The 72,089-nt window shown below is 37.8% G+C and overlaps 1 long non-coding RNA gene across 1 annotated transcript; it reads left to right on the plus strand.

The window, feature by feature from the left end:
- Positions 1-10,421: 10,421 nt before the first annotated feature.
- Positions 10,422-43,441, plus strand: LOC132300815 (uncharacterized). Its single transcript, XR_009480576.1, has 2 exons — positions 10,422-10,881; positions 43,167-43,441. It is a non-coding gene; the product is annotated as an uncharacterized LOC132300815 (long non-coding RNA).
- Positions 43,442-72,089: the final 28,648 nt, after the last annotated feature.

Consider the following 72,089-nt stretch of genomic DNA (forward strand, 5'->3'; position numbering starts at 1 on the left):
TCCGTCGAAGATTGAGTCTGTGATGGATTGGGAACGCCCGACTACAGTGTTTGAGATTCGGACTTTTCTTAGCCTAGCCGGCTATTACAGGAGGTTTGTTCGGGATTTCTTTCATTTAGTGGCACCTATGACTTGACTTACTCGCAAAGGAGTCAAGTTCATATGGAATGAGGCTTGTGATTTTGCTTTTCAGGAGTTGAAGGTCAGATTGACATCGACTCCAGTTTTGATCATACCTGAACGTGGTTTGGGTTACGTGGTCTATTGTGATGCTTCGTGAGAAGGTTTAGGTTGTGTCTTGATGCAAACAGAACGGGTAGTTACTTATGGGTCTCGACAGTTGAAGACTCATGAGTTAAACTATCTGACACATGACTTAGAGTTGGCGGCAGTTATCTTTGCCCTGAAAAGGTGGAGACACTATTTGTATGGGGAGAAGTTCGAAGTTTTCTCCGATCACAAGAGTCTCAAATATCTCTTCTCTCAGAAGGATTTGAATTTAAGACAGCGCAGATGGGTTGAGTTCATGGAGGACTATGACTTTTTGTTGTAGTATCATCTAGGAAAGGCCAATGTGGTGGCTGATGCATTGAGTAGGAAGTCATGAGGGACTCTTGCTAGCATTTCCATTCACAGATGGAAGATGTTAGAAGAGCTTGTAGACCTTGGTTTGCAGTTGTATGAGGATGTTTCACCGGCTATTTTGTTTAGCCTTGTGGCTCAACCGGCTCTTGTTAGTAGAGTTATTGAGGCACAACAGGAGGATGGGGAGATGAAGTCCACCCACGATCGAATTTCAGGCAGCGAGAATGTAGAGGGTTGGACCTTGCATTCGGACGGTGGTCTCAGGTACAGAGGGAAGATGGTTGTTCCTTTGTCTTGTCGTGACGTTGTTCTTCGGGATTTTCACCATTCTCGACTTGCAGTTCATCCTGGTGGTACGAAGATGTATCACAATTTGCGGAGACAGTTTTGGTGGAAAGTCATGAAACGGGATGTTTCCCAGCTCGTGGCTAAATGCCTTACTTGTCAACAAGTGAAGGCAAAGCATCAGAGACCGGCAGGTTTGTTGCAACCACTACCAGTGGCAGAGTGGAAGTAGGAGCACATCACTATGGATTTCGTAATGGGACTTCCGAGATCCAAGGCAGGGAATGATGCCGTTTGGGTCATTGTTGACAGATTGACTAAGACGGCTTACTTTTTGCCTATAGCAGTGACAGATGACGCAGAGAGGCTTAGTGGACTGTATGTGGGGCAGATTATCAAGCTTCACAAGTTCCAGTGTCCATTGTTTCGGATAGGGATCCCAGGTTCACATCTCACTTTTGGCAGAGTTTTAAAGAGGCTCTTGACACGGGATTTCATTTCAGCACAGCATTCCATCCTCAAACTGATGGTCAGTAGGAGCGTACCATTCAGATATTGGAGGATATGCTATGGGCTCGCATTTTAGATTTTGGGGGTAGTTGGGAGGACTACTTACCCTTGGTTGAGTTTGCCTACAACAACAGTTACCAGACCGGTATTGGCATGGCACCTTTTGAGGCGTTGTATGGAAAACCTTGCAGATCTCCAGTTTGTTGGGCCGAGGTAGGTGATACAGTCGCCTTAGGTCCTGACATTGTCTTTGAGACTACAAAGAAGATTAAGTTGATTCGGCAGCAGTTGGCTACAGCTCAAAGCAGGTAGAAGAGTTATGCTGATAAGAGGAGGAGATCCTTGTCTTTTGAGGTAGGGGACCACGTCTTTCTCAAGATTTCTCTACGGAAGGGACTTCTGAGATTTCGGCAGACAGGCAAGTTGTCTCCTAAGTTCATTGGACCATTTCAGATTTTGGAGCGCGTCGGTGAAGTTGCTTATCGTTTGGTGTTGCCACTAGACCTGGATAGGGTTCATGACATTTTCCATGTATCTATGTTGAGGAAGTACGAGCCATATCCATCGCATATTTTACGGTGGACAGATGTTGTTGTTGATGAGGATGCGACCTACGAGGAAGGTCCGGTCCAGATTCTTGATGCATGGGAACAGGTTTTGCGGACCAAGACCATTCCATTGGTTAAGGTCTTGTAGAGACATCACGGCGTTGAGGAGGCTACCTGGGAGCTCGAACAGAAGGTTCGCTTTCGATATCCCCATTTGTCCTCTCTTTCAAGTACGACTCAATTTCGGGGACGAAATCCTTTTAAGGAGGGTAGGTTGTAATGACCCGGTCTTTTTCCTCCTTTTCCATTTTTGGCGATTTTCTTTTTTTTGTCTTTTCCTTTTTTCGTCTTTTCCCGTTTATCGTTTTTCCTTGCGTAACCTCACTTCTAGTGTTCGGATTTGATTCCAGTTTTGTATGCATTCATGATATTTGATTTCCATGACATTGGTATTTTTACTTTTGTTGAAAAACATGCTAGTTGCTTACTTTATTCATAATGGGGCATGAATGCATACTTTAGTGTAATTATTCATAACTTTTGGGGTTTTAGTATAATTATGTAAATAATTATTTTTCGTTTTAGGGATCTTTTTACAATTTTTTTTGGAAGATATTTTGAAAAAGGACCATTTTGCAATTTTTGAAAAGTGCGATAAGTGTCACACTCTCATGGAGCCATTTGTTGGCATTTGGGTGAAGAGACTTGGCATCATGACTTCTTGACATTTGGAGGGTGGAGATTCACCCATTTGTTGGCCTTAGATTATTGCACATGTAGCCATTGATTTGTGATAAGTGTAGGCTTAAGATTAAGCCTAGGGTGGAGCATTAGATTAGTAACAAGTGTAGGATCAAGATTTAGTCTTGCATTGTATGTGTGAGAGAGGTAGTGCAAGAGCACATAGTGAGTGGGGAATTTCTAGCCCTTCCACTCACCATTTTACACTTTACCTTTTTCATTTCACTGTCTCTTATGAACTCTAGCCAATCTACCATTGGAGGAAAGCTTAGTTCATAGCTTATCCCTTCAATTTGACTCACTTCCATTCACCTTAGAGTAAAAACCTTGGGAGAGAAAAGATTCCTCTCACTCTCCTCTTCAATAACTCTAAACTTGTTTTACATTTTGAGCTTGGTTGCTTGGATTATAGAGATTCGATTCTCTATTGAGGTAGGGGTGGTAGTATGTTTATATTCTAAGTGTTTTGAAATCCTTTGGGGTTTAATATATATTGTATACAAGCTTTTAGAATTGTAGTATTGCATACTATAGGAAATCCTTATGATTGACTTAGGATTTCATTGATCAAGCATGTATGTTGTGTATATATCTTGAGTAGGATTGTTGAAGTTGTATAGAATTCTTAATGATTTGAGTTACTATGCTATTGTGATGTTAATCCTATATTCTAGTAGATTACTATTGATAATCATGATTGTTATAGAAGCTATTTTTGCTAAAATGTTAACATTTAGTATATATGGCTTATTGTTGAGGCATGCTTAAATTGATAAGTTAATGATATTGTTTTGTGCATTATATCATGTTAAGAACTTGTCATCTATCATGCCATTCTGGACTTGGAACCCTAAAACATGGTTTGTGTGGTTTCGAAGTTCTTGTGCTTATAAGGTGGTTGATATGCCTTATTATTTATATATATAAGTTTTGAACTTGATATATATTTTGGATTCTCTTGGGACATAGTTACTAGTAACATGGCTAGAGTTTAGCTCTAGTGCGGGAGGTATGAGTTCTCCCCAATTGAGATAGTGCGCACTTAGGGTGGTCTTCCCTGAGGGTTAATGCCCGGAATAACCGTTGAGGTCTTGGCAGAATTTCGAGCTTAAGTGTCCAAGGATTCCACTTTTTGATTTCGCATTCATTTCCAAGTTCACAATCAATGTTATTTGTAACTTGTAAATTTTGTGATATGCGATTTGATGTTGTTAAGTGCATCCATTTTGATATTGTGTTGCTAAGAAAAATTTAAGTTAGCTTAAGATGATCCCTTAGAACACCTAGAATATAGACGTTAAGTGGAATGCTCCCTTGTATTCGTCTATATTGATCTTGCAATGATATTGAAACTTTAGGGTATACGCATATGCTTCTTCCTACGAGTAACCTGATTACTCACCCTAGTGGTTTGGGTTGTTTTTCAAGTAAAGAGACCATGTTCTTGGATGCTCATCATCCTTAGAAGCTTTTGAGCTATTTGAAGCATTTTTGTATATTGACATGCACTTGTTTAGCATGCCTTCCTTTTGGATGTTAAATTTTGTATACCATGGATGTATGGTATTGTAGAAGCTAAGATGGTTTCCTCGATGTGTAATGTATATCTAAGAATACTTGAAGATGTCCATTTTGTATGCATAACATGAGGCCAAGTGCCATGTACATTTATATCACATGTATGCTAGTTTAATCCCATAGTTTGTCTTATGAAATTATGAGAATTCGAGGTTTGATAGGTCGTATTTTGTATATGACATGCTATATAGCCATGGGCTATTGGAACACATGTGTTTATTCATTTTACATATGTGTGCATGTTCACTTTGGCACACAACACCACTCTTGATGAAATGAACACTTATAGTAGCATTCATTGACATATTTTTGCTAAATCAGACCTCAAGGGCATTTTTGGTATCTCACTTGAAAAATAAATGTTGATCTTGACATGGTTGACCAGAAAGCATGATTTTAAGGGGGGTTACTTCAAACCTTTTTTTTTCCAAAAAATGCCCAGAAAATCCTCAAAATCACATTTTAAACTCAGTTTTCTGCTAAGCCTTCAGCAGAACGAGTGCTCGAAGATGTCGCACGAGAGCTCGAAGATGGGGCAGAGAGTTTTGGCCCTTGGGCGTGTGCCGAATGAGCGCTCGAAGCCCTTGCACGAGCGCTCGTGGTACTGTTCATGGGTGTGTGTGTGTGTGTGTCTTGGTTCAGCACTGCACCCCTGACTTCAAATCATCATATCTTCTTCATTTTAACTCCAAATTGGTTCGTTCTTGAGTCTAAATTGACCGCGTCGAAATAAGCTTTTCAATGGTATGAATTATAGTTTCAGATTCCTTTTGTAGTTCAAGATATTCAAATTTTAGTGGAGGGGTGTCAGTTTTTGGCTTGAACCGGGATAGGGTTTTTCTTCCTTTGACTTCAAGACTTGATATCTTTGCCGTTCGGACTCCGAATCAAGTGATTTTTGAGTCTATCTTTGTTAATTTTTCATTGTCTTTCCAATGGTATGCACGGTGGCATCCATTTCAATTTGAAATGATCATTTTACCCTTGGTTCATTTCTTATCGGGTTTGACATTCTTGCTTCATTGCTTGGCTCATTTAAGTTCCATGGCTTCATGGGGAGTCATTTTGGTGCCTTAGGGATGGCGTACATCTCTAAAGGTCATTTTACACATTTTGCTTCAGCATTTTTGGGTCCGTCATCGGGTCACTTTTCGGTCATCATTGACGCACCGGGTTTATAAAACTTGGGCCGTCACAGTATGTGGGCGGGTGTCGTTCACTGACAGCTACTAGGGTGGTCAATAATTGTGATTTGGCATGTTTTATTGCTTGGTTTTATTATTGGCCTTGTTTTTGTGGGCGGGTGACGTCATTGATTAACTATCACAACGGTTACGGAATGTGTGGGTGGGTAATTAGCACTGTCAGCTACCACAACATTTTTCATGTCACGATATCTCGCATCGCTTGGGGTAAGGATTTTTGGATTTTGTTTTACCACTTTTGATGTTTTCAGGTATGCAAAAATTTTTGGACCTGAATTTTGGGACGAAATTCTTTTTAAGTGGTGGAGAATGTGACAACCCGAATTTTTAAACTTTTAATTATATATATATATAATCTCATAATGTTTGATTGACAAAATTAATTATTTTGTTTTAATTGGAGACCTACCAATTGGAGATTGGATTATGGTATTTAAATTTATTTAATTTGAGTTTTTATTTGTTACATGGCAGTAAGTAGCAGCGAAATTGAAAGGGAAAGAAAATGGTATTGTGATCAGTGGGTTCCACTTGGAAAATTATTTTATGAGGTTAAATTTGATTTTTATGCATTTGTATATATATTTTGTCTGATGAAGGAAAAGTGAGAAGCAGCTGAAATTGAGGAAAAAAGAGGGAAGAAAATGAAATTAAAGTGGTGAAGGAGATAAACCTGTTAGCCGTGGAAAAGGAAAGGAAAGAATGAAATTGTGAAGTGTGGTTTGCGAGTCCCATTATTAAGGCATTAATGGGGTTCAATTTGGTTTTGACATTTGTTTGTTATATATATATATATATATATATATATATATATATATATATATATATATATATATATATATATAATTTGATGATAGAAATCAAAAGTGATGGGTTTTGACTTGAGTTTCTTGCATGCAAAAGTGATGGGTTTTGACTTGAGTTTCTTGCATGCACGCACATATGATAGAAATCAAAAGTGATGGGTTTTGACTTGAGTTTCTTGCATGCACGCACATATGATATATATATATATATATATATATATTGTATCAAATGATGCTAATGGGTAAATGATGATGGCATTTGGTGGATGGAAATGAGTTGCCGACAAAGGAAGATTAGGAAGAAAAATAAGAAAAAAAGAAAAATGAAAAAGAAGAAAAGAAAGGTGAGTGGGGGCGAGACCCACGAATTGATTTTGTTGGCCAATTCCCTTGATTTTTCCTTTCATTCATGTGGGTTTTTGGTTTGATAGGCCTGGAATGAAATATGAAGATATAAGTATAGTGAGAAGGAGTAGGTGGTGGCCGAGAGTGGAGTGATAAGGTGGCGGGGTCCACTTGGGATAACTACTTTGATATTTGATATTTGCATGTGAGCTTGTTTGCATTGCGTGGGTGGAGGCCTATTTAAATGAGTATTGTGTGCATAAGTGATGATACAAAGAAGAAAGAAAATTAGAGAATTAGAGTGAGAGCCGAGATGATAGAAAGAGGGCTGAGAGTTGGCTTTGACGATTCAGTGATGATTTATTAAGGAATTATTATTTTATAGTGTAGGGATCATCATACCTTGAATGACTTGGATGATTTTATTTCAAATATTTTGTTGATTGTTATTTTGCTAAAATTGCATATATGTATTTTGTTTAAAAGCATATATATATTTTTGTGAAGCAAATTTATCATGAAATTCTTTGAAATCCTTGTTATGGTTTTTCCTACTATCTCACTGTTGGGAAACGTGCAAGTTTTAAAAACTTTTCGAGGGCTTTTGATTCATAGATCTTGATTCATCACATACAGACAAGTTTTATGTAAAAATAAAATATGATGTATCATTCAATTAATAGATTGAATACTTACATCAAAGGTCTGAGTAAACCTTTAAATCTTTCCTCTAAAGTGAATGTTCTCACTTATTGTAGATCCCTTAGTAAGATGCCTTCTCTTTGGATCTCCATCTTCTTGGTAATTGTTTTGCCTTTAGGAATCACTCATAAGCCTCCATGAATGACCTTGAAAAATTAGGCTTATGGGAGCCTCCATTAATTAGGCTTGTGGGAGCCTCCATTAGATGAGAACATAAACCCTAATTTTCTAGAAAGAGAAAATAGATTCATTTTTCCTTCTACTAAACATCACACCTAAAATATACATAGACCATGTACATATATAGGCAACATAAAGATAAAGAAAAGGAAATAATAAATCATTCTCAATTTCTAATTCACATGTCTCAAATCTAATAGGATTCCAATATCAAGTTGGGCTATGAGTGAGAATCCTTGGAGCTTATTATTTTATTGGCTACAATGAATTAATAATTGGCCCGGTCCATGGACCCAATTCAATTAATTCATAAATTAATTTCTACTCCACTAAAAGAAATTAATTGAATTACAATTAAATAATAAATAACCTCTAAGTCAATGTTGCACTTTAACCCCTCTATACATAATTAGTTATCGGATAAATAAAGCCATCAATCTGACTACTTAAATATATTTATTTTGATACCTTTGATTATTCCTAGCTCGATCACAACAAAATATTTGTTTGACAAAAATAATAATTTAGATAAATAAATATAAAATAAATCTTTGTCTAAAAACATACGAAGGCCTTCGAATTTATTTTGTGATCAACCATAATCAATACAAAATAAATACAAGTAGCAATAATGTAAATATTGAAAATATAACCCTCTAACTATTAATTACATAACTACCCAAAGTGTCAGTCTAAGGATCCCGAAGTATCTGCCGAACAAATCAAAGTATTTATTAATTAATAAAAGAGTCTATACTTTTCTCATGCTTAAGAGTCAAAAGCCATGACAGTGATAGGGAGCAATTGCATACGACGGCTCTCGCAATATATCTCAACCTAACGCGGATCCAGTTCAAGTTTTAATTAATTATGAGTCCATCCATAATTACCGACTATGAACAATTTATGATTACTATTTATATTCATGTATTGATCGCCATCACATATATATATAAATATCTCTTGTAATCAAATGGATACTATCAATTCCATAATAAATTGAAACATAATACATTGAATTCACTAATTGTATAAAGTATAAATATTTTAGATACGTCAAGAACATATGTCACTTTAATCCAAACAGGAATTTGCTATGTCAGGGCATATGAATCCCAACACGCACCCCCCTACAGTTTCAGGTACCGATGATGAACTTGGATTGCTAGTAGCGGGCTTAAGTAGAAGAGTTGGCGTTGAGGAATTATTTATTTATTTAGAGAATTTTGTATATTTATTTGAGGAATTGATTTTGTATCAATAAAGTGATATTTCTTTTGAGATCCTGGGTGTAATACTGATGTATTTGGATTTGAATAAATCGAGGAATTTATTTAGAAAATTCAGGGCGTTACAGAATCAATCAAAAGTTGGCAGTGGTTAGCCATCCGCAGGCGAACGGTCAAGCCGAAATCACAAACAGAACAATCTTTACTTCTATTAAGAAGAAGTTTGAGGGCAAGAAGGGTAAGTGGTTGGATGAGCTTTCAAACGTCTTGTGGGATTATAGAACAACCCTTAGACGACCAACCGGTGAAAGCCCATTCGCTATAGCATATGGCACTAAGGCAGTAATATCGGTTGAGCATTTAGTTCCGACTGTTCAAAGTTTGGCATGGGATTAAGAGCAAAATGACAGTATGTTGAAATTTAACCTTGATTTACTGGAAGAAAAAAGAGATATAGCAGTAATAAGACTCTCTTCTTATCAACAAACACTTATGAATAGTTACAACAAAAAGGTGAAGTATAGAGATTTTGCACTTGGTGACTTAGTTCTGAAAAAGAAGGTAGGAATCGTCAAAAAGATGATGTTACCTTGGAAAGGTCCATACAAAGTTGCAGAGGCCATAGGAAAGGGGGCATACAATCTAGAGACCATGGCTGGAAGATTGGTTAATAAACCATGGAACGTCACGTCTCTAAAAAGGTATTACCAGTATAATAAGATTACAAGATTAAATTCCATTCTGAATGATGTTCATTTAGAATTGTGCTTATATGAATGTATCGGTCCATCAAGATTTATAAGAAAGTTCATTTTGTTTTAAAAACTGGTTGAGCAAAAAGCACTTAGCCAAGTAAGTGGCAAATGGAACTATGAGTCAAACGCCAAAAACTTGCACATACAAAAAGTGAAGTGGCAAGTGGCATTCTAGCCGAGCGTCAAGCACTTAGTCAAGTAAGTGGTAAATAGCACTATAAACCAAACGCCAAAAACTTGCACAAACAAAAAGTGGAGTGGCAAGTGGCATTCTAGACGAGCACCAAACACTTAACCAAGTAAATGGCAAATGGCACTATGAGCCGAATGCCAAAAACTAATATAAACAAAAAGTGAAGTGGCAAGTGGCATTCTACCCGAGCAACAAGCATTTAGCCAGGTAAATGGCAAATAGCACTATGAGCCGAATGCCAAAAACTTGCACAAACAAAAAGTGAAGTGGCATTCTAGCTGAGCGCCAAGCACTTAGCCAAGTAAGTAGCAAATGACACTGTGAGCCGAACGCCAAAAACTTACACAAAATAAAAAATTAAGAGGCGAGTGGCATTCTAGCCGGGCGCCAAGCACTTAGCGAAGTAAGTGGCAAAATGGCACTACGAACTAAACGCCAAAACTTGTGTAGGTACCCAATTTTGCCCCTACCCATTTGTAGGGGTATTCCGGTAAAACTAGTTTGGCCGAGTTAGGAAAATTAGAAAATCTGACCACCAGATCATAAAATGAATGTCACCATTGGATCCGGAACATCCCAAAACCTTAAGGTACACCTAGAGTCAAATTTGTAATGTGACTCGTAATACTTGATTAAGGAAGGGGCAAAAACGTAATTTTGCACCCCTTAACCCGTTCAAGTTTAATTAAAACTTGAAAAATATTAATAGGCTAGTATGATTTCCAAATGTTAAAATAGACCAATCCATTGTGTTCGGATTGCATCAAAATTTTAAGGTAAAATAAAAATAAAATATAAATATATAAAATAGTTATCATTTTTGTGATTTAAGGCCACCTATCCACTCATCCATCACGCATATCCACTCATCCATCACGCACCAATATAGACACTCCAATTACCTATACACTGATAGATACACCAAGCATCAACACAAAATATACTAAGCCTCCTATTTCACTCCTATAATCCTCCAACAGCCTAGCCCAGCCTATTCAACCACTCTTATAATCCTCCAACAGCCTCTAAGGCCTTCGAAGAGTGCAAAAGTCCTGCTACAAAGTCTCCAAAACAATTATAGATTTTGGTTAGTTATGCTCTTATTGCAAAGCTTTCTCTGGGATCTGTCGTCAACAACCTCATCAATTGCACCGTGGAGTGGATTAAAGCTTCAATACCAAGCGGGAATTTGTGAGCTTCAATAAGCCTCAAATCGCAGGTAAGTAAATTTAACTAGTCAGTGCATTATCTTTATATGATCAGTCACTTTTTTTTTTCCCGTTCCATAACATATCGTTGACATGAATAATCCATGTAAGTGCTTTAAACCTTAGTCTTCTTGTTATATGTTTAGTTCTATGAGTGGTGTCATAGTGTTCTAAGATTCAAGATTGGGCTAATTGCCGTTCCTTTCATTCCACCTCAAAATAATGTAAATATATATATATATAAAAGACAAAGAAACCTTTTTTTTCTTCTTAAAAGCCAAAAAATATAAAACTTTCATCAGGGGTTCTATCACTTTCACTATGTATATAGTGGTACCCAATTTAATCTCTATTGTAGATAACTTATTGATGGACAATTGTTTTTTTTTACAACTCATGGACATAATCCAATAAGGACTCTTGATCGGTTTAGGAAATGAATAAACAATTTTCTGTAATCGTATTTTCTAAATAACTATTTTTGCCTCAAAAATCATATTTATCTTCAAAGTAGTGTTCTTTATAACAGTATTTTCTAAATAAAATATAGTGTTTTATGAAATAATCATTTACCATAAAATCATTATTTTTTAAATAAAATTTTATATGAGCACATTTTCAAAAATAGTCCTTTCTAAAGGAAATCATATTTTTCAAATAAATGTCATTTTCTAAAAATGTTCAAATAAAATATTTCTTATAGGTCATCATCATATTCTTTCCCGTAACATCCATTATCATCTAATATGGTAATTTTATATTTATATGGGCCATTAAACTGAAAAAAAGATATCATTCCTAGAATAATATTTTTCTAAAAAAAAAAGAGGAAATATTTTATAAATGTATATTTTCTGAGCAATCATTTATCTTACAATAGCAGTGAGATCATATCTTTGTTTTCTTACCTTGTTTAGGTAGTGATCTTTAGTGTCATATTCACTACAAAGCAAAAAAAATAAAATAGTAATCACGTACTCAAGATAATCATGTCCAAGGGCAATATTTTTCTAAAATAATATCTTTCAAATAAATATTATTTTCTAAAAAGTCCAAATAAAAATATTTTTCGTATAGGTCATATCTTTCAAATAAAATATTTTTGAAATATATATATCAAATGTTACTATATTTCATACAAAATATTATTTTCTTCAAATCAATGGTTTCTTAAAGTCGTATCTTTTTCTAAAATAACCTAAAAATCATATCTTTTTCTAAAATAATATTTTTTAAATAATACTAAAATTATATCTTTTTCAGACAATAATATTTTATCTTTAAAATAAAACTTTCTTAAAATTTTCATATATCATGTTTCCTAAAATACAATTTTCCTAAATACCAGTTTTCCTACTCCAAATAAAATATTTTGCTTATAGGTCATATCTTTTCAAATAAAAAATATATATTTTTGATATATATATATATATATAAACATAGTAATACTTTATTGGAAATCAAAGATTACTATATTTTTCAAAAATAATATTTTTCCTAAAAGTAGTATCTTTTATAAATTAAATAATATTAAAACCATATCTTTTTCAATATAATACTAAAATCATATATTCTTTAGACAATAATATTTTCTCTTAAAATAAAACTTTCTTAAAACAAAGTTTCTTGAAATAAAGTTATTTTTTAAAAGCTATTGTTATTTCTAAAATAATCCTAGATTCATCTTTTTATATAAGTATTTGATTCCAAAATTAAAATTAGGACTTAATTAATAAAGTTTCATATTTTCTAATAAATAAGTTTTCTTTCGGAAATAATATTTTCCAAGAATCGTATTCCTAAAATAATATTTTATTAAATCACATTTTTCTGAAGATCATTTTCTTTCAAAAATTAATATGTTTAGATATAAAGTCTGGATCTTTTTAAACAGTACTATGAAAGCATTGATTTTATCTTTCTATAGATAGAGCCAAGTTTACCAATCATGATTGAATAAATATCTCTAAATATTGAAACTACATATGTACTTTTTGGAATGCAATATAAAAATAAGGTAACCGTGTTTCACGGGTGTCGTGGGGTGCCTAACACCTTCCCCATGCACAATCAAACCCTCGGGGGTGTCGTGGGGTGCCTAACACCTTCCCCATGCACAATCAAACCCTCGGACCCATTAATTTGGTTTTCGTAGACTAAAATGGATGTCAAATAAATAATACTTAAATATTATTTTTTTAGTCCTTAGACATCATAGGGTGACCTAAGACACCGAAATCCTATGTTAGGTGGCGGCTCCAAATAAATAATAATTTAACCATAGTCACTTCGTCGCATTAAACCCATTTTCTGACCCATAAGTGTTTAATATAACCCTTAGAGAGGGCGGGGAAAATCCGTACGTGACAACTTGCACAAAAATTAATTGGCAAAATGGCACCATTGGCCGAGCACCAGACACACGCCCAAAAGAAAACAACAATCTGACATGACAAGTTGAAACAACATTTAAAGCATTTGACAGCAATAGGATTGGCAAAAACATATATATATATATATATATGTATACTCATTTCATTTAACAGTTCAAAGCAAGTTTGGAGTTCCAGAAATGAAATGTCTTAATGAAATGAAAACAAAAACTAGCACATCCACAAGATCTTAGTCAACACTATCTGTTTCCTTAGTCTCCCTGGTGCGCCGACATTCTCCCCACCATCATTAACTACCCCATCTCCTCTGGAAGGAGAGTCAAGCTGGATGATTTCCTCAATTGGTTGAACTCCACCATCAGCAACAATAGCAGGAGGAACTATGGTGGATAGAGGAGAAATGTTCAGAGGCTGATCAGTTGAAGGGCATGAATGACCCCAGAAGACGCAATTTCTTTGCATTCCTTAAAGATACGTTCGGCAGGGTCAGAGGTTGGATCAACATAGATGCTCAGAGGATCGATCTTCAAGAAGGCATTAACATCGTCTGGACCAACGTAGGAGCTCATTTGACCTTCAGGAGGAGAACGGTCTATATAACCGTTTCTATATCCTTCGGCATATCTGAAGGCCCCAATCTAGGAGAAGCGATTATGAAGAGCCTTCATACCGCCATCAACCCTGCTCACGATGCCTAGCAAGGTTGCACGTTCATCTGAAGCTCTCTTCTCAAGAACCAATCAGTTCGCCCGTTCGTCGTCCAATGAACGCTGAAGATTTTCTCTATCAGTTCTCAGAGTGTCCCTTTCAGTCTGCATGACATTTTTCTCCGTTTGTAGAGCATCTTTCTCATCATGGAGGGAGTCTATCTCTTTCTTTAAAGCATCCCTTTCGTTTTCAACATTATTCAACTGCACCATTATTTCAGCGTTTTTGGTGTTGATTAGCTTGTTTTCTTTGTTAGCCACATCAAGTCCAGAAGCGAGCCTGCACACCCTTGCATTGGATGACTCAACATGCTTTTGCATGGCCATCATTCCGAACAGAGTCTGCAAACAAATGCACGAATACTAATTATGCCGAGCATATATCCAAAGAAGTTAGAGTATACAAACTTTTTGATCTAACCGAAAGAAGGATGGAAAATTACCTCTATAGCAGCCATAGGAAAACGGTTGAACATTTCCTTCTGGGTCAGCTCCTTTTGCATCTCAACATCCTTAGGAGACCATAGATGCTTATAGTAGGCTAGGGCGGTCGGTTCCATCTTTGAACATGGTGTCATTGGAATTGACAACTGATCCATCCGCTCGGACGAATTGAGGAGTCCATGGAACTGCTTTAGAGGGCGAGGTGGAAGCTCCTTCTGTTCCAGCGGTAGTGGTAGGCCCACCCTGTGATGTGATAGGTGTAGTCACCCTGAAAGGCTGAACCCTTCTTGACAGAGGAACTTCATCAAGGTCAGACCCACCATCCGGTCGAGGTCTCTTCCCTTGACTCTTATCCGAAGTAGACACACGGGCAAGAGGAGGGTTACTAGCTCCAGGAGCATTGACCGGAGCAACATGGGAAGTATTGGCGCTCGGATTGATGACAAGTACAGCGCTCGGAATAACACTGGAAGTGGTAGCAGGAGCAGATGCTGATGCAGAGGCGGAAGCCGAAGCGGAAGCAATGGCATTCCTAGGAGGATTCCTTCTTCTGCTGAAAGAGGGGATCTGGATTGGATCCATAAGAGCACCCAAAAGTGATATGTCGCTAAGATTCTCGGATGTAAGGAGTTCCGAGCAAGAAGGAACGTTGCTTAAAACTTTCTCCTTCAAGTGATTGACTCTATCCCTACAAATGTTGTAACTCAATTCATTATGAGGAATACCTAGAGAATCGAAAAGAAAAGTATAGAAGCGAGGAAGACAAATTTCACAAGGACATTCACTCTTGTGGGTTTTATGTTTTTTGTATAAGGAAATAGAGCATTCCCCAAAGGTGCTCGGGATGGGATAATCCCTAATAGCTGGAGCGAACCAAGCCCATCTAACCCAATTATGTTTTTCTTCCACCCTTTCTCGAAGTTTAGCTTATCCGTACATATGGATCGCTTCTCAATAGGAAATAAATGGTAGAACATGTCAGTTAACCTAATTTTACTGACCCTGTAACAAAGGAGGAGATCTAAAATATCAAGATCTAAGCCCCTGTCACGGTTCAGAATCAAAAGAATGGACAAAACCCTAAGAAAGTTGGGGTTTACTTAAAGAGGGGAAATGTTTAGTCTATTAAAGACATAACAGAAGAAAGGGTGCAAAGGAAATCTGATAACGTTCAGATGGAGGAAAGAAAACAGGATTTCATGGGGAAGAAGACCTACACCGATCTTAATATTCACGTTCTTGGGGCATACCCTAATAAGTACATTACTAGGGATTTCGTGTTTCAAGCAGAGAAGGTCTAAATCAATGGCCATGGCAAGGATGATCGGAACCCTCTAAAAGATATATTCAGTTTTCCAGGAAATAAAGAAGAGCAAGACTAACCTTAAGAGTTGAGGCTTGTTAGGGATACTGTGAGAGAACTGAGAAGGATAAACCTTTTGTAAAGATTCGTTGGAGAAGACTTGATTTTGCTGGAAAGAATGAACAGTAAATTGATTGACAAGAGGTGTGATGGAGACAAGAGAAAAGACTATAAGTGCAGGTTGAGGAGTTTTAAAAGGACGGATGGTCCCGGTGACCAAAATGTCAGGAAGTAAAGAGGTTTCAAAATTCAAAACATCAATCTCTGAACCGACCGTTCACTCCCCCATGTCATCATCTCGAGCAGTCATACCATAATTGCGCCTCTTCGGTAATCTCACCCTAATCAATTAGGGAGAGATTAGGGGGCAGGTGAAGATACCGAAAGTGGCCCGGGTCGGGTACGACCCATGTTACTAAAGATTGGATCTGGAAAGAATGCTATACCCGATCGGATGACCACCCATCAGGCCCAATATCAACTAAGACAAAGCTCAAGTCCAATCTCAAAGCAAAGGAAATGGGCCGATGTCCAAGAGGAGCCCAGAAGATCGGTCCAACATGGAGGAATGAAGAAGAAGCTTCTAGAACAATTGTAAAAGTCTATAAATAGAATGGAAAGAGAGGAAAAAGAGGTTGAGATATTTTGAAGCGTAAAGACTTATCTTTCCAAATTGAGAGAGTTTGTTCGTTGCATTTTCAGTTGATCTTTGTATAGCCCTGGTGTATGGCCGTTGGAGTTTGTAAATTAAGGCTTGTTTATAATCACTGAAGATGTAAATCAAATTGATGATACTGTCTTGGAATGAAATCAGACTAAATAAATTCAATGGTATTGTGGCATGCACATTTTTTCTTCCCCCGGATTCAGCCACATTTTAATCTTTAAAACAGATATTTACTAGGTTGCTAATGAAATCATTAATTGCAGACGAGGAATAAATGCAAATTACTTGACATGTATCCATTTAACGGATAAATTTAAGCACAAATTCAGAAGTTCCAAGGTTGACAATCCAAAGGTGTCAAAAGGGGGAAATAATTCACTGAACAAAAGAAGTTATTAGAACATCAAATCAAAGAAAAGCTCCTTCAAAAAGAAAACAGAAATTAATACACCCTTAGAATTACTTCACTAGTACATATATAAGCAACACTTTGAGCAATACAATCACTTTCCCCACTATCATGTTCATCACCAGCTTCCATTAAATAGGATAACACTAGGATCAAAAACTACGTAGACATTCTAACTATTCAAAATTCACAAGCAGCATACTATTTGACCATCTACACACCCCAACTTTGGCCAATAGATCAAATTATTTGCAGGATTTACCAGCTTGCCAAAACGACTAGTAGTACATCATTGCTAAGTTGTCTGCTACATCAAAACCTATATATATATATATGGCTCTATGGGTTGGTTAGACCATCTGTAGCAGGTTTTTTCCTCAACCTATTGCCAAATTTTGCTGCTTTTAGCTCACCAACCAATTTCTCAAGCTTGCTAATCCGATGCTCAAGTTCCAACCTTGGTATCTCGTATGAGTCTTTCTTCTTCATTGTTTTTGACCCTCATTGACAGACTCCTTCCTCACTTACATCTGCATCTTCAAAGACTTCAATGGCTCCTTTTGGTCTTCCCATCAAAGTTTTATCCTGCACGCTCATCTCTATAAGTTTCACCGTTGACTCCATATTTTTACTGGCTCCACTAACTACATCTAAGGGTGATAAATTCTGAGATTTTGTCTTTGGCGGAAGCTTATTATGGTCACTAGCTGTTCTCACAACACCCTTAAATGCAACAGAGGAAACTTACATCAACATAACTGATCAACTCATTCCCAAAGATCTTCAGTCAGGATAATCTTACTGCAAACATTACAACCTGATCATCATATTTGAGAATTATAATCAGCTGGTTGATAGATTTTGTAGTGTCACTTCAACATGTATCTGCTAAGAGATACATGAATAGTAGTAGTAGCATGATCTGGGAGCCAAATTGCTAAGAGATGGGGATTAGACATGGAGACTTAACAAATTAACAATGTAAGAGCTCCAAACAAATTTACCTAAATTATAAGACTGGCCATATGATTTGAAATCAGTCATATCCCACAAACAAAGTTGAACTACTGAAAACAAAAGTAAAATAAAAATAGAACAAAGTGTCTGCATAGTACTGCTTCAATAAGATAATTTTCTACAGGTCATTTCACACATTTGTTACCAAATTTTGCTGCTTTTTAGCACAGCAACCACTCTCTCTAGCCTGAGGATCCGAGCTTCGAGTTCCAATTCTGGTAGCCTGAATGTGAAATCACTACTACTTCCTTCTTCATTGGACTTGTTGTTGTTAATACTATGAGCATCCTCAATGCCTGTTTCTGATATCTTTGTTGCAAACTCACCCTGTCTAATCTGTTGTATCGGTGTTGTCCTTCTGTAGTTTCCATCATCTGAAGACGAAGATGAGAGACTTTGAGATGGATTGTCAAACAAAGGCTTATCATTACTAGTAGTTTGACACATTCCCACAAGTGTGTGTTTATCTTCTTCCACACTTTTACATTTGGGAGAAAAACCAGGAGGAACATCTGCATCATTGCCTCCTCCCATTTCTTTTGAAGTCTGCGACAATTTTTTCCATCTCCTTGGACTTCTTTTTCTTTGTACAATGCCTTTATTAGCACCTTGAGGAACAAACACCAGTTCCTTCCACCATTCCAAGTATCGGGTGGTACAATCTCTAACCAGCCTGCTACAGTTGTTCGAGGCAATTTCTGGGGTTGCATTGGAATGAGGAACCCATCCTGGAAGGTCTTGATCCTTTCCAAATTGCATTGAAACACGATGTGGAAGGTACTGTTCTCTAGAATCTAAACCAACAAGCTCGCACTCACTCAGGCACTGAGCAAAAGACACTAATTCTTCATCCAAGATCAGATTGTTTAAAGCCCACTCTTCTTTTGCTTTGTAAAGTTTGTTAAGTGACAAGCTGTGTATGGCTGTGACATTTGGACGCCATATAAAAATCTCTCTGGAAGAGTCTACAACCTGTCTCACATTCTCAAAGTTTGATATTATTGGAGAGTGCCATCGAGCCATTCTTGGCTCACCAGACTTGATGACATTGTGTTGTGGTCGCAATGGGGGAAACCTCTCCCAAACCCAACATTGAGCTAACTTTAATGGTGCCCAGAGTGTAACTGCCAAAGAACTGTCATCATTTGCATCGACTTCTAATTCAATTGAGGCAGCAATTGATTCTATTAACAAGCTCAAATCTCTATAAAGGCTTGCAAGAACAGCCGGTGCTAGCGCAATTCGTGTTCCTCTAGCTAGGTGAATAGCAATTGGGAAAAGATGTGTATTAATAGTACCATAAAAATTTCCATGGAAAACAAACCTAGACAACCATAGGGAAAGAAATGCTTTATGCTCGATTTCACTTCCACTCTGCATAAAATGTTTCATCCTTTTACAAGTCCTATTGGCTCTTGCTTCAGATTTTCTTCAATTTTGACCAGTTCTTGGGCTTGAAGAGGCATTGAAACAAGAGCACCAAGAACAGAGAACCCACCCAAAACCATCATATCTTCCAGTGTAATGGTTGCTTCACCCCAAGGGAATATAAATGTATTGGTGTCAGAACACCACCTCTCTGCAATCCCAAAAACCAATTCAGTGTTTACTCGAATTTGGTATATAGAGCCCATAACAGCTTCATAAATTCCAGCTTTTTTCCATGTAGATTTGTGTAGAGAATGCATATGATCAACCCAAGATTTCCATTTCCTTTGGGGATCTTGCCATCCGTGGAAGGCCACCTTCAAACGACATATAGATTCAGAGGAAAGTGACGGGGGTTTTAAGATTGGTCCATCAATGTGAGTGATAGTAACTGTCTTTTGGAGCAAATGGGCAGTTCTTAGAGTTGGGATTCCACATGTGGGAGAAACCATGAGATTTTTTCTATCCTGAATGATGGTGCCATCTAATGATTTTGGCAGAAGCTTATGGTCACTAGATGTTCTCATACCACCCTTAATTGCATCTTGGTAGGCCAAAATTGATTGCTTCCACCACTCTGAGTATCGTTTGGTCACATCAGATTCAAAAAGGCGGTATGGTATATATAGTTTGGCATCCTTAATTGGCTGCTTGTAGTTTCTCCAAGCAATTTCAGTAGTCTCATTGGATCGAGTGACATAACTAGGAACATCCTGATCCATCCCAAATTGCATTGCAATGCGATGTGGAAGATACTGTTCTATGCAGTCAAATCCGACTAGCTCACATGCTCTCAAGCATCGAGCAAATGACTCTAAATCTTTGTCCATATCAGATTTAACCAATACCCATTCTTCAATTTCCTTGTAGAACTTAATAAACATCCAGTTTTTCACAACTGTAGCATAAGGCCGCCACTGAAAAGATTCAATGGCTGAGTCCACGGCCATACCCACATTCTCAAAATCGAGACTTTTAACCATGTGCCATCGAGCCATTCTGGGCTCTCCATATTTGATGGGATTGGGATTAGGTCGCAACGTTGGGAACCTCTCCCAAGCCCAAAGCTGTACTAATTGAAATGGTGCCCAGAGGGCAATTGTTCTCATTGTATCATCACCTTCACACTCACAATTAGTCCGTAACTTAAAGCAATCATTGTAATTTTCAACAAACTCAAATCTCTATAAATGGATGCAAGAACTGCTGGTGCAAGTGCTGTTGGAGTCCCTCTAGAGAGATGAATTGCAATTGGAAAAAGAATCCTTTTTAGAGTTCCAAAATTAAATGGGAAGACATACCTTGAGAGCCACAAGGCAAGCAATGCTTCGTGCTCGAATGGGTCACCACTATCCATGAAATGATTCATCCAAGCAGAAAGACTGGTTATTCCAGCACTGCCTAGTCTGATATCATTATGAGCTTTGCAAAGTTGTTCTTCGATTTGGATCAAGTCTTGGGTTTGAAGAGGGTTCAAAACAGGGTCACCCAAAACAGAGTAACCACACAAGGCCACCATATCTTCCAATGTACTGGTTGCTTCACCCCAAGGAAAGATGAAAGTATTGGTCTCAACACACCATCTCTGAGCAAGCACAATAACCACATCATTGTGTCTCATGGTTTGGTATGTTGAAGACAAGATTGCTTCATATATACCAGCTTTCTTCCATATGTGTTCGTATGCAGGTTGTAAGCGTTCGACCCATGTATTCCACCCATTTTGTGGGCCTGGACGACCCTTGAACACGACCTTCAATGGGGTTTTGTTTAGCTAAGAAATGGTGGGATTGGAGGAGAGAGAAAGTGAAGGAAGGTCTCCAATGGAGGAGGTGAGAGTGGGATTGAGGAAATGGGCAGTTCTGAGAGTTGGGTTTCCACCAGTAGGTGGAACCATGAGCTCCTCTCTCTCTTCCATAATCGTCTCTACTGATGATGATGAGTCCGCCATTTTTGAAAGGTCAAAATCAGTCTATGGGAAGACAAAAGATTGTGGGTAGGTCTCAGAGAGAGAGAGAGAGAGAGAGAGAGAGTGATAAAGAGAGAGAGTTTCTTGGTCACGAAGAGAGGGTCTTGGTGACACAGATCGAAGTTACCATGTAAGAATTTCTCCCGTAGTAATCGAAAATGGGGTTTTCTTTTCTTTTTTTTTTTTCATAAATTGTATGGTCTGAGTTTTCTTTTCTTTTTTGTTTTTTTCTTTTTCCGTAGAGGTACAGAAAAATTTAGAGAGACTTTGCAAAAATTTGTTGGAGCCAAAGGCAAAAAAAAAAAAGGAAAGGAAAGGAAACCAAAGAGTAGAAAGGTATTATCTTCTTAGAGCATTCTTATCACTTTATCAAAGAGTTACGTCAGTAATTCCAATAACAACGTGAATAACTTTGGCTTATTAAAAACAGGCACTTTGCTTTAAAAAAAAAAAAAATTAATTAATTAATTTTTATTTTTATTTTAACTTTTTCATAACGGCTATATTTCTAACCGCTATAGTCCCACCAATTATATTTGTAACAGTTATATTTTGTGTATTATAATTTTTATTATGTACTCCGTAATGGTTTTTTAATATTTTATGTCATGATTTTTTAATATTAAAAATGATGAAATTGTTTCTCAACTGTAATATTTTTCAATCAAACAATATCTAGATATTATAACTTTCAACAATGAATTATCCATTATAGACTAAAACAAAAAACAAAAAAACAAATTAGAAGTTTTTTTTAAGCAAAAAAAGTTGTTTTAAAAAATTAATTTTTAAGGGAAAAAAACAAAAAATAAAAGATTTTTTAATTTATTTTTGGCCCAAATCAAATTTTTTTTGTAACAACCTGAACCCGAGGGTCCGAATCCCTAACCGGGTCCTTACCCGAACCCAAAGTTGTCTAATGTTACTATGGTCAATTCCAACGTCGATACACGATATACATGTCATCCCAAGGCTTATACAAAAAAATGAGATCACAAATATAAAAGATGTCAAAACAGTCTACTAACCCATTCAAACTTGTGGAGGAGCGTCGTCCGTCACTTTCTTTCCGTGATCTGAAAAATGGTAATAATGTCATGGGGTAAGCCAATCGCTCAGTAGGAAGTGTTTAAGACATACCTCTTATGACCCTGTGAATCCACACAAAGAATAGAGCATGAGTAAGCGGGATCATGCGTCGGAAAATAGGTAAAGTAATAACAACATCAACAAAAATGTAAACAAATCATCTGACCACCAAGTATGCACTATGTGCCAATGAAATGTCATGCAATGCAATGTCGCTACCCGTTTCCGAAATAATACCGTTTCACCTTTTTAAACTGTTAGTGCAGTCCGACCTATGGCACCTCCATGACATCACGAGACGAGAATTGGCTACTTATCCCCGACCACATGGCAACTCCAAGGTGTCGTTTTAGCCTAGGTAGCTCAACCTCACTAGGGTCTCTCCCTAACCTCTCTAGACCACATTAACACCACAGATCATTAGGCGACTCCTAGGCGTCCGAGTTTTCGCAAACAATTTTCAAAAAGCTTTTTCTCCAAAACAATTTCATTTATTTTTCAAATCATTTTCCATTTTTCTTTCCCAATGGAATGCATGAATGCTTCATATTTTCAATGCCAATTCAACAATGAAATATTCATACAAGCCACCACTCCCAACAACATACATATATATCATGCTTTAAATGGGCAATTTAACATATAGAACATACCATGGCATAAACTTAATATATTTTTCATCACATCATTACAAGGAACATATAATTGAACCAAATATTCATATAATCCACATTATCACATAAAACCATAAATAACATAAACAAAATAATCAAATTAAACACACTTAGGGGCGATTCAAGAGAGAAAATTTCTCTAGAACCAAAGAAAATGTGAATTAGAGCACTCGTACCTCAATTAGAAGAAAAAGTCCTAATTTCACCAAAATTTTGAAATCCCAAGGAATGGCCAAACAACACTTTGCTCCGATCAAAACGTCGGCCTCAACGCGCTCGTTGACTTTGCCTTCAGTGACAAAATCAAATTCTCAATGGTTTGTGTAGATCTTAGCTTGAAATTGAAGCAAAAAAGAAAAAGAAAATAGAATTGAAGAGAGAGAGAGAGAGAGATGTCTGCCGTGAGAGATGAGAGAAACTGATCATAACAAATGGCCAAGGCCATTATAATGGATATATAATGGTGGGTCTCGCCAGCCTAATAAATATCTCATTTAACATTTATAGATATTTAATGTACATACACTAATCCTACCATAATACATGTACAAGCACATAGCCACATAAAATGTATCGAATAATAAAGTATGAAATACCATGGACATAAGAAATAATACCTATGCTCAACACTCTGATAGCAGGTCCCACATGGGACTTCCCGGCTCGAAAAACAGAAAAATGCCGAAATGACAACCAATACATTTCCATGAGTTTTGGACTCAAGGAAATGTCACAATCAACACTCTAATACACTCGGCACACCCTACGGTGTTCGGCACGCAAAACGAGATAAGATTAAAATACCTTAAAAAAATCAAAAAAAATTTAGAAAATGGAAAATGATAAAAATCAGAAACTTTACATTCTACCCTCCTTAAAAAAATTTCATGCTTGAAATCTAACCTCCTTAAAAAAAAAAAAAGGAAGCCCATAGCCACACACTTTCTCGAGAAACATCTCATAAGATCACAAGACCATGAGTTCGCCAACCTTATTGCCTTTGACACCGGACGTCAATAGGCAATCACGCACTACTACCACTAAAACACAATGCTCACCACCCTTTGAGGGTACTTATCACTCACGACATCAGAACACAAGAATAACTAGACCCTACACCTGACTCAAAATAAACATCGGTTCACTCTACACTGCCACGAAAAACTCCAAAGCCCGAAAGAAGAACGGTCACAAGACCAGTATAAATGACAACATTAAATCACATCTCATCTTTCAAAGGACACACAGAACCTCATACAAGGAACCCCATCCATCTCACAATCAAGCTCAAACTCAATCTACACATTCCTGTCAAACCAAACACTCGCTATCTACCGCATAACTACACCATCGCATAAATGCACCAGAGATTACTAACCGCACTATTTGGCAATCATCACTCAAAACAACTTTAAGATGACTAAACAACAGATCTCCCAACGATTACATAATCATAAGTCACCAGAACAATAAAACGAATTATCTTGTACCCAGGACACAAATCCTCAAAATAAGATCTTCAATAATCAACGATCGTACTGTAAACCCTTTATCAGACACTTAGTCCTACCTAACACACCTCGTCACATGAGATAAACCACCCGAGTCCACACTGTCACACCAGCACAATGCATAATACCATACTCTCTGACTAATCGAAACAATCATTGACCTTTGACCCGATATTGTGCTAAAAAGGGACTGATTTAGAAGAAATAGTTGGTTAGGCCATTCTCATCATCGATCCAACCTTAACACAGACGTCGTTCTTATCCTCAGGTCCAAACCTCAAACACAATCTCACACAGTCCACAAAATAGCCATGAGATCCATTCACTATCTATCCATCGCTTTACATAACCTCAATAACTACATAGTCACATACCAGCTCTAAGAATCCCAATCATTCCTCAATCATACAACTTATAACAAGCTAAAAAAAAATACGGCACCAAATGTCACAATTATTAACCAGCATAAAAGATCTCCAATCTCCTCATAACACCCATACCAGGTAAACAACTCATAACATTACTCTATTCAATTCTTACATCGTTAAAACACACAATGCAACTATTTCATGCCTGAGATCACAAAACCAAGTCAATCTTTCCCATTATTCCTCAACGAAATCCCACCTTCACTTTCTCTAATCACGTAGTTCTAAGGTAACATCGACACTTGTCCTCAAGACACTGCTCGAATCTAACACCTATAAAAACATTCGAGTACATGACTCACATCATATCACATCACCTAATCATCCTCATACTGCCATTCATGATACACCCCCTAGCCATCACCGTTAGTACCAGACACTAGAAACATACAATCCCTATTCGGCAACTTATACCTCACATACCACCGGTCAAGACCACTCTCAGAACAAGCACTAAAAAAACCAAAGACTCCACCTACCACCGTGGGAGTGAGTCGACCCATTCAACCAAACCCTTACCCTTGAACTCTAATAGCATAACAAACCACACACAGGTTAGCCCATCCGCAGACGTGCACAACTCCTAAATGGAAGACAAGACTCACAACAAATGACGTCCTTACCAGGACTAGAACAAATAGAAGGGTAACGAACCCTGCTCTCACAAGAGACTGACGAATGCATCTGACACCTTGTCACACGCTGCTCACCAATCGTCCAACCGTCGACACCCAATCTCACCTGAGATGAACTAAACTCCTTACACACAAGGAGAAGAACCAACCGAATACGAAACCAAGAACTCAAATCTAAGCGATTTCGCCATTAATGGACTGTCAAACACCATCAACACCAGAACCTCGCACATGTTACACTACAATACTCATGCTAGTCAAAATCAAATAGATCCATATCACCCAATCGTCGAATACTAGGATACAACTCACAACACGATCATCAGATAAAAGCATCAATGCTCACATCACACTATCACATGAAAAGATCATAACCCATCGGACATCACGTTCCATTCTATCTAGAACCAGTCACTCCCAAATGAAAACCTCTATGCCACATAATGACATTAGATTCACCCATTCCATCTATACCTTTCCAAGCGACACTGCCTCGAACACCGTGCACATAAGTATCATGACCTCAGTCACAGCAACCCATTGATTTGTTAAAAGAAAAAGGTGCCTATATGGCAACATTGCCCTTACTGGCTCTAAAGACTAAACCGTCCATAATCGCCTCAATCATGCACACAACTCCATCGCATACCTAATAACATACGATAAATAACTTAGACTCCCTATTCCCCTTCGGATCATACCTCAAACCATTTTACTCATCAGTACTAAACATCACGCCATAACGCCTCTACTACCATTTTTTCCAAACAATAGTTCAAACCTATCACCCTACCGGACCATCAAGCCACTACCAAGCGATTCTTCCTCAAACATCCTTAAGATAATGCCATTATAACAAGAGAATAAGCATTACTCTCGATACTCCTCACAACGACCACTAGTTACCACTTGAAAAGAACCGCCATACGACAATGCCATGTCGACAAATCCCAATGGAAAAATGAGCACAAAAAACCAGAATGCTCAATATCCAACTGTCTCCTCAAACCATCTATAACACAATCAGTCATTAACACTTAATCAGTTACTCCGATCATTCTTCCCAAGACAATCAACATACTCAACCAAAAAAACCTTACGCCCTAGTGTCAAAACCATCACTTTCCCTCATTCCCGTTCCTCATAACACCCTAGGCCCCAACACAAGTAAAATGAGGCTACCAACTAAACCTACAAGATCACCCTCATTCCAATCATTCTTATCATCAGGCTACCTCTTTGGATCCTCAAACAACTAGCATTATCTCTTGATACCCTAGGCACAATTGAAACGCAACCCCAGTCCACAGCTTCCAAATTCTGAAATACAGTCTATTTAGTACATAATACCCACCATCCATCACTTCATCCGCAACCAACCAAGCACTTTAATGACCCCATACTACCTGCCTTATTGTGCAACCCTGCACTACACAACTAAAGCTGACCACCACACATCACTTCGACACTCTCTCGACAACCGTGCCAACCAAAAATCCCGCTTATCAATCGAGCCGTGCAATCAACTCACCGGGAGTCAATTACCAGCAGCACACCCTGAAGCTCTCCGAAATAGGAATCGCTCCTTGACAAGCTAGTTTCTAAAACAGACTCTTACAAGACCACGAAATGATCCACACCCAACAGTCAGTCACCCAGCACCGACATGAAGAACTAACACCTACGTCATCCTAGACTTACAAAGTCCAACAAGTCCCCATGACAGTAAGAACTAACACGCTTCTTTAAACTGTATTAAAGAACCCAAAATACGCATCTATAACCCATACCTACGTCATCCTAGACTTACAAAGTCCAACAAGTCCCCATGACAGTAAGAACTAACACGCTTCTTTAAACCGTACTAGAGAACCCAAAAGACGCATCTATAACCCATAAACTACATTCGTGACTCAAGTAACCTCTATCACACCCACCACAAACCGGTTCGGAGAGAACTTCAGTACCAAACTGTGACCTAAGTCGCGAACCCTAACCCCCTAAGGTCATACCTTTCTCCCATGAAAACTCCATCTCGTACACCTGACCTCCACGGTTATAAGAACCTATACATCGATGCATAATACTCACACACAACATAGACACTATTCCATGAAATACGAACTCATTCTAAAGTCGTGCTCTAAGCACCGCATAAAATATAACAAGAAGATCAGAATGACTATACACTGAATAGCTCAATCCATGAGCTAGAAGTCTAAGTCCTTCGTTCGATAAGAACCGGCACCCAAACAACCCTGGAGCAACCGAGCTCCTCTCCTATTCAGTTTAAAACTCACACAACTATCTATGTCGCAACAAGTACTCTACCGTATTAGCAACCATCCCATACTTAACCGTATATACACACATGAGCACATATATAATAACTGTACCGTTTACCATGATACAATCGTGTCCCTGCATTTAAAATTTAAACACTCCGTCATTATTTTAAAAAAAAAAAAATAAAAAAAAAATAAATACTTGCATAAACCATGCCTAAATAACCGTCACAATATCATACGAAACATGCTTCCACATATTGTGCACACTATTTGCCACATTATCATTTAAAATAAAACTGCACACACCGTGCCTACCACTTGTCGCCACCAAACTCCTTATACTTGTCATCTTATCATAATTAACATGCTTTCATTTACTTTCACATTTCATTTACATGGTAAAATCATATAATTATTCCACATACATAGCCATGTAACATAGATTTTAGCATTTAAACATGTAAACATGCGAACACATAGCAAGGAAACATGTCTTTTAAAACTGTGAACATATAAGCACATAGTCATGTAAGTAAGTAAACAGAAAAACAAGTTTTTCAAGCAACTAAGCACTTTAACACATAAACACATAGACAATGCAAATAACCCATCCATATAACCCTAGCTAGGCCTCTACCCATCATCCGAATGGTTTTCGAACCATCGCCTGTATGCCAAATTTGTAACGACCCGAACCCGAGGGTCCGAATCACTAACTAGGTCCTTACCCGAACCCAAGGTCGTCTAAGGGCATTATGGTCAATTTCAACGTTGGTACACGATATATGTGCCATCCCAAGGCTTATATAAAAAAATGAGATCACAAATACAAAAGATGTCAAATCATTCCACTAACCCATTCAAACTTGTTGAGGAGTGTTGTCCGTCACTTCCTTCCCGTGACCTGAAAAATGGTATAATGTAATAGGGTGAGCCAACCGCTCAGTAGGAAGTGTCTAAGACACACCTTTTATGATCCTATGAATCCACACAAAGAATAGAGTACGAGTAAGCGGGATCATGTCTCGGAATATAGGTAAAGCAATAACAACATCAACACAAATGTAAACAAGTCATCCGACCACCAAGTATGCACTACGTGCCAATGAAATGCCATGCCTTGTAATGTCACTCCCCATTTCTGAAACAATACCGTTTCACCTTTTCAAACTGTTAGTGCAGTCCGACCTATGACAACTCTATGGCGTCACAAGATGAGGATTGGCTAGCTATCCCCGATCACATAGCAAATCCAAGGCGTTATTTCGGCCTAGGTAGTTTAACCTCGCTAGGGTTTCTCCCTAACCTCTCTAGACTACACTGACACCACGGACCACTAGGAGACTCCTAGGCGACCGAGTTTTCGCAAACATTTTTAGAAAAGCTTTTTCCCCAAAACAATTTCATTTGTTTTTCAAAACATTTTTCCTTTTTCTTTCCCAATGGAATTCATGAATGTTTCATGTTTTCAATGCCAATTCAATAATGAAATTTTCATTTAAGCCACCACTCCTAACAACATACATATACATCATGCTTTAAATGGGTAATTTAACATATAGAACATACCATGGCATAAACTTAATATATTTTTCATCACATTATCACAGGGAACATATAATTGAACCAAATATTCATATAATCCACATTATCACATAAAACCCTAAATAACATAAACTAAATAATCAAATTAAACATACTTAGGGGAAATTCAAGAGAGACAAATTCACTAGAACCAAAGAAAATGTGGATTAGAGCACCACTACCTCAATTAGAAGAAAAAGTCCCAATTTCACCCAATTTTCGAAATCCCAAGGAGTGGCCAAACTGCACTTTGCTCCGATCAAAACGTCGGCCTCAATGCGCTTGTCGACTTTGCCTTCAGTGCAAAATGAAGTTCTCAATGGTTTGTGTGGATCTTAGCTTGAAATTGAAGCAAAAAAAAGAAAAAGAAAAAGAAAAGAGAACTGAAGAGAGAGAGAGAGATGTATGCTGTGAGAGATGAGAGAAACTGATCATAACAAATGGCCTTATGGCCATTATAATGGATATATAATGGTGGGTCCCACTAACTTAATAAATATCTTATTTAACATTTATATATATATATATAATATACATACACTAAACCCACAATAACACATGTGACGGCCCTGGTTTTTTAAGCCAGTGCGTCCTGCGATGCCTCGATAACGGATCCCAAATACGAAAGCGAAAATAGAAACCAAGTATCTAGAGATGCAATACATCTCTAAGACGCCAAAGCGACCTTCCATGAGTTCACGGAACTCAACGAGAATGAAAACGGAAGCTAGGGTTGAAAATAGACTAAGTATGGCCCCAAGGGCAAAATGGTCTTTTCAGATGGAAACAAAGTATCGAGATGTACATCATTTGTAAGACATAAACATGACTTCCAATGAAGCCACAGAACTCAAAAGAAAACAAAGCGGAAGCGACATTTTATAGATAGACAAGTTTAGCCCTAGAGGCAAAATGATTATTTTACAAAAGATTTTGGGTTCTACTGAGTACACCATTGGATAAACAATGAAAAATTAATGATGTTAGACTCAAGAATCACTTAATTCGGAGTCTGGATGAAGGAGAAAAGCCAAAAACAAATTCGGTGTCGTCACGGCCATGGCGGGACACCAAGGAAACTCCTGCGTAATATGCGTAAAACAACTAAAAATACAATTTAGCATAATTGGAACCTCCAATACAATGCGACAAGATATAGATTATCAAAGTTATTAACTTGAAATCTAAAATGCGAAAACAACTAAAGTACAATTTAGCATAATTGGAACCTCCAATACAACACAACAAAATATAGATTATCAAAGTTATTAACTTGAAATCTAAAATGCGTAAACAATTAAAGTGGTTCATTCCACTTAACGTCTATGTTCCAAATGAGTCTATAGGTTATCCTAAGCTACATTAGGACAATAAAACGCAAATCACAATATCAATGCAATTTAACCAACATTGGAACTTCTAATACAATGCAATAAGGCATAATTTCACAAAGTTATCAACTTGGAATTTAAAATGCGAAAATAACTAAATGATACAATTTAACATAATTGGAACCTCCAATACATTGCAACAAGATATAAATTCACAAAGTTATAAACTTGGAATTTAAAATGCGAAATCAAACAAATGTGGATATACTTAGACATCACATCGGATCAGACCGACAATTATAGCTATTGTGGGTTACTAGCCAGTAGGGAACTACCCTAGTGCGCATGTGTGAGGAGAGCTAATCTCCCTCCCTATAGCCATACTATAGTCATATTTGAAGTAGACGACATCCCAAGTTTCCAAAATCAACAAGTTGTGCAACAATATATATATCAACATGCATATACAAGGTAATAAACTATCTACCATGCACAAACCAATTTTGGAAACCACAATACATGCTCTAAGTCCACAACTACAATGGCATGTAAAATGTTGAATCTTCAGTGTGTGATTCTTTACACGTACAAGGCATATAAATATCAAATCTTCAGTGTGCGATTCGTTATACGCAACAACAATATTATTCAATAATGAAAATATAATCTCATGAATATAATACAAATCTGAAATTATGATTTAAACATACAATTAACATCAAATACATGATTAAATCATTAATGCAACAAAATTGAAAATTAATTAAATAAAATAATTAATTTCAATAGATTTCAAATCTCATACAAATATTCCCTAATTAATATATGTCAAATATCATAGTATGGTCATTACATATATCAAGTCAAATACTTATTTAAATGACTAGAATACTTCAATAAAAATTAATTAAACTAATCAATTAATTTCTCTAGATTTCAAATCAACTTCAAATGACTTCAAATAATTATATATCAAATACTATATCTTGGTCAATGCATATATTAACTCAAAAACTTAATTACTCCACTGGAACAATTAAACAGAATTTAATTAAGATATGATAATTAAATCTCTAGATTTTAAAACTACTCCAAATGATTCCAAATTAATATATGCTAAGAAAAAAGTCAAGGGTATTACATATATCAAATTAAAAACATAACTAAATCAATGGGACTATTAAATAGATTTTAATTAATTAATTTAATTAAAATCTCTCGATTTTAAAATTTTTCTAAATATTCTCAATTTAATATATGTCTAAGAACATGTCAAGGCCTAATTTAATATCATGTTACAAGTTAATTTCACACTAGATATAACTATGTGGATTAAATTTCATACAAAGAAAATAATTAAATAAAATTCTAGATTACATACCAAGACATGCATACATGTTATATAAGCCTTAAAAATAATTAAAACACCGAGAATTAAATCCTATAACATCTCCTACCTTGATTTGAGATGAAAATCTCAAAGGACACCAAAATGAAACCTCTCCGAATCCGACGATACTTCGGGGTTATGAAGGGGACAATGAGGGGAGCAAGAAGTACTTTTGCGGAAACACCAAAATCCAAACCCGAACTCAAAAATGGTCAAAACCGGATTCTAAAAGAAGGGAATCAAAGATCTCGCCATGGCCTACAACAATGCCTTCATCGGCGAGGGAAGAATCAAAGGGGAAGAAGTCCAAAGGGAAGGAAAGAAGGTGGCAGCCATGGGAGAGAGAGCTCACCGGCCATGGGAGAGAGAGAAGAATTTTGATATTTTCTCTCTCCTACTCCCTATTTATAAATTTTCTAAAAATTGCCCCGAATAGGTCCCGCCCGGCCCCGAAAAGCAAAATCTGTGTATATGCACTCAAATGGTAAAATACTGTGAATAAAAAAGAACCAAAATGAGAAAAAATGAATAATGGAAGAAACAGTGTCAAAAATTGAATCTCGAGGAGAAAGATATGTCCCGAACAAGTTCAACGGCAACTAGGGTCGGAAACCCTAAAATTAGGAAAAATGATCGGAAGGTAATTCTAAGAGTACGCGACTTGACGAAAAGTAAAAATAAATCCCGTACAAGGATCCAAACTCAAAACGAGGCATTTTGTAATAATTTTTGTTAATTGTATAATGGCCCCTCCAAAAAGGGATAACTGCACGAATGACCCAAAATGAAAATATCTTCCAAAATATATTTTCTTAAAAACCCCCAAAATAAAATATCTTCAAAAGATATTTATTAAAAAACACCCCAAGAAAGAAGAATGTTTCCGAAGGAACTTTGCATCCATGCCCCTACGGATACAGTAAACAACTAACGTATTTTTCTACAAAAGTAAAGATACGTATTTCGTGGAAACCAAATGGAATGAAGGTAAATGAAGTCAAAAATCAACTCCGACCACAAAAAGTGAGGTTACTTGAAAGAAGTGACAAACGGGGAAAAAACGAAAAAGGAAAATGTCTGAAAAAGAAAAGATGAGACGGCACGGTCTTCAGAAGGACGATACCAATCTCCGAAAAGAATAAGTGTCGGGAATTATTCCCGAGCACTCATGATGATCCAAAGAGTTAAAACTCAGACTCAGAAGGGAAAACATCAACAGAAAAAATTTATCCGTAAAAACAGGGAAAAAGAAAGGAAGGAAAATGACAGGGTCATTACAACACATGTACAAGCACATAGCTACATAAAATGCATCGAATAATAAAGTCTGAAATACCATGAACCCGAGAAATAATACCCGTGCTAAACACTCCAATAGTGGGTCCCACCTTGGACTTCCCGACCCGAAAAATAAAAAAAAGCCGAAATAGCAACCAATACATTTCCAAGAGTTCTACATTCAAGGAAATGTCCCAATCAACACTCTGACACACCCAACACACCTTATGGTGTTCGGCACATAAAACAAGATAATACGAAGATACCCTCGAAAAATCAGAAAATTTCCAGAAAATGAAAAATAATAAAAATCAGAAACATTACATTGTTTGGACAAACAATGCCTAAACATTATATTTTTTCGTTAATGAATTTTATTTTATTTTATATTTAAAAAAGAGCTCAAAATAACCCATTTTTGGGTTTTTTTTTCCAAAAAAACCTTGCAGCCAAACAAGAAAAAATCTCCCCCAAAAATGACCCCGTTTTGGCAGCGAATAAGACAAAAAAATTACAGGGATCAGGCTTGGGCTCGCGGAATATACCGTGAGCCCTTGTGGGCCTACCCATTTTTCGCAAGACTGATGGAGCGCTTCTGGTCTGTTTAGCTAGAGGTAAGGGCTTTCCGTGAGCCCAGTGTGGAAGCTATTATATAAGCAAGGAGAGGAAATAAATAAACTAGAGGGAGATGTAGGAATTTCGTAGCCATTTAAATTTTGAATTAAATAGCTTCACATTATAATAATTTTAAGGGATTATTTCATATAAAGGGTAGTAATGACCCATATTTATTATTTGTGTGACGGCCTGAATTTCAAAGAACCCGGTCCGTCAGCGAGTAACTCGAAAACTGACCTAATAATGGATTCCAAATGCGGAAGCAATAAAAAGAGAAGTGGTCTCTAGGGATGGACATCACCCCTAAGACTCCAAAGTGACCTTCTAAGAAGTCATGAAACTCAAAAAGAAACAAATGTGGAAGGTAGGGTTTGAAACGGACAAAGTGAACCACTAGGGGTAAAATGGTTATTTTAAGCAAAAAGGGATGCTACTGTGCATACCATTGGATATATAACAAAGAATTCATAAAATTTGACTCAAAAATTACCGGATTTGGGGTTAGAATGAAGAAGATATGAATTTCTAAATTTTACAAAAATTTGACAAAATGTGCCCAGTGCGATCAATCGTTCTGTGGAGCGATTGATCCTAATTTTTTTTTGAACGATCCAAAAGTTAAAAATTAAAACTGAAAAAAATGTGCCTACGATCGATCGTAATTTGGGTATGGCCGAATGAACGATGAAAAAGTATATGGTCTCTATGGAGCGATCGGTCGAAACCATTTTCGATCGATAGTAAAATTTACGAATGGTTGGGCTGCAATCGTGAAGTTTTTGAAAACGCTTATTTTTCGAAGCAAAAACGAGACTTTTTTGAAAACTTTTGTGAAGCAACCCCCCCTAAAAATGAGTCCTCTAATCAACCATGGTCTAAACCAAATATAAAATGCAATAAAAAATGACCAAAATGCTCCCAAGATTAAACTACGTCAAGAGATAAAAATATGCTAAAAAATGACATACATTTCATACATAAAAGTTCTTGGCCCTTGGCCTCATTACATATAAGTTAAAGTAGCATCAAAATAAAGTACTTAAGGACTTATTACACAACCAAAAGGAAGAGAGGCATGCTTCTAAACAAGTTATACATAAATAACTTCAAAAGAGCTATATCATGCCAACACTTGCGCGTCAAAAATATATATAAGATGTCCAAATGAAACTCAAGCCAAGCTAGGGATGTTGTGCATCCAAAAAGAGAGTCTCCTTACCTAAAAAACAAATATTAACTAGGGTGAGTAAACGAGTTACTCAATAGGATGAAGCCTATGCGTATACCCTAAAGTTTCAATGGTTTTTGAAAGTGTAATATAAACCAAACACATGTGGATCATGCCTCCTAACGTCTAGTTTCAAGGGGGAAGCTAAGGGATCATCCAAAGCTATGCTTGAAACAATTTGAAAGCAATCCACAATAGGTAATATGCTTAACGATATTGGAATATCCTATGAAATGCAACAAGTTATAACCTCAAAGTATATTAACTTGTAAAATGAAATGCGAAATCAACAATATGGAAAACTTGGAAGCGGCATCCGGTTATGAACTTCACAATGCAAGACAAGTAGTTGTTTCGGGCTTCTAACCCACAATGAACTACCTAAATGCGTACTCTATTGGGGAGAACTCATACCTCCCGCACTAGGGCCTTACCCTAGCCATGTCAAAGTTTCATTGTCCTAAGTATTTTCAAAATCAACAATTCTGTCACAACAATTACATAGATATACAATGCATTTAGACACCTTCCATACACATCCGAAGTTCGAATACACACACACAACCATGCCCTAAGTCCTCAAGCTACAATGGCATTAGCTATGTCAAGATTACAATGTAAATACAACTATACTACTACAAGGTTGTCAAAATAGGCAATTCATTCATGCTATCAAAGTAAGCTTAAATCCCTAATTTTAGACAACAAAATAGTTTAATTTCACACATAATCAATAACAAGAATAATTCTAGAATATTATAGTTACAACAACAAAATAATACTAGAATTTAATTCTCTACTAAATGAAATAACAACTACACAAGAGATTACTCATATATACGTCTTGCACAAAATGAAACCTTAGGTTAGATATAACAACATTCATCTAAATACATCTGTAGAACTTCATATAACATGCATACAATGTATATCAATCTCAAAGAACGCAAGATACACAAAGAATATAAACATAAGGCAACCCCTACCTCACTAGAGAATTGTATCTCTAGAATCCTCAAGGAAAAGGTGTTGAGATTTTTCTCTCTTGTAATTCGGGATTGTATAGATTGTATAGGTGTAGGATTGACTAATTTGTAGGTAATTAATTTCCCAATTCTTGTATAATTAGTTACCTAATTTGGCTAGGTTTTATTCTATAAATTGTATCTATCCCCATCAGTGAATAAGATCGATATATAATTTTAAATCCCATATTTTTCCTCTGAATTGAAGATGGTATCAGAGCCTACCAAATAGGCTTTGAATCTCTTTGAAACCTAGAAATCCAAGTCACTGTTCCACAACAAACAACTAAACCTCTTAAATCCTTTAGGAATTTTTTTTTTTTTTTAAAAAAAAAAAATCTCTTTGAAACCTTGAAACCCAGAAATCCAAGCCGTGGTGCTGTCTGTGTCGTTGTGCTATTGACTTAGCGATTTGTTTATTTGAAGCTATTTTTTTTTTCCTCTGGTGTCGTAATACACTGTCCCATTACAATCAGATTGGTCATACCAAAAGCTGCTGTTTCGAACTTGTGGGATATCAGGAATGGCGGGATCATAGCCGTTAGAAGAAAAATTCGAAGAAAACCTCCACTGCAGTAGTTGTTGAAATAAAGACAAAGGATGATGTTGCTAAAAAGGTCTTGGGGTTGGTAGTGACTGTAAATAATGGTGGTACGATTTTAAATATTTCTACACCTATTTCTAATAGTGCATGTATAATTGATTATGGTGCTATAGATCCTATGACATTTGATTCTAGACAGGTCTCACCTCTTAATTCGTTCTTACAAAACTTTGTTTCTACTGCTAATGGTACTTCGACCCTAGTTATTGGGGAAGGATCTTTGACCCTCACTAATAATCTGAATTTAGATTCTGTTTTAGTTGTTCTATACTTAGATTATAACCTTTTGTTAGTTTCCCAAATAACCAAAGCTTTATCTTGTGTTGTAATTTTTTGGCCTGATTTTTGTGTGTTTAAGGACATCCAAACAAAGCAGACGATTGGTTGTGGTATTAGGCGAGGGAAGCTATATTACTTGGACTTGATGTCAAAAAGTTCTGACAAGTTACGACAAGCGTTAATAGTGGATGGTTTTAAGGAGAACAAAAAGAAATCTGAAAACTGGTTATGGCATCGACATCTGGGGCATGCTTCCTTTGGTTATCTGAAAAAATTATTTCCTAGTTTGTTTGCAAAATTTGATGTTTCTAGTTTCTGCTGTGATATTTGTGAACTAGCAAAGAGCCACCGTGCTTCATTTCCATTATATTTGAAGAAAAGTCCACTTCCTTTTATGGTTATACATTTTGATGTTTGGGGTCCGTCTAAAGTCACTACTTTAAGTGGATCGCATTGGTTTGTTACTTTTATTGATGAAGTCCAAAGGTGAAGTGAACTTATTATTTCAAAAGTTCCATAAAATGGTTTAAACTCAATACAATGCACATATTCAGGCTCTCCATATTGACAATGGTAGAGAATATAAGAGTTTTGACCTTCAACAGTATGTGGAATCTTATGGAACTATTCATCAAACCACTTGTTCCAATACACCCTAGCAGAGCGCAAAAATTGACACTTGTTGGAGGTTGTTCGTGCTTCATTGATAAAAGCTCATATGTCATTATCGTATTGGGGAGAAACATTTACCTTTGCAGTATATCTAATCAATCGAGCATTGCGATGTGTCTTTCGTGCTTCATTGATAACTCTATTGACTTCTGAACACTATTGCAGGCTCTTACTAACGTAGTTGTTGCCCCATCCGTCCCAAATTTACCTCCTCATGTCTTTCGTTATGTAACATTTGTACACCTCCATAAGCATCAACGCAATAAGTTAACTCCTTGAGCATTGCGATGTGTTTTTCTCGGATATGCTACTCATCAAAAGGGGTATCGCTGTTATCACCCTCCAACTCGACGAATGTTTATCACAATGGATGTTGTCTTCTATGAAGACTTGATGTATGTTTTCGCTGAGCCTGAACTTCAGGGGGAGTACCAGAAAGAAATTCAGATTCTAGATTATAATTATCACACTTCTGATGAAGGCAAATCTCCTGAATCTAGAGACCATGATATGGGCATAAACTTGGATTCTAGTGGTGATGGCTCATAAGTTGGACCACTCAATTAGGAATTGGGCGAATTGGATTCGAGTGGTATAAGTTTGGATCAAAGTGGTGATGAAATCCCAAAAACGGAAAGTATGGCTCCAACTCCACCGTTGTCCGAGTTTGAGTCCCTAGGAACTGATATATCAAACCAATCGCTTGTTGAGGATGTTCCTGATTTAATGTATGAGCCACTCAGAAAACAATTATCACAACATCACACTAGAGGTTTTCCTAAACCCATATATGAACCAAAACTTTCTAGCAAAGTTAAGTATCATATGATTCATTATGTGTCAAACCATCGTTTTTCATAATCAAATTTGTCATTTGTAAATCAATTATCTACTGTATCTATTCCTAACAGTGTGTAGTAAGTGAGATACCCCTCGACTCCAAGACATGGGTTGATCAGGCCCAAGCCCAAACCCGAGGGAATATCGAACAATTAAAGTATTTAGCAAGCATTTGAATACAAAAAATAAATAACTAAGAATAAATAAAAGAGCTGAAGGAAAAACTAAAATAATCAAACCTTGAATTAATAAAATAATCCTCCATAAAAATAATTCAATAAAATCCTCCAATAATAAATCCAATCCTTTGATACCATTACAACTTGGGAATCCATCATGTGGACCCCTAATAAAACCAACTAAAGAAAACTGAAAAGAAAAAAATATAGATAGAACTCTATGTCAAGTCAGTAGAGTGATGATGACTGTCTCTACTCAGCACGAACAATCCCTAAGCCTGAATCCGATGAACACCTGAAAAATAATAATGGGTCAGGCCCACGAACAAGTTATACTCTACTATAATCCAAGCAGAGATCTGATACATGTATACATCCTAATCAACTTAACAATAACTAGTAGTTCATATATATTTAAATACACACTAAAGGAATCTCACTGGACTATAGGGTTACCTCAACCTGAATAGTAAGCAGCATGCAAAACGAACATATAATGGGCATGAGTACCTAAACCTACCAGGGCACACAACTACACTATATCTAGTTACACATCCCTGACAATATTGTAACGACCCAGTCATTTGCCTTCCTTTCCTTTTTTCTGAAATTTTACAAATGAAATTTTTTCGTTTAATTTTCTTTTTTGAGCTCTGTTTCATGTCACTTAGTGTCATCTCGAGTGCTCGGAATTGGTTCCCGAGACTTTTTTCCGTGGATTGACAACTTCCTTTGAGGACCGAGTCATTTTCACATTTTTCGTTTTTCGACACTATTCACTTTTCGTCATTTTCCCTATTTCATCCTTTTCCCTATTTTGTCTTTTCCCCGTTTGACACTTTGTTGGCGTAACCACACTTCTTGTGTTCGGAGTTGGTTTTTGACTTCATGTATCTCCATCTTGAGTGGTTTCCACGAAATACGTATCTTTACTTTTGTAAGAAAGTACTCTGGTTGCTCCCGATATCCATAGGGGCATGGATGCAAAGTTCTTTGAAATTATTTTCTTTTCTTGGGGTATTTTTCATAAATATCTTTTGAAGATATTTTATTTCAGGGGCATTTAAGAAAATATCTTTTGGAAGATATTTTCATTCTGGGGCAGTTTCGCAGTTAACCCTTTTTGTAGGGGCCATTGTGCAATTAACGAAAGTTATTGCAAACTGTCTCGTCTGGAGCTTGAATCCTCGTATGGGATTCATTTTCACATTTCGTCGAGTCGTGGACTCTTAGAATTCCGTTCTGGTCGTTTTTCTCCAGTTTCAGAATTTCTGGACCTAGTTGCCGCCGAACTTGTTTGGGGCATAACTTTCTGCTCGGGACTCAGTTTTTGACACCGTTTCTTCCGTTATTCATATTTTATCATTTTGAATCTTTTTCATTCACAAAGTTTTGCCATTTGAGTGAGTCTGCTCAAATTTTACTTTTTCAGACCCGGCGGGGTCCGTTCGGGGCACTTTTTGAGATTTCTATAAAAGGGGGGTGAGATATTTCATTTTTCATCTTCTCCCCTCTTCATGCACGACCTGGAGCTCCCATGGCAGCCCAAGGGGTGCTGCCATCTTCTCTCTCCTCTTTTGGTTCACTTTTCATTGATGGAAAGTCTTCGGCCTTAACGTTTGTTGTTCCCCTCGCCGTGCTCTACCTTTCCCCCTTATTAGAATTCAGTTTTGACCATTTCTTGAGTTTGGTTTTGAGGTCAAGTTATGATTTTGATGGGACTTTCATGGGGGTTATGTTCACGGCGTTGTCCCCAATAAAACCTCTCGGTATCGTCGAATTCGGAGCACTTTTATTTTGGTGGGCCTTTGGGATTTTCATCTCAAATTGAGGTAGGAGATGTTCTAGGTTTAAATTCTTGTTATATAGCATGCTTGTGATGCTTATACTACTTATTTGCATGATTAAATATAAAATCTAGAGATTTTATTATTTATTTTTCTTGTACGGGATCTAATTTTTCTGGTTGCTCATGACTTGGTTTAAACATGTAGCATGATTTTATATTGCCCCTTGATATGCTCATTGTCGTGTATTAAAATTGGAACATTTGAATAAGTATTAAAGATTTTATTTAATATTTATCTTAGGTGAAAGATTAATTCACATGGCCTTAACTAGCTTGAAATTAATATGTGTTAGCATATTATATTAGGCCTTAGCATGTTCTTCAACATAGTTGAATTTGAAAGTAATTGGAGGTGTTTTGAAAATTAGTAATTATTAATTAAGTTGATTAATTAATTTGCCCCGAGTGCACTATTCACTCTATTTGAATTCCGACCTGATATTCTTGATCTACATGCCATATAGCTTCACATATATTTGATTTAAAATATTCGGTGAGGTTTTGAAACCTTTCATTTAATTAATTTCATTGTTTAAGATTTAATTCTCATGGTGATATACAACTTGGAATTGAATTGTGGCATGCTAGAAAATTAAGTTTTGGTGTGGTTATTCACATATATTAAATTGGGATTAATTGCATGAGAATTGCAACCTTTATTTTATATTTAACTTTAGTGAAAGTTTAATTTACATAGGTGTAACTTGCATGAAATAAGCTTGTAATGTGATATTACATTAGTCCTTAGCATGTTCTCTAAGATATGTTAAATTGAGAGCATTTGGTTAAGTTTGAAAATCTAGAGATTTTAATTAAAAGAATTAATTAAAATCTATTTTGTGGTCCCATTAGCTTAATTAAGATTTTAACTTGATATTTGTATTGGCCATGACTTGTTTACTAGTATATATTAATTGTGGACCATTTGAAGTTGCTTTAGAACCTTGGTAATTAAATTAGCATGATTTAATTAGAGTTCTACTTTGTTGTTCCAATAACCTAATTGAGTTTTAGAATGGATATAGGTGATGACCATGCCATGTTCTTTAATATGTATTAACTTGAGGTTATTTGGAATTGAATTAGAATCTAAGGAATTTAATTATTTTTATTTAATCAAATTCTATCGAATTAAGATATAGATTTAATTGTGTTTGAAAGTCGTTTCTATATCAAAATTCTGGACATGGACTTGTTGTATATTTATTTGGTTATGTTTTGAGCATTGAATAACATAGTTGCTATGTTTGTACTCATGAGAATATGTTTTTCTTATTGAATATATTATTGTCTTGTGTAATGATTTGCACACTTCGTATTTAACATCATTCATGCATAGCGTGTAACGAATCGCACACTGAAGATTCGACTTTCATCACATCATATTAGTTGTGGACTTAGAGCATGTATTGTATAGGTTTCCAAATTTGGTTGTGCTTAGTAGATAGTTGATTATCTTGTATATTCCTATTGATATATGCGTTGTTGCACAACTTGTTGATTTTGGAAACTTGGGGATGTCGTTGTTTGACTATGGCTAGGACGTGGTTCTAGTACGGGGGGTAGTCTCTCTATATGGTCTAGTACGCACGTAGGGAGGTTACCCATGGGCTAGTAACCCTAAAGTAACTATGTTGTCGGTCTGATCCGGCGTGACGTCCGAGTATCCACTTTGTTTAATTTCGCATTTCATTTTCAAGTTGATAACTAGATGATGTTGTAACTTGTTGTTTCTTATTTGTCGTTCCATTTTAAGTTACAGGATGTTAACTGTGCGAAATTGTGCTTTATGCTTTGTATTGGAAGTTCCAATGTTGGTTAAATTGCATCGATATTGAAAATCGTGTTTTGATGTTCTAATAAAGCTTAGAATTGATCCTATTGATTCATTTATAACATAGACGTTAGGTGGCATGAACCACTACTGTTATTTTGTGCTTTAGATTCTAAGTTGATGGCTTTGAGAACTTAAACCTTGTTGCATTGTATAACATGCTCTTTTGTTGTTGAATTGTATGGATAATGTGATTCTTGTTAACTTGTATTCAAATATGCTTTTGTCATGTTGGATGGATTACTCTAGACCTAGTTCAATTGTATTGAAAATGCAATTCATGTTAATCTATGCTCAAGCATTGTTCTTGTCGTGTTCTTTGGATTATCTCAACCATGATTCGTTTCATACACGTATGTATATCATGATTCTTATTGCTTAGACTCTAAGGTAGCTTAGGATGCTTCCCGAGTCTCACTTAGACATAGACGTTAGGTGGCATGAGCCCCTTTAACATGTTTCACCTTAAGGTGATAAATTTGTAAAATGCTATGTCGATGCATGCTCATCTCCTACGAGTAGCTTTATGTTACTCACCCCTACGATACTGGGACATATTTCAGGTACGAAGACTTGGTTCGTGACGCCTAGCATTCCTTTGATGTCGTGTAGCTTTCAAGTTTCAATTTCATACAAATATTAGCATGAAATGTCATTTTGTAGACTTATATATCAAAATATGTATATTTGATTCCATGTATGTAATGTGTACTTAAGTACACTCTTTTCAATGTATTTAATATGTATGAGATGAGGCCGGAGGCCAATGACATGTATATTGTATTCTATACAACTTTTTAACTTCATGAAATGTTATGAAAACCTTGAAAAATTGCAAGTCATTGCTTCACCATGGTTGCATCGGGTGTGGGAATTCCATTCTCATTCTTTCATAGGGTCTCATAAATCATGTTTGAAGTGTGGCCAAGGGCCAAACGGTCATTTGATCCCGTTTTGTATTTTTGGATTCCATGTTTTCCATTCCAAGTCCATTTTTGCCTTTTTGCCCTTTGGGGGGTCGGATTTTGCATCGGTTATATTTTTAAGTCGTGGATCATTTTAGCATGTCCAAATAGGTACGTTATGTTTGCATGCATGGTCGTTTCTAGGCAAAACCTTATCGTTTGTGTTTTGAGCCTCCTACGATTTCATTTTGCGTTTTCGTTGCATATTCTGATCTAGGGGTATTCTAGACTTTTTAATTCAGTTTTATTTCCTTCTTTCAACATGGTTGAATAGAAAATATGATTTTAGGGGGGGGTTTTTTTTCGTGTTTTTCCAGAAAATGTCGTCTTGGCATCGGAAATCGCTTACAAAGTTCAGCTTTCAGTTTTCTATTTAGCAGCTTTTTCGACCCTCTGGACCAGATTTCTTGGGAGGACATTTTGGGTATTTTACATTGAGTTTTTTTTTTTGAATTCTTCGCATGTCACGTAGAAAACTCAATTTTGAGGGGGTTTTCTTCTTTGTGTTTTTGCAAAAAAATTCATCTAGGCCTCCAAATTCAGCTTCTGTTCTGGATTTTTCTGAAAAATGACCCCATAGCAGCTTTTGGGCTGCTGGCAGCCGTGTGTGCGCCCAGTGCGCGCGCGGCGTGCATGGGCGCACGCATGGGCGTGCATGGGGGCTGTCATGGCCCCCCTCGTCAGGCCGCCGCGACGTCAATTCTTCTTTTGGGCTTTTCTCCTTCGTCCGGACTCCGATTCAAGTGAATTTTTTTTTGAACTTGACTAATTTTTTGCTGTCTTTCCAACGGTGTGCTCGGTTGTACCCAGTTCTTCCTGGATAATTACCAGTTTACCCCTTTTGCCTTAAGTGCTCGTTTTTCTTCGTCATGCCGTTTCTCCTTCGTTCGGACTCCGAATCATGCGATTCTTGAGTCCATCTTGATTAGTTTTTCATTGTCCTTCCAGCGGTGTGCTCGGTGGCACCCGAATCAACAGTTTTCAGAAATGACTATTTTGCCCCTGGGGGCTTCTTTGTCATATTTTTGATCTTTTGCTTCCGCATCAGTTCTTGTTGAGTTCCACGAACTCATGGAAGGTCATTTTGACTTCTTAGAGTCTTATTTTCTGTCTTTGCTTCCGCATTCGGATCCGTTATCGGATCATCCTTACGGTTCATCACAGGACACGCTGGCCTAAAAATCAGAGACGTCACAAATATACTCCCCCTAACCAATGATCATAAGACTAAAGCTCATATCATGGCATATAATAATATATAAAATCTGTATAAGTATAAAATAAAATGTCGTCCATTTGATGCAGAGGCCTGACATAAATAAGTAGGACTTAATCCCCTTGGTTAATCCATTCCCTTATAACAATAAATAGGTAGGATTTAACTATTCCGTTAATCCATCCCTCAAATGACACCATCCCATACTGGTGCATTTAAACCATACAACGATTCAAATAAATATAAATACATCCATTGATCCAATATAATGACAATATTATTCATATGTTAAATCTTTGTATATAATTAAGCAATAATAATAATCCTAAGTAGCATGCATTTAATTTACATCAAAAGAAATTAACATGTATCTCAAATAGATTATTTAAACCTCCACAATATGATTAAACTATTTAAATCCAGTTATTTGATCAAAACAGTTTAATAAAAATATCCATAAATTAACCTTTATGTTAATTAAATTCCAAACCTAGCATATTGTTAAGTATTATGCATTCTAGTTATGTGTCGGGTCTAATAAATTCCTTAAAATTATTTAAACAAACCCAACTACCCCTAGGTACGAACCCCCCATGCCAAAATCCTACATTAGGCCAACATAGTCGATGGTTACAGGAACCGGTCGACGTGTTTCCTCTAGGCGTTGATCGATTTTTCAAAATTAGTCGATATGAATCACCAAGGCATCTACTAGTTCTCCCAATCCGGTCGACGTGTTTCCGTAGGCGTCAACCGGTTCATACAAACCGGTCGACGAGTTCCCAAACCAGTCGACGTGATCCTGCGGTCCTTCGTCTTCTTCAGCTCCGGTGACTCCGTCTTCCTCCGTTAAGGGTACTAAGGCTACTGTTTTAAGTTCCAATTAACCCTAAACATTACGTTCATCCATTATACATAATTTAAACAAGTTTAATCAAGAATCATGCAATAAAATTTCCAAATTAATCAACAAATACACATATAATTAAAACACTGTAATTCATCTTTTAGTCTGCATACATGGTTGATTTTAATGATTTAAAGTCCCTGGAATTGTCCTAGGCCTATATAGAACACAAATCAAAGGGAGAAAGATAGAGGTAAAACTTGCCTCAAGATTTCGGATTGAAATCTTAACTTCTTCTTCCTTAATTCTGGCGACCTTTGGCTGCCTCCGAACTCCTCTGCTGATCCTGGTTTAACCCATGAACAACACTCATTCTTCCTCTCCTTAGTTCGGCCTTGAATCCTTGGTCAAAACCTCCTTCCTCTCTTCCACGTTCTCTCTCAAAACTCTCTGGTCTTTCTTTCTCTCTCTGCCTCTATCTAATATAACGTGAAATCCCAAACCCTAGCTGACCTATACTTATATATATACTATACTCCTAATCCTCTCCCAGTTATAATTACCTTAATGGTCAAGAAAGAAAACGGAAAAATATAATTATACATATATATAAGTTTGCTAATACTAACGCGGTTCTGCATATACATATATAATTATTAATGTTATAACTATATATATATATATAATATATATATTATATAACTAACTATAGTTATATTAATAATAACTACTAATAACAATTAATAATTATAATAATCATATATACATATATACCCATATATATATGTACATCTATCAATGGGTAATTATCTGTACCCATTAATCCTCCTATCCAAGTAGTCCATGTGACCCATTGATTAGTCCATTACTACTATCCAAAATCATTAAAAATAAAATAGAACAAAATAAAAACAACCATTTAAATCATTTAATTCCTAACAAATAATTACAAGTAAGTACCTAACATTCAACTAAATTAATACTTATCATTTAGCACACAAAAATTAATTAAACAATTCATTTCAAATAAACACTTAAGCAATTAAATTAATTAAATAATTAAACAATTAGCCACATAAATAATTAATCAAATAAATTGCAATTAAAACAATTAAATAAATACCGAGACTATCTTTTTAAAATTAGGGGTATTACAGGAAGCCTTAGCTGACCCTAGGTGGAAAGGAGCTATGACCGAGGAGATGAAATCTTTGAAAAAACAAAATGAAACTTAGGAACTCATTAACCCTCCACCAGGAAAGAGACCAGTCGGATATCGATGGATTTACACTGTGAAGTATAAAGCCGATAACACAGTTGAATGCTTTAAAGCGAGATTAGTGGCGAAAGGTTACACCCAAGCCTATGGAATCGATTACACAGAGACATTCACACCTGTAGCCAAAATCAACACAGTTCGGGTCTTGTTGTCTTTAGCTGCGAACTTGGATTGGCCATTACAACAATTGAATGTCAAGAATGCCTTTTTGCATGGTGAATCATCTGAAAAAGTTTACATGGATCTCCCACCAAGATGTATGATACTCGAAAAGCATAATTAGAAAGTGTACAGGTTAAAGAAATCGTTGTATGGGTTGAAACAATCTCCGAGAGCATGGTTTGGAAGGTTCACAAAGTCTATGATAGCCTTTGGCAACCGTTAGAGCAATTCAGACCACACTTTATTCCTGAAGTAGCAACAGGGGTAAGATAACTGCATTCATTGTATATATGGATGACATGGTGGTTACAGGGAATGATCCTAAAGAAATTAAGGTTCTTAAGAATTACTTGTCTAGAGAATTCAAAATGAAAGATATAGGTCCTTTGAAATATTTTTTTGGGATCGAAGTATCTCGATCTACTAAAGGAATGTTTTTATCTCAAAGAAAATATTCCTTAGATCTATTATAAGAGACTCGTATGACAGCATGTCAACCAGCTAATACACCAGTGGAAGAATGACTGAAGTTATGTGTTGAGTCCAACCAAGTACCTACTAATAAAGGAAGATACCAAAGACTTGTAAGGAGATTGATGTACTTAGCACACACGAGACCGGATCTGGCTTATGCATTGAGTATTGTTAGCCAGTTTATGCATGATCTTGGAGAGCAACATATGAATGCAGTTATATGCATTTTGAGGTATCTAAAATCTGCTTTTGGAAAAGGAATTTTGTTCACAAAAGGGCTGATTATCAAAGCATAGATGCATATACTGATGTTGATTGGGCTGGAACCATAGATGATAGGCGATCTACCTCTGGTTACTCTACTTTCATAGGAGGTAATCTTGTTACAGGGAGCAAGAAACAAAATGTTGTTACTTGCTCAAATACAGAAGCTGAATTTAGAGGTATGGCGCTTGGACTTTGTGAAGCATTGTGGTTAAGACTTCTCTTGCGGGATTTAGGTTATCTACCTAGGCAACTGATTCGACTATATTGTGACACTAAAGCAGGTGATATTGCCTATAATCTAGTTCAATATGATCGTACGAAGCATGTCGAAATATACAAATTCTTCATTTAGGAGAAGTTAGATGAAAAAATTGTGGAGTTGCCTAAGATTCGATCTGACGATCAACTAGCAGATATTCTCACCAAAGCAGTTTAAAATCGAGTGTTTTCAAAAAATTTAGATAAGTTGGGCATGTGTGACATCTATGCACCAACTTAAGGGGGAGTATTAAGATTTATCTCTCTTGTAATCTAGGATTGTACAGATTATATAGCTGTAGGATTGACTAATTTGTAGGTAATTAATTTCCCAATTCTTGTATAATTAGTTACCTAATTTGGCTAGGTTTTATTCTATAATGTATCTATCCCCACCAGTGAATAAGATCGACATACAATTTTTAATTCCCATAATTTTCCTTTAAATTGAAGAAAATGATGCAAAATGGGAAACCAAGCAAAGGTGTGGTAGAGATGGATGTGAGGAAACTTTTATCTTCAAGGTGGAAGACCAAGAGCCAAATGGAAGAGGCTTGAAAATAAGTTACAAGGTCTAGGTTTCTATATCTTCAATGGAGTTTAAGTGTGAGAAATGAATAAGACAACCAACATTACTAGAAAATCCACTAGCCTAAATGTGTAATGTTAGTCAAAAACCTGTACCAACACTACCTCTTTCACACACACACACACATCCACCCTCCACTTGTCATGATCATAGGACTCCTCGCAAGGCTAAATCTAAGCCTTACACTTGTCAAAATCCTAGGCTAACAAGTGTTCCAATGAAATCATACTTTCTTAAAATTGCAAGTTAGTCCCTATTCTAAATATATCAAAGAATAATTGTAAAAAGTTCCCTATGTGACAACCTTAAATTTTAATTAAGTCTTCCCTATGTTTAAGACTTGAATTACTTGGTTTTTATTTAATTTCTTTCTAACCATTTCATGCATTGCATTGTCAACATTAGTACATCCCTAATTGCTTGGAATTTATTTAAATGCATCGGAAGTCATTAACTTGACTTCTACCTATTTTAACAGTTTGTTGGCAATTTGTAATTCCTTAATTGTCTAGTATATAAATTTTTGATCTAGTATTTAATATACAGTCATGAGTTTCATTTAATTTTTCTATTTTACTCATGGGATGAATTTGGTTGTTAAAATAAACAAATAAAGAAATAAATAAAATTGGTGGGGCCATTGAGTGATTACCTTTGGAAATCAGGGAGTATTGAGATATTGATAGAAGGTGGTTTAGTGGGTTTGCATGTGGCATCATGTAGGGGATCTAGAACTAGGTGTCATTCATATGCAAAGCTTGGAGACATGTTTAATAATTTAGCACTACACTTGTAACTAGTTCCCTCATAGTTAAAGACTAGCATGACATTTCGTAGAGTGTCAAAACCCTATGCCTCCCTCATTTCTATCTTTAATTTCAATTCTTGCGAAGTCTAGATATTGACTTTGGGTTCATATGCATTGCTAGGAACTGTGGTTAGGATTGCATGCACTTTTATATTGAAATTGAGCATTTTTCATAAGTTCGATCGATCTCAAAATGAGTTCGATCAATCGAACTTCCCACCTGCATCAAACCTGCATCCAAATCACTCTCTATCCAATGGTTCGAACAAAACCTGCATATTTCAGCTCTCTGTCCCATCGTTCGAACTTGTTCCTAGATTGATCTAAACTTTTTCGATCGATCCAACTTCATCTTGGATCGATCTGTAGTTCCAACACTTAGAAAAATTTCTAACCTGTATCCACCTATATCCCAAAGCCTCTCTGTCTCATTGATCAAACATTTCTTCAAATCTATGCATTTTCAATCGATCGAAGGTATTCTATGATCGATCTTGGGGAGATCGATCTCTGTTCTTTGTTTTTCAATTTTGACTTTGTTTTAATTTCTTAATTTCAAAAATTTCATATAAAAAAAAAAAAAATTCAAAAATACTTTGAAGAGAGATCGATGTCAGTTCGATCGATCTGAGTATTCATTTTGATTGATCGAACTGGCAAGGGAATGTTTTTTTAAAAAATAAACCTAAGGGTTTGAAGATCAATTTCACAGATTGATTTAACCCTCTTCCAAGCCCTATCCCTCATCGCTGATAAGCGCTGAATACTGTATATTCAAGCGCCCTAAATTACATTAACAAAGTCCATTAATTGATTATTTTATGTAGATTATCTCCATTTGCATGTTTTTGTACATTTTCAGGTTAAATTGCAAAAAGGAAGCAAAAATGATGCCTTGTGGAATTTTGAACAAAAAGAGTGCCAATTCTGAAATTCTGGCAGCAGTAGAACCTGACTTTTGTCGCCATTTTCGACCTAGGAAACTCAAGAACTGGACTTCCATCATAACATGAAAGATTTAGAGCTCTAAATCAGTTTTCCAAATCTTTAAGCGGTTCATCATTCGGAGTTCGGAGCAGAGAGTTATGATCTTCTTACCAGAGGTGCGCAGAACTGCCTGGCAGCACTGAAGTGCTGCCTTTCTCCCCATTTTCGACCAACCAGACTTGAGAATTGGGTCTTCATCAAAACATGAAGTTTTTAAACCTCTGAATCAGCTCTCCAAATATTCAAACAGATCATCATTCAGAGTTTGGAGCACAAAGTTATGGTCATTCTTCCACAGTGGGTCAGAGATGGGCAAGAATTGCATGTTGCTCATTACACTAATTTCGAGTGCTCGAGACCACCCTTCGAGTGCTCGAAATTCTGGCAGATTGCACTTGGAAATGGCTCAATTTCAGCCACTTGCACATTGGTTTCCTCAATGCCATCTTCCTTCTTTATGAAGTGGTTGGAGGTGTTCCTTGGAGGGGAGAGAGCCTTGACTTGAGCTTGATAAGAGAGAGGGAGGACCACATAGATGTTATCCTTCATTTCTTACAAGATTAAAGGAGAGAGAAGAGAGCAAGGAAGAGAGTGTTCTTGAGTGCTACAGTAGAGCTCGAAAATGAAGTTGTATTCTTCTTCTTCTTCTTCCATTTTTGTATCAATGGAGAGCTAAACCTCCATCTAGGGAGGTGATGAAGCCTCCTCTTTTGATCATGTTCTAGATTAGGCTATACTTTTGGGGACTATAATGTATAATGTATGGTAGTTTCATAGTCTAAGAGCATATTCCTTCTTGTAATGAATTTTAATGTGTAAATGGTTGATGTAAGTTCATTGTCATATCTTTGACGATTCTTGGATCAATCTTATTATTTTTATTTTCATAGTGACAATGAAAATATAGACTATGAATGTTTTTCAAGGCATGTTGATTTTGAAACTTGATATTCCATTGCTTAGGTACCTCCTTTGATGGTTTATACTTGATTCCTACGTTCATGTGCTTCACCATTTGATTGAAAGCTTGATGGTCTTTTGCTTGAGATAGTGTATTTGATTCTACACCTTAGTTTAAGTAGTTCAACTATGGTAGCTTTTGATGGATCATTCTTGTTTTGATTAAGTGAACTTCTTGACGATTATTAAACAACGGAGTTGCTTCATATTTCTTGACCATTGCATATATGTTATTTATCCCCAAATTTAGACCTAATCTAGCATGTACTTAGGGTGTAGTGTGGATTCATCTCCCTAGTCTTTTCTACTTGTATCTCACTTCTTCAATTTCATTGCAATCTATTGTTTTATGCATTTTAATTTCTTAGTTTAGTGACAAACACACAAACCCTTTATAAACCCCTCATCACTCTAAAATGACTTTAGATACTTAGGTTGCCTTAAGACTAGCGCAGTCCCAGTGGTTCGACTTACCCGTCTAATAGCCCTATTTTACAATGATTCGTGCTATTGTGAAGAGGGTTGATTTATAATTGATTTCGACCGTCGATCAATTTTTGGTGCCGTTGCCGGGGACTTGCAAACAGTTTAGCAACTAAAGTTTAGGATTAAATTTAGTTTGATTGTGCATATTGTGTTTTGTGCATATTTTTCGTGTGGTTTAACCATTTTCGTGTTGTAAGATTCTAGGGACTCGAATCTCGCCGTGGGAACGCTAGCAAAGAGTAAGTCTAGAGGACCCCAGGTAAGTTTCTTGACCTTTTAGTTTCACATTGTAAGATATCGTGCATGTGTTAAGCTTAGAAGTAGTTAATTTATTTGCAAGCCCTTGTTGAGGCTATATTATTGTTTTAATTCTGTGTATAAGCATCGGTCCTTGTCGTGGCCATTTATTTTATGTGTTGATAATTGAGGAGAAAGGGAACATCGTATGTGGAGTTGTGGATAATGAATTGCTTTGTTGATTATATGTTGTGCTGTTGATGTTCAGTCGTAGGTCACTCTCTCTACCCACAATCGATTCGCCCATTGATGTCAATTCTCTTGAAAGAACTCTTAGAAGAAACCTTAGGGAATCTACTCTTACAAGGGATCTTGAAACTGAATTTAATACAATGGGAGATAATATAGGAAATCCGGGGAATGAAAGGGCTGAAATTCCTAATATCGAGCCAATGACTCTTAGAGATCATTTCATCCCTACCACCTATGCTTCTCCTTCTTGCATAGTAATGCCAAACATCGATGCAGCTCAATATGAGATCAAATCAAGCACCATCCAAATGCTTCCATCATTTTATGGCTTTGATAATGAAGATCCATATAAGCATCTTGATGAGTTCCTTGAAATCTGTTCGACCATCCGGTTGAGAGGTTTTCCGGACAATGCCCTCCATCTCCATCTTTTCCCATTCTCCCTAAAGGATAGGGCAAAATATTGGTTGAACTCCCTCGCTCCCAATTCCATTACTTCTTGGGCTCAATTGCAACAAGAATTCCTTAAGAAGTATTATCCGGTGAGTAAAACCAACCAAATGAGGCGTTCCATTCTAAGCTTTTCTCAAATTGATGGAGAACAACTCCATGAGACTTGGGAAAGGCTACAAGATCTTCTTCGGAAATGTCCTCATCATTTGATCCCAAAATGGCAATTAGTGCAAGCTTTCTATACCGGCTTGACCGAAACCCATAGATTTATGGTTGATTCTTCTTGTGGTTGGATGTTCATGTCCAAGAATGCGGATGAGGCTTGGACCCTACTTGAGAATTTAAGCGAAAATTCACTTCAACATAATTCTCGTAGGGCTCCGACCTCAACCATTGCAAAGAACACCAACCCTTGTCAACCAAAATCAATAAGGGAGGAATCATCTCAAGTGGATGCCATAGCTCATAAATTCTACCAATTTATGGCACCACATCTTCCTCCTTCATTGTCTTAAAATTCGGCAAGTTCGGTTTGTGCTTCATGTACTAGTCCATTCCATCTCTCGGAAGATTGCCCCACACTGGAGCAATTTCCCAATCCCAACCAAGAGCAAGCTAATGCCATGTTCTCAAGGCCCGGGCATAACCCGTATTCCAATACATATAATCCGGGTTGGAGGGACCATCCGAATTTTTCGTGGAGGCAACAAGCCCCACAAAATTCCCAATTTCAAAATCAAGGGCCTCAAAATCAGCCCTCTTCTCAATATCAAGGTAGGCCTTTCCAAGCCTCTTCAAGCTATCGTCCTCCTTACAATCCAAATGTTTCCAATTAACCTCCTGTGTGTCCAACTGACGAGATAGTAGCTGCAAACAAGCAAATGATGGAATCATTGAACAAGCAAATCATGGATTCCAATAAGCAACTCTTGACATCTTTGCAGCCTACTCTCCAAATGGTTCACTCCCATACTCAATCCATAGCTAAGCTCGAAAATCAAGTGGGCCAAATAGCTAATTCGGTGAACCAATTGCTCCAAAAGGACAAGGGTAAGCTTCACGCTCAACCTTTTGAAAATCCTAGAGGAATGCATGTGATTGATGAAACCCCTCCTCCGAGTGGGCCGACTCATGAACAAGTTCAAGCTATCACCACCCTTCGAAGTGGTAGAGTGGTTGACAACAAGGTTGATGGAGACACAAGTGAGAAAAACCCTCCTTTGAAAAATCCAAATCCAAGCTCTTCTAATCCAAATCCAAGCTCTTCCAATCCAAATTCTTGTCCAAATACCATTCACGGAAATCCCACACATGTCACCCCAAATGTGGAAACTACTTATGAGCCAAAAGCTCCGTTTCCTCAACGTCTTCAAGAGTCGACACATTTTGGGAACAAGAATTGTAAAATTCAAGACATGTGGGAAGTTTTCAAGCAAGTGAAGATTAACTTGCCCCTCTTAGATGCTATCAAGCAAATCCCTCCCTATGCAAAATTTCTCAAAGATTTGTGCACTCAAAAGCGCACTTCTAAAAATCATTTGCCAAAAAAGGTGAGGTTGACTAAAAATGTTAGTGCTATCATTCAGCACAGCACTCCTCCGAAGTATAAGGATCCGGGTGCCCCCACAATCTCTTGCGTCATTGGTGACAGAAAAATCGAGAGGGCCCTCCTTGACTTAGGAGCTAGTGTGAATTTAATTCCATATTCAGTCTACCTACAATTTGGTTTGGGAGATCTTAAGCCGACTTCCGTGGTTTTGCAACTTGCCGATAGATCGGTCAAGCATCCACAAGGCATTCTTGAGGATGTTATCATCAAAGTGGACAAATTCTACTTACCAGTAGACTTTGTGGTTCTTGATACGGAACCGGTCCATGACCCAAAAAAACACATTCCCGTGATCCTTGGTAGGCCATTTTTAGCCACGGCTAATGCATCAATTAATTGCCGAACCGGGGTGATGGACATTGCTTTTGGAAACATGCAAGTCAAACTCCACATCTTTCATACAACTCAATATCCCTCCAATGAGGATGATTGTTTTCTTGTGGATGTCATTGATGAAGTGGTCGAAGAATCTCTCCCCTTCATTCTAAGCAAAGATCCTCTTGAAACTTGCATGTCCCATTTTGATTTCTCAAACTTTGATGTTGATCAAGCCATTCAAGAAGTCAATTCCTTGCTTGATATTAATGCTATCATGGATGTACCTCCTTGGAAAATTCCAAAAGAACCACTTCCCCAACTTTCCACTACTCCTCCGGTCCCATCATTGCTATCTCCGCCACAACTTGAGCTTAAGCAGCTCCCGGCCCATCTCAAGTATGTGTTCCTTGGTCCAAAGCAAACCCTTCTGGTCATCATTGCCTCGGACCTTCAAAAAGACCAAGAGACCAACCTTTTAGCAGTGCTCCAAGAGCATAAAGAAGCTATTGGTTGGACAGTGGCAGATTTGAAAGGAATTGACCCCTCCATTTGTATGCACCGCATTCATATGGAGGATGACGCAAAGCCTACTAGAGAGGTCCAGCGCCGGTTAAATCCAAATATGAAGGAAGTGGTCATGAAAGAGGTGATCAAATTGCTAGATGCGGGAATCATCTACCCTATCTTTGATAGCAAGTGGGTGAGCCCCACACAAGTTGTGCCCAAGAAATCCGGTCTCACCGTTGTTGAAAATTCAGCGGGTGAGCTCATGCCACAACGGACTACCACCGGGTGGCGTGTGTGCATTGATTACCGGAAACACAATTCGTCAACTAGGAAGGATCATTTTTCACTTCCATTCATTGATCAAATCCTAGAAAGGTTAGCCGGCCAAAGCTTTTATTGTTTTCTTGATGGTTATTCCGGCTATAACCAAGTGGCAATCGCCCCCCAAGATCAAGAGAAAACAACATTCACATGTCCCTTTAGTACTTTTGCCTATCGACGCATGCCTTTTGGGCTTTGCAATGCGCCGACGACGTTCCAAAGGTGCATGATGTCCATATTCTCGGATATGGTTGAAAAGTTCTTGGAAGTTTTCATGGACGATTTTTCCGTATTTGGCTCTTCCTTTGACTCGTGTCTTAAAAATCTGTCTCTTGTGCTCCAAAGATGCAAAGAGACGAATCTCATTCTAAGTTAGGAGAAAAGCCACTTCATGGTCCAAGAAGGCATTGTTTTAGGACATGTCATTTCTAAGCGGGGAATCGAGGTAGACAAGGCAAAAGTTGAGTTAATCTCTAATCTTCCTCCTCCGAATTCCGTCCGTCAAATTCGTTCTTTTCTTGGCCATGTCGGATTCTATCGTCGCTTCATCAAAGATTTTAGCAAAATCTCACGGCCCTTGTGTAATCTCTTAGCCAAGGATGTTCCGTTCAATTTTGATGACGCTTGCATGGAAGCTTTCATCAAACTTCGCACTCTCCTCTCATCCGCCCCAATCATAAAACCGCCTAATTGGTCTCTTCCCTTTGAGATCATGTGTGATGCATCCGACTATGCATTAGGGGCGGTTTTGGGCCAACGTGTGGATAAACTTCCGCATGTCATTTATTATGCCAGCAAGACTCTCTGCGATGCCCAATTGAACTACACCACCACTGAAAAAGAATTGCTAGCTGTGGTGTACGCCTTGGATAAATTTCGCTCTTATCTTCTTGGCTCCAAGGTCATCGTCTTTTCGGATCATGCCGCTCTTAGGCATTTGTTAGCGAAAAAAGAGACAAAACCCCGTTTAATTCGATGGATCCTCTTACTTCAAGAGTTTGACATTGACATCCGGGACAAAAAAGGGACCAACATTGTTGTCGCCGATCATTTCTCTCGCTTACTTATTGAAAAATCTTCCGAATTCGCAGCCATCCGTGATTCCTTTCCGGATGAGCAACTTCTTCAAGTTTCATATTTCAATCTTCCATGGTTTGCGGATATTGTCAACTATCTTGCGGTTGGCAAAATTCCAACTCATTTGTCCAAACAAGAAAAGGACCGATTTTTCTCCCAAGTCAAGCATTTCATTTGGGAAGATCCGGAACTATTCAAGTATTGCCCGGACCAAATCATCCGGCGATGCATTCCTGAAACTGAGACCACAAGCATTCTAAATTTTTGCCATACTCTTGCTTGTGGAGGCCATTTCAGTGCCAAAAAGACCGCTAACAAAGTTCTTCAAAGCGGATTCTTTTGGCCTACCTTGTTTCGGGATGCATACAATTTTTGCAAATCGTGTGAACAATGTCAAAAACTTGGATCCATGTCCCGAAGAGACATGATGCCCCTCACCAACATTTTAATTGTTGAAATTTTTGATGTGTGGGGGATTGACTTCATGGGACCATTTCCATCTTCTTATGGCTATGAGTACATCCATGTAGCGGTGGATTATGTGTCTAAATGGGTTGAAGCCGAGGCTACCAAAACCGATGATCATAAAGTCGTGATCCAATTCATTCAATCCCATATCTTTAGTCGTTTTGGTACGCCCCGAGCAATCATTAGTGATGGCGGATCTCATTTCCGAAATCGTTATCTCAAATCCGTCCTTACCAAGTATTCCGTCATTCATAAGGTTGCTACACCTTACCACCCTCAAACGAATGGTCAAGTAGAGATTTCTAACCGGGAGATTAAGCACATTTTGGAAAAAACGGTTAGACCGGACCGCAAAGATTGGTCATTAAGGCTAAACGATGCGCTTTGGGCTTACCGGACAGCTTATAAGACACCCATTGGCATGTCACCATATCGACTTGTCTTTGGCAAAGCATGTCATCTCCCGGTAGAATTAGAGCACCGTGCTTATTGGGCCATAAAAAGGTTCAATTTTGATCTCAAACAAGCCGGCTCTAATCGTGCGTTGCAATTAAATGAACTTGAGGAATTGCGTAATGACGCGTATGAAAGCGCAAAAATCTACAAGGCAAAGACTAAAGCTTTTCATGACAAACACATCGTCAAGAAGTCTTTTACCCCCGGACAAAAGGTTTGGCTTTTCAATTCCCGCTTGAAACTCTTTCCCGGTAAACTCCGGTCAAGATGGGATGGTCCATACATTGTCACTACTGTCTTTCCTCATGGAGCAATCAAACTTCATGATCCTGCAAAAGGATCACTCTTCAAGGTTAATGGCCAACGGCTTAAGCCTTGCATTGATGGCATAATCCCAACCCGAAAAGTTGAGGAAGTCCTCTTGACGGACCCAATTTATGAGGATTAGTGCCAACTCTAACTTCGTCTAGCTATCGACATTAAATTTAGCAAAGCAAGGGAAGCAATTCTTCCAATTTCCAAGCTTTCCCCCCCTCTTTCCATTGCCTGAGCCTTGAAATTTTCTGGGAAATGGTTTTGAAAAGCCAAAAATTTGATTTTTTTGAAATGGTCTTCAGTTGTGTTCTGCAATTTTAGACCGGCCTCTTAGACCTTCTCAGCTCTAATTTTCATTCCCGGAAATTTCCATCGCTTTCTAGCAATTTCATAGGATCTTTGGCATGCAACTCATGTGCACAACCTCTCATTTTCAATGCATTGTTGGATCATGGTTCCCCAAAATTTTCCATGCATTGGAGATGAAGTGCAAGGTTTAAAATTTTTTTTCCTACATTCATCCATGCATTTGAAGAGACCAAATCCCATCCATGCATTAAAGAGATGTTCCAAGGCTTGAAAATTTTCTCAAAATCATCCATGCATTGGAAAGGTGTTACATTTTGAAAATTTTTCCAATTTGATCCATGCATTAGAAAGAAGTTGAAAAGTTTTCCAAATTTTTCTAAAAATCCATCCATGCATTGGATTGGAATAATGTGCCAAGTTTCAAATTTTCCATGCATGGCTTGAATTTAGGACTGACATGCAAATTTTTAAAAAAATTCTCTATGCTTAAAATTTTCATTTTTGAGAATTCCATCCATTTTACATCATGTTGCATATGTTTTAAGTTTGAAATTTTCATTTTTGAGAATTCCATCCATTTTGCATCATGTTGCAATGTTTTAAGCTTGAAATTTCATTTTTGTGAATTCCATCCATTTTGCATCATGTTGCATTGTTTTAAGCTTGAAAATTTCATTTTTGAGATTTCCATCCATTTTGCATCATGTTGCAAAGTATCAAGATTGGAAAATTTTCCATTGGCATAATGTTGCAATTTTTCAAAAATCCTTCCCAGTGATTTCATCCGATTTGCATGCCCACTGTCCTAATTTAGAGCACTCTACTACCAAGCTTCAAGTGCTCGCTGATGCCCTTCAATTTCAGCCCTTCATAAGCAACCACTGCCTCATTTTCGAGCCCTCTCAAGTTCCTTTGGAGTGCTCGCAGCTGCTATCCATTTTCAGCCCAAAATACCGAACTCTCTGTCTTCAACTCGCGCACTCGAAATCCCATTTCGAGTGCTCGAAATCCCTTCCACCAAATCCCCGAGCCTACTGATCCCAATTCGAGCACTCTACCTCCATGCTTAGAGTGCTCGACCACACCATTCACCACTCCACCCCCTTCTCTCAACCAAGAAACCCAACTCCAACAACCAACATCCCAGCAATCACCTTCTCTCACCAACCATGCACACTCCCAACTCTCGGCTTCCCTCACAACAAACCCAACACCTCCACTTCGATCATTAACCCAATAACCAACCAACCATACCAACCTAACCAATCTCTCTCTATCTCTCTACAACACCACAAACCATCCTGCAAACCACCCTAACCATCAAACCCACTCCATGCAACCATTCTCCACGACCTGCATGCATGCATGCAAACCCCATGCATGTAATCATGCCACCAAACAACCCCCATCAACCCATCTTTCAACTCTCGGCATCTCCCTCTCCTTCCGCAGCCACTGCCAGTTTTTTGAGCACTCGAAGTCCAACTTTGAGTGCTCGAACCCCCTCTCAACCTCACCCAAGCTCTCTTACTCACCACCCGAGCACTCAACCTCTCTCACCCCTCGGCTCCCAACTCTCTGCCCATCTTTCGAGCACTCGAAGTCCAACTTCGAGTGCTCGAACCAAGCTTACCCCCTCTCTTTTAAAAACCCCGAAGCCCCACCAATCTCACTCAACCTCAACACCCCTCCTCGGCTGCAAACCACCCCAACTCAACTCCCTCTCCTCCACCATCAACCCAACCCACATTGTCACCACCTTTTCTCCCTCTACCCACAGCATCCCTCTCTCTTTCTCGCAGCCTTTAATACAACCCCACACACCCAAGCTCTCACTCCATCTCGGAACCTCATCCTTCCCAAAGCCACACCAACTTCTCAACTCTCCACACCACTTCTCACTCACCTCAATACCCCACCACCCCATCATCTCACCTCCCTCTTCCTGCCTTCCTTCTTGCTCTCGGATACACTGAAATTCAGGTCTGTGTCCTCTTCATTTGTTTTTCTTTTCCTTTGTTCATTCATGGTGTTTTACAAGGAGGATGGGCTTGTAATGTTGGAGTTTGGTTCTGTTGATGCTTTGTGTTGATTTGTTGATGATAGAGCTTGATTTGCTTGTCAAAAATTTTGGGTTTCATCATCCACCCCTCATTTTCACCTTCTCCTTTTTGTGGTGCACGCTAGGTGTTCGCTCAAATTCCTCAACCAAGTCCACCTCTCTAAATGTCTCGTGCCGGTCCTTCTCGCCCTCCTAGACCCTCTGCGGGTGCCCATGCTGTCAATCGTGAGCGACCACGTGATCCTTGGGATCGCAAACAACTCAACTACGAGCTTTCTTTTCCGCTAACGGATGCCTTTGACATTCTACCCACTACTTCGTGGGCTGTAGCCGAATTGACTAACTGGCATCTGTAGCACATTTGCGCGCCCCTTGCCAGGGTTGCCTACCCCCGTGTAGTGCGCCTCTTCTACCAGAATCTCCAATGCCCTGAAGAGCCACCCATTTCTCTCACTACATCCATTGATGGCACCACCTATGCATTCACTATGACTGACATCATTCAGGTTTCTGGTTGCCCCATTGTGTGCCCCACTGACCTTTTGGACCCTACTGGCCATACGTTGTATGAGCAGGTCGATGATATGACTATCGAGCAGGTAGTGGCCGCCATTGGCAATGTTAACGATCCTAATAGGCCCCGGTCTTTTATCCGCAAAACCAATCTTCCGGAACGCCTATGGTTTATTGACACTGTTTTCAAGCACAATGTCTGCCCTTTGGTGCATAGCACCGAGCGTAGGGGCCTCCTTTTGCAAGCCTTATATGCCATGGACCAAGGCCAATGGTTCTCCATCCCGGAGCTCATTTGGACAACATTTATGAAGTTTTGGCATGACGCTCATAATGCACGGGTTCCGCGAGTTGAAAATCAGAAATTGCCTTTGCCGTTTTTCATCACTCGGCTCCTAAAGCACAAGGGTTTCATTGTTCCTCCCCATGAACCAAAAGGCGAAAAGATTAAAAATTTTACCAAGCGCCGGTGGATCAATGTTCTTAGCCATTCTCGTACCTCTCAACCTGCTGCCCCCCTGTTCATCCAAGCTCCACCTCCTCCTCCTTCTGAGGATGCTTCCACGGCCGCAGCCGCTGCAAGGTTAGAGCCTCCGGTCAACTCTCAGTAGGACCAGGCTTTCATCCGGGCTAGCATTGCCGGTATTCATGAGCGGATGGATCATTTTGAAAATTCTTTGTCTGCGTACACTCGGACTATGTGTGCGACTTCTTCCCGTGCCGAAGAAGATCGTCATCTTGCTGTTGAAGACCGCCGTGTCGCAGCTGAGGAACATCGTTTGGCTCAGGCCGACCAGCGTAAGACTCAATCTCTCCTCCATTCCATCCTCGCCCGTCTTCCCTCTGGACCATAGCTGTTGCGAGTGTTGGACCTTATCTTTTTGTTTCATATGTACATATTTCTCTTGTATCTGTTGTTTTACTTTTGTACTGTAAGAATTTACTATATATAGGTTGCTCTAGTGGACATGATCCTTGTACAGCTCTTTTTGTAATCATATAAACTCTTTTTGAAATGCAAATTCTCTCTTTTTTGTTAACTTTATGTACATTATTTTTCTATATTTATGCTTGTGCTATTAATGCTTTTTGTAGTTGTCTCTTTTTGTTTTTCATGATGCTATCTAGGTTGCGCAGTCCAATTCAAGTTTGGGGGTTCTTCTCCCCATGCCTTTTCCTCCCCTTGGGTATTTTTGTTCCTTTTTATTTTTCTGTCATTTTTTATCTTTAACTTCAACCCATGTCCACATTGAGGACACTGTGTAGTTTAAGTTTGGGGGTGCAATATTGCATTTTTGGCATAATTTTGGTATCACTATTTTGTAAAGCAATGATAGTATAGCTTGAAACTTGTCGGAGACAAAGCATATGTTTAATACCTTGTGTATAGAAGCAATTGAGAATTTTTGAAAATAAAGAAATTTGAATTTGAAGTAATCATGCAAAATACAATGTAGTCTGTATAAATGCCTCAATTAGAGTCTTGCTGGATTTACACTCTTATAAGCTTCACAATGCACAGATGCACATTGGAAACTTAACTGTGAGGCATGCAACTTGATTGACCTTGACCTTGGCCTAGTTAATCTGATTTAATGAACCTGATTGATGAATATCTTTGGCATGATATAAGTTGTCATAAAAAAAAATAATAAAAAAAAAAAATTTAAAAAAAATGAAGATGAGAAAGAAAGAAAATAATGACCAGTTGAAGTTCGTAGCCTTTCGAACTCGAGCTATTAAGCCCTATGGAGTGTCTCTACACTTAACACCCTAAAGCCGTCTGGTTTGGGAGTTGTTGGCCTAACGCTTGCTACATAGGTTGGTTAGAAAGCTTAAAGGACTTAAACATTGCACGGTCATTCAAAAAAATGTGTGTAATAAACATGGTTTGTTGGAATTCGTAGCCTTTCCAACTTGAGCTATTAAACCTAGGAGTGTCTTTACACTTAGCACCCTAAAGCCGTCTGGTTTGGGAGTTGTTGGCCTAACGCTCGCTACATAGGTTGGTTAGAAAGCTTAAAGGATTTCAACACTGCACAACCATTTTATGTTTCACTTTTGAGTTATAATAAATTCTTAACAGGCAACAAAAGTTGTCTTGAAAATAAAATCATGCCTTAGGGACTTCATGCAAAAGGGGAATTCATTGATTTGAAAACTTGTGCCTTGGAATTGGAAAAGAAAGTAAAAATCGCATGTTGAGAATTCAATTCACTTTCACTGGAGTTTGAGTTATTTCCATTTAAGAGATGACAATTGAATTATTTATATGGACTATGATGTTGATGCATGCATGTTTAAATGGTTTTTGCCAATTTTTGTATCAATGCTTCATATATGCAAGGTAGTCTTCCCAATGATCCCGTCTCCAGCTCTTTATCTGTTTCAAGTTGTATTTGAGCTATGTTTATGTTTATTTTTGCCATGGTGGATATTTTTATAATAGCATTCCCATGTTTTTCATTCCATTGAGCTTTGCATTTTGGTTTTACTAAGGGACTAGCAAAATGTAAGTTTGGGGGTGTGATAAGCGCCGAATACTGTATATTCAAGCGCCCTAAATTACATTAACAAAGTCCATTAACTGATTATTTTATGTTGATTATCTCCATTTGCATGTTTTTGTACATTTTCAGGTTAAATTGCAAAAAGGAAGCAAAAATGATGCCTTGTGGAATTTTGAACAAAAAGGGTGCCAATTCTGAAATTCTGGCAGCAGTAGAACCTGACTTTTGTCGCCATTTTTGACCTAGTAAACTCAAGAACTGGACTTCCATCATAACATGAAAGATTTAGATCTCTGAATTAGCTTTCCAAATCTTCAAGCGGTTCATCATTCGGAGTTCGGAACAGAGAGTTATGATCTTCTTACCAGAGGTGCGCAGAACTGCCTGGCAGCACTGAAGTGCTGCCCTTCTCCCCATTTTTGACCAACCAGACTTGAGAATTGGGTCTTCATCAAAACATGAAGTTTTTAAACCTCTGAATCAGCTCTCCAAATATTCAAACAGATCATCATTCAGATTTGGAGCACAAAGTTATGGTCATTCTTCCACAGTGGGTCAGAGATGGGCAAGAATTGCATGTTGCTCATTACACTAATTTCGAGTGCTCGAGACCACCCTTCGAGTGCTCGAAATTCTGGCAGATTGCACTCGGAAATGGTTCAATTTCAGCCACTTGCACATTGGTTTCCTCAATACCATCTTCCTTCTTTATGAAGTGGTTGGAGGTGTTCCTTGGAGGGGAGAGAGCCTTGACTTGAGCTTGATAAGAGAGAGGGAGGACCACATAGATGTTATCCTTCATTTCTTACAAGATTAAAGGAGAGAGAAGAGAGCAAGGAAGAGAGTGTTCTTGAGTGCTACAGTAGAGCTCGAAAATGAAGTTGTATTCTTCTTCTTCTTCTTCCATTTTTGTATCAATGGAGAGCTAAACCTCCATCTAGGGAGGTGATGAAGCCTCCTCTTTTGATCATGTTCTAGATTAGGCTATACTTTTGGGGACTATAATGTATAATGTATGGTAGTTTCATAGTCTAAGAGCATATTCCTTCTTGTAATGAATTTTAATGTGTAAATGGTTGATGTAAGTTCATTGTCATATCTTTGACTATTCTTGGATCAATCTTATTGCTTTTATTTTCATAGTGACAATGAAAATATAGACTATGAATGTTTTTCAAGGCATGTTGATTTTGAAACTTGATATTCCATTGCTTAGGTACCTCCTTTGATGGTTTATACTTGATTCCTACCTTCATATTCTTCACCATTTGATTGAAAGCTTGATGGTCTTTTGCTTGAGATAGTGTATTTGATTCTACACCTTAGTTTAAGTAGTTCAACTATGGTAGCTTTTGATGGATCATTCTTGTTTTGATTAAGTGAACTTCTTGATGATTATTAAGCAATGGAGTTGCTTCATATTTCTTGACCATTGCATATATGCTATTTATCCCCAAATTTAGACCTAATCTAGCATGTACTTAGGGTGTAGTGTGGATTCATCTCCTTAGTCTTTTCTACTTGTATCTCACTTCTTCAATTTCATTGCAATATATTGTTTTATGCATTTTAATTTCTTAGTTTAGTGACAAATACACAAACCCTTTATAAACCCCTCATCACTCTAAAATGACTTTAGATACTTAGGTTGCCTTAAGACTAGCGCAGTCCCAGTGGTTCGACTTACCCGTCCAATAGCCCTATTTTACAATGATTCGTGCTATTGCGAAGAGGGTTGATTTATAATTGATTTCGACCGTCGATCAATCGCCGCTGTGCACCCACTCTTCTCCATCTCCAGCGAGACTCCGGTAAGCATTCTAGGCGTCAAATCACTCTCTCTCCTCTCGGATCTCATATCACATCTCATCCCCCTTCGTATCTCCACTTCTCTCTTCACTCCGGTAAGATCCGAATCTCCCTCTTGTGATTTCAAGCTTCAATTCATTCCACATATGTTTTAAATGATAGATCTAAGTTGTTTTGATGCTGAAAATCTCTATTGATGAAGTTTGAAGCTCTTTGTATATATATGTATATATGGTTACATATATATTTTGGGATTTGTTTCAATTTTTGGAGTATGGGCCTCATTAAGTGATTAGGATTGATACTTTGTTGTGTTGATGGGCCCATGACCTTGTTCGTGAAGGCCCCGTGCTATCCACATCACAGATCTGTGACTGCTCATGTTCTTCACACAGTTCGATCGATCGAATCTATTTCTCAGATCGATCTAGTGAGATTGATCAAATTTAGTTTCTCAGTTTCTCAGATCGATCAAGTGAGATCGATCTCACATTTTTTTGTTATCGATCGAACTTCACAGATTTCATATACAAATTCCATGCATCTTATCTTGTGTCCATGCTATCTCATTCATGCCTAATGCCTGTGATTTTCCATATTGGATGCATTTTACACTTATACTGCTTAGCATGTTCACATCCTGTCACTTCCATAGATTCATGTCATTTATCTGTTTTGTCTATCTTACTTGACATACATGATTCTATTTTGTGCTTTAATTCTTTATATCGGCACTGACTTCCTTTGCAAGTTTCCTTTTATTTTGCAGGCCACGGCTAGGGTCAAGACTGTAGCTCGCGGACACTATCACCGTCGAGGTAGGCCGAGTTTGGATGACGAAGCTGGTCCATCTTATGCCCAGGACCCCATACAGGAGGAGTTAGCTGAGCCCATACAGTCTCCCCATTCTGACAGTAGTCTACACTCTAATGCTGACGTATCTCCTTCTCATTCAGCTGAGGCTGAACATCCTTCACCTCCATTAGCTCAGCCAGCTCAGCTAGCCCAGGAGTTAGACCAGCCATTATGTAGATACTCACGCCTTTCAGTGGTGCACGAGTCGATCTTCGATACAAACTTCTTTTTTCGATCGGCACTTACCCGATCAGCATATGATGATATATTACGGAGAGGCCTTGCAGCCATTCTTACCCCTATCACAGACCCAGTGTACTCGAGGCTAGTACGGATGTTTTTCCAGAACCTCCGGCCTGCCCCGCATAACACGGCGGAGCTGAGGACCACCATTGATGGTCATTTGATTTCTATTACAGTGGATACATTGTCCAGATCTTGCCACTGTCCACATCACTGCCCTCTAGAGCTACATGACACATATCCCACTCTCTATAGGCCCACATATGCAGACATGGCCGTTTTACTCACAGGTCATTATGCCGGTGGCGAGACCTACGCCACCTGGACTTATCTTCCAAATGACCTGTGGTTCTTCGACTCTGTCCTGTTCCGCAATATCTTCATGGCTGGCCATAAGATACAGCGGAGAGGCGACTTTTTGACAGCTTTGTACGTATTCTATTCAGGGCATTGGCTATCTATCCCAACGCTCATCTGGAGCGTGATGAGGAAGCTCTATGATGACTATATTAGCAAGGAGAGGCCCAAAAGGGCTAAGTATCTCCCATTCGGCCACCTCATCACCCAGATCCTACGTGATCAGCACTATCCCTTCTAGCCACGGGAGCGTCCTGAGACTGGGTCCTGCTCGTTCAGAAAGAAGGACTGGGATAAGAGCTACAACGCTCTTATCAAGATCCTTCAGGATGATGCTGTCGAGGCAGCAGAGGATTTGGAGGCAGAGGAGATGGTAGTAGTAGTAGACCCAGCAGCGGACGACATACCAGTCGATCCGGTTGCCGTATATATGGACATCGATTTGGAATAGCCTGCTGAGGACGCAGAGTAGCACTTTCCAGTTGGGTCACCCATTCAAGATGCGGAGCAGGCTTAGGATCATCATTCTCCCGATCCAGCTACACCTGAGGCTCCAGCACAGACACCCAGCTTTGGAGATCGACTCTAGGCTTTGGAGGATGCTGTAGTATCTATTCGCGCCGGCACGGTCTCACTCCGAGAGGATGCTGTCTCCATTAGAGCTGATATTTCTTCTCTCTGTACGGATGTCATGACCGCATTCAGAGATCTATCCAGAGACATCCACGGAGCGCAACCTGCCCGTCCTACCTCTTCTTCCTGATCTCTCTATCCGTTTCCTCCTGTCATTTTATATATCTGTCATCTCCACATATTTTTGATACTGTTACACTATTTTTGCAGCCGTGTCTATTGGCTCTGATATTGGATGTACTGTACTGTATTTTTTATTTATATATGCTTTCTATATGGATGCCATATTTTCATATTCTTATAGCTATCTGTTTGACTCCATCAGGTGCATCCCAGTGACTTTAGTGAAAGAGTACTGCCTAAAATTTTCAGGACCACCCTTATACCTCTCTCTATTTTTTAGTTTTTATCCTATTCACACTTGCATATCCACTGTGCACTATTATTATCTCTTTTGTTATCTGATGAGTTTATCCAAGTGCCAAATTTCAGGACCACAGTTGATCCTGAGTTTGGGGGGGGGGGGGGGGGGCTATGCCACCCACTTTGGATACTTCTGTCCCAGCCATTCTTTGCCTTCATTGCACTGGTATACTCTTTCCTTTTGTTCTCTTTGCACATTGAGAATATTGTGCCATTTAAGTTTGGGGGTAATGGTGCTTTGCAGTGTTTGTTTTTAAAATTCAAAATTTTGAGCATAACTTGTGTATTTGAGAGATTTTCTATGATTGGTCCAAAACTAGCTATAATTTTGATCTTTTGAGGACTATATTGCTTAAAATTTAAAAATTACATGACTTGAGAATCCAATACTCCTTGTATGCCTTGTGGATGCCATTTATGAGTAAATTTTTCAAAAGATTGATATTTTGCTTGCATTTGTGGTCCACATCATCCTGATTTTGTGATTGTTTTGAGATTCACTCTAGATTCTACACTAGCACAAGTGCACGCTAGCATTCATTTTTGGGGTACATGCTTTGTTGATTATTGAATTGGTTATATCCCAATTGGGCTAGTAGTGCATTGAAAGTTTTCATTCTTGATAAAAGTGAATAACAACCCATTTTTCACTAAGTAGCTGGGATTCTAGCCTCATCAAGCACTGAACTTCTCGTGCTGAAAGGTGGAGGGCCCAAACTCTAAGTTAATAATTGAATACAAAAAAAAAAAAAAAAAAAAAAGGTTGCAAAAGCAATAAAAAAGTGAGAACTTCTCCCAAAAAGGTAAGAAGTGAGAAATGATTAGATGGAGGTTGTCTTGATTTATAGTCTAGTTGATTTGAGCTTGTAAGTCTGTAGGGGTGTTTTAACACCTAGTGCCCTAAAGTTTTCTGGTTTGGGAGTCATTGACCTAACGCTCGACCTCATGGATCGCTAGAAAGTTTAATAGATCAACACATTGCACTATGCTTCCATCTTTGATCCTAAAAATAAAAAATTAAAAAAAAAATCGAGTGAAAAGAATAAGTGCACCTAGAACAATAAAGCTTTAATAAAAGGTTCACTTTTTGTCTTGATGATCGGCACTAGATTTGTGTGCTAGTTTGAGGGTAAGGATGTGATTAATTCTTTAGTTGGCTAAGATAGCAACATATTTGATGTCAATCCACTCAAAAAGGATTTTAGAGTTGGTTTGATTTTCATGATCATTTTCTTGATGTGTGGAGGACCATACTTGCTTGATTGATGTTGAGATTTTGGGAGATTGCTTAGAAATGTTTGAAACATTGCATACTTGAGGTAATTTTCTCACAATGCTTGTTTGCAATATTGGTACCTCTTTTGTGAGAATGAGCTTAATGTTTGTGGGTATCATTTCTAGAAACCCTCACGAGACTTCACTCGTCCACTAGGGGTAACCTAGGGGTTTAAAAGGCTTGTTGCATATGCTAAATGCAATCGTGTTTCTTACGAAAGTGGCGTTATCCATTTATTGTTTTCTAGTTCGTAGTTGTATAATTGTTCATTTCATTCCTTTACTTTCTAGTTCATTGCTAAGGACTAGCAATATTTAAGTTTGGGGGTGTGATGAGGGCTGAAAGGTGCGTATTTAAACCCCTTAAGCTTAGGTATTCTAGACCCTTTATCTATCTTATTTTCCCGTTTTGTATTGATTTCATCTTATTTCTATTTTTAGGTACTTATCCCCAAAATAAGCTTACTCAGCCAAATAAGAGCATAATTGAAGCAATTCTGGGATGAATCAAAGAAAGGAGCAAAGTATAGCAAAAGGAAGCAAAAGGTGGAATTTCAGCAACTTCGATCGATCTCAAGAAAAGTTCAATCAATCCAACTTTATCGATCTCAGCACTTCAAGATAGATCCAGGCTATGATGTCATCTTCAGAGATCCCACAAGTTCGATCAATTTAACATCATTCTCTGATCGATCGAACTTTCTTGTCCTTATCCACATGCCATATCTTATCCAGCTGTACCACCCTACCAACCACTTTTGTCCTTTTTGCAAAAATATCTTTAAAATATCTCAGATTTATTTTTATCCAAAATGGCGCCACCATTGAGGGTCGATCCAACTTCAATTCGATAGATCTCAGCCATGTTCGATCAATCTCACCTCAAGTTCGATTGATCGAACTTTCCAAATCCCGAGAAAAATCCAAATTCTAGCTCATTAAAAGTTGTCTCATATCCAATCATTAGAGGATTATTGGTGTACGAGGCTAACTCATTTGGGGTGATTTTTGACCTACCTATATAAGGAATATGATCCACTTTTTGAGGATATACTTTGATACACATACTTAGAGAAGATAACACTTAGTGAGGAAGCAAAGGGAGGAGAAGGCTAGAGACACCATTAGAGACTCTTCATGAACCAAGGAGCAGATTTCTTTTATGGAGCTTGCCCTTAAGGGGTGGAGGACATCATTCATGAGTGGCTAAACATCCTCTTGGGGCTAGAGTTAGCCCTAAACATGTTTTCTACTTCTTGATTTATGTATTTTTTAGGGGATTTGTATTGTGATTCATATCTTGACACTTTTATATATATAGATCTTGTTTATTCAATGATCTATGGGGTTTAATGCTTCCAATTGGTCATTTCATTCTATCCATATGTCTATGTATGCTAGAATAGATGTTCATGTGTTTGTCTCTATTTCTTGTGTTATTGATGCATGTCTATGTGTATTAATGATATAGATCTAAAGATTGTCAAGATATAGTGCTTAATGGCATGTTCTTGTGGTTTAATTGATGGTTCATACTCATTTCTTGATGGATTGTACCTCTCCCTTAGTTTAATTAGTTTAATTGTAATGACCCGGTCATTTCCTTCCTTTTCTTTTTCCTTAGAATTTCACGGATGAATTTTTTTTTTTTTTTTCTTTCGTTGAAATTTCTTGTCTGAATTTAGTTTCTCGTCGCTTAATATCATCTCGAGTGCTTAGAAATAAGTTCTGAGACTCTTTCGTGTGGATTGATAACTTCCTTTGAGGACCGAGTCATTCCGCATTTTCACTTTTCGGACACTATTCACTGTTTTGTCCTTTTCCCTGTTTCGTCTTTTCCCCGTTTGTCACTTTGTTGGCAAAACCTCACTTCTTGTGTTCGGAGTTGGTTTTTGACTTCACGTGTCTTCATCTTGAGTGGTTTCCACAAAATACGTATCTTTACTTTTGCAGAAAAGTACTCTGATTGCTCCGGGTGTCCATAGGGGCATGGATGCATAATTCTTTGGAATTATTTTCTTTTCTTCGGGTGTTTTTCATAAATATCTTTTGAAGATATTTTATTTCAGGGGTATCTAAGAAAATATCTTTTGGAAGATATTTTCATTCAGGGGCAGTTTTGCAGTTAACCCCTTTGTAGGGGCATTGTGCAATTAACGAAAGTTATTGCAAAATATCTCGTTTGGAGTCTGGATCCTCGTACGGGATTCATTTTCACATTTCGTCAAGTCATGTACTCTTAGAATTTCCTCCTGGTCGTTATTTTCCAGTTTTAGGGTTTCTGACCCTGGTTTGCGCCAAACTTTTTTTGGGCATATCTCTCTGCTCGGGACTCAGTTTTTGACGCCGTTTCTTCCGTTGTTCATATTTTCTCATTTTGAATCTTTTTTGTTCACAGATTTTTGCCGTTTGAGCACGTCTGCTCAAATTTCACTTTTTCTGACCCGGCAGGGCCCGTTCAGGGCACTTTTGAGATTTTCTATAAAATGGGGATGAGATATTTTGATTTTCATCTTCCCCACTCCCTATGCATGACCTGAAACTTCCATGGCAGCCCAAGGGAGGCTGCCATCTCCTCTCTCCTCATTTGAGTTTCATTTCTTTGTCAAAATATAGTCGTGCCTTAGTATTTGTTGTTCGTCTTGACGACGTGCATCTTTTGCCCTTATTAGAACTTGTTTTTGGCCAAATTTTGAGTTTGGTTTTGAGATCAAGTTGTGATTTTCATGGGGCTTCTTAGCGATTCTTGTCCACGGCGTTGTCCCCGACAAAACCTAGGAGTATCGTCAGATTCGGAGCACTTTTCTTTTGGTGGGGATTTGAGTTTTCATCTCAAATTGAGGTAGGGGATGTCTTAGGTTTATATTAATGTTGTATTGAATGTTTTATGAGCATATACAACTTGTTAGTATGCCTTGTTCAAGTTGTAGTGATTTAATCTAATTATTTCTTTGTATAAGATTTAATTCACATGGATGTATGTTGTTTAGAATTAAATTGTGGCATGTTAGTAAATTAGGCCTTGGTATGATAGTTAACATATATTAAATTTGGAGCATTTGAATAAGAATTGCAAAACTTATTTAATATTTATCTTTGGTGAAAGATTAATTCACATAGTTGTATCAAGCATGAAATCAGCTTGTAATGTGATATTAAAGTAGGCCTTGATGAGTTCTTTAACAT

This window comes from Cornus florida, unplaced genomic scaffold (genome assembly GCF_030987335.1).
Source record: "Cornus florida cultivar Cherokee Brave unplaced genomic scaffold, ASM3098733v1 CherokeeBrave_3.0.0_Hap2_Chr03, whole genome shotgun sequence".
Taxonomy (NCBI): domain Eukaryota; kingdom Viridiplantae; phylum Streptophyta; class Magnoliopsida; order Cornales; family Cornaceae; genus Cornus; species Cornus florida.